Source organism: Bos indicus x Bos taurus, chromosome 15 (genome assembly GCF_003369695.1).
Source record: "Bos indicus x Bos taurus breed Angus x Brahman F1 hybrid chromosome 15, Bos_hybrid_MaternalHap_v2.0, whole genome shotgun sequence".
NCBI classification, from domain to species: Eukaryota; Metazoa; Chordata; class Mammalia; order Artiodactyla; family Bovidae; genus Bos; species Bos indicus x Bos taurus.
In genome coordinates, this window is record NC_040090.1 from 54,691,571 (window position 1) to 54,748,547 (window position 56,977).

General features: G+C 46.0%; 5 protein-coding genes across 11 annotated transcripts; 2 read left to right on the forward strand and 3 right to left on the reverse strand.

Annotated features, from left to right (window-relative positions):
* Window positions 1–9,353: 9,353 nt before the first annotated feature.
* On the forward strand, window positions 9,354–16,114 carry SLC37A4 (solute carrier family 37 member 4). Of its 6 annotated transcripts, none has more exons than XM_027563534.1 (11): window positions 9,354–9,439; window positions 10,160–10,368; window positions 10,474–10,958; window positions 11,754–11,986; window positions 12,293–12,536; window positions 13,037–13,195; window positions 13,442–13,527; window positions 14,003–14,116; window positions 14,304–14,369; window positions 14,726–14,864; window positions 14,974–16,114. In XM_027563534.1, exons 3-11 carry the CDS (start codon window positions 10,811–10,813, stop codon window positions 15,138–15,140), a joined length of 1,356 nt encoding a protein of 451 aa, XP_027419335.1. In that variant the 5' UTR covers window positions 9,354–9,439; window positions 10,160–10,368; window positions 10,474–10,810; the 3' UTR covers window positions 15,141–16,114. The 6 variants fall into 6 exon arrangements, with proteins under 6 accessions (XP_027419335.1, XP_027419337.1, XP_027419336.1 ...); XM_027563535.1 differs by lacking the exon at window positions 9,354–9,439 and having other exon boundaries at window positions 9,486–10,368; window positions 10,474–10,531; window positions 10,618–10,958; XM_027563536.1 differs by lacking the exon at window positions 10,160–10,368 and having other exon boundaries at window positions 9,362–9,439; window positions 10,618–10,958.
* Window positions 16,115–16,350: 236 nt separating this feature from the next.
* On the reverse strand, window positions 16,351–20,028 carry TRAPPC4 (trafficking protein particle complex 4). Its single transcript, XM_027563542.1, has 5 exons — window positions 19,507–20,028; window positions 19,152–19,326; window positions 17,729–17,832; window positions 16,973–17,099; window positions 16,351–16,695 (listed from the first exon to the last, which is right to left on the reverse strand). Exons 1-5 carry the CDS (start codon window positions 19,679–19,681, stop codon window positions 16,617–16,619), a joined length of 660 nt encoding a protein of 219 aa, XP_027419343.1. The 5' UTR covers window positions 19,682–20,028; the 3' UTR covers window positions 16,351–16,616.
* On the forward strand, window positions 19,777–21,853 carry RPS25 (ribosomal protein S25). Its single transcript, XM_027563543.1, has 5 exons — window positions 19,777–20,195; window positions 20,432–20,527; window positions 21,064–21,247; window positions 21,604–21,702; window positions 21,803–21,853. The coding sequence occupies exons 1-4, from the start codon at window positions 20,193–20,195 to the stop codon at window positions 21,696–21,698; spliced, it is 378 nt and encodes a 125-aa protein (XP_027419344.1). The 5' UTR covers window positions 19,777–20,192; the 3' UTR covers window positions 21,699–21,702; window positions 21,803–21,853.
* Window positions 21,816–29,864, reverse strand: CCDC84 (coiled-coil domain containing 84). Of its 2 annotated transcripts, XM_027563540.1 has the most exons (12): window positions 29,674–29,864; window positions 29,369–29,532; window positions 28,858–28,956; window positions 26,208–26,274; window positions 26,070–26,132; window positions 25,694–25,758; window positions 25,434–25,539; window positions 24,304–24,334; window positions 23,667–23,747; window positions 22,322–22,411; window positions 22,112–22,244; window positions 21,816–22,025 (listed from the first exon to the last, which is right to left on the reverse strand). In XM_027563540.1, exons 1-12 carry the CDS (start codon window positions 29,791–29,793, stop codon window positions 21,950–21,952), a joined length of 1,095 nt encoding a protein of 364 aa, XP_027419341.1. In that variant the 5' UTR covers window positions 29,794–29,864; the 3' UTR covers window positions 21,816–21,949. The 2 variants fall into 2 exon arrangements, with proteins under 2 accessions (XP_027419341.1, XP_027419342.1); XM_027563541.1 differs by lacking the exon at window positions 23,667–23,747 and having other exon boundaries at window positions 29,674–29,863.
* Window positions 29,865–42,869: 13,005 nt separating this feature from the next.
* FOXR1 (forkhead box R1) lies at window positions 42,870–52,708 on the reverse strand. Its single transcript, XM_027562113.1, has 6 exons — window positions 52,538–52,708; window positions 45,443–45,517; window positions 45,104–45,348; window positions 44,639–44,865; window positions 43,408–43,646; window positions 42,870–42,943 (listed from the first exon to the last, which is right to left on the reverse strand). Exons 1-6 carry the CDS (start codon window positions 52,596–52,598, stop codon window positions 42,915–42,917), a joined length of 876 nt encoding a protein of 291 aa, XP_027417914.1. The 5' UTR covers window positions 52,599–52,708; the 3' UTR covers window positions 42,870–42,914.
* Window positions 52,709–56,977: the final 4,269 nt, after the last annotated feature.

Genomic DNA, 56,977 nt, shown 5'->3' on the forward strand with positions numbered 1-56,977 from the left:
ACTCAATTTTACATGACTATCATCAGCTAGTGTTTAAAACTTCTTTTTGGTGTCTTCCAAATTTGCTCTAAAGATAATGCATAACATGAAAAAAATTGAAAAGTTAAAAAGAAATGGGGCTCCCTCTGGCCAAATGTGGGACAATTTGAGCATTAATAAAAATAATGGTGGACTTCCCTGGTGGCTCAGCAGTAAAGAATCCACCTACAGTGCGGGAGTCATAGGAAACATGGGTTCGATCCCTGGGTTGGGAAGATCCCCTGCAGGAGGGCATGGCCCCACTCCAGTGTTCTTGCCTGGAGAATCCCATGGACAGAGGAGCCTGGTGGGCTACAGTCCATGGGGTCCCAAAGAGTCAGATACGACTGAAGTGACTTGGCACCACATGGCATGACATAGATAATGGTAGCATGGAATATAATACAGCAAATACAAAAACCTGGGAATCCACATTGATCCTAATCTTTTCAGGGTTGGAGGGGGACAAGGTCTTTACAGGAGACTGCTGCTGCTGCTGCTAAGTCGCTTCAGTCGTGTCCGACTCTGTGCGACCCCATAGGCTCCCCTGTCCCTGGGATTCTCCAGGCAAGAACACTGGAGTGGTACTAATTCATAAATACAAAAAGAATGATAGAATGAGAAAACCTCCAACTTGCAACCACCCGTGTTAATAAATGATTCAGGCAAGATTCATCAATGGATGCTGAAACCACTGGGTGACAAATTGCTGAAACAGGAGGATACATCTGTAGTATCAAAGTATGGTCCCATAGATGACTAATTACAAGGAGGAAAAGCTTCTTACAGCATAGAAATCAGGTGGGTGTCATTTTAACTATAAATGATCAAATTTATCACATGCCTCCTGATGTGTGGTCCACTGAGGACACATCACCATCTATACAGCACTTCTGCCAAAATTATTTAACATGATCTGTATTGCAAAAACAAGCAGACAAATTCATATGAGGGACATTCTTGCAAAACAACTAACCTAGACTTTTGAAAAATATTAAAGTCATGAAAATTTCTTTTTCTTTTTTTAAAAAACATGTTTATTATATCTCCTTTTAGAAGTGGCATCTACATCCTCAACCTAAACTCAAATGGACTGAAACAGATAATAAAGTGTTTTGAAACATTGATTTTGCATGCTTGCTTAGTCTGACTCTTTGTGATCCCATGGCCTGCAGCCCACTAGGCTTCTCTGTCCATGGAATTTTCCAAGCAAGAATACTGGAGTGGGTTGCCATTTCCTACTCCATCTTTCTTTCTTTCTCTTCCTTTTCTTTCTTTAATGGGAAACTGATTTCTTTTTATTTAGGCCTTAGGAAGAAAATTAAATTTGGTCACTAATATTACTTTTTTAAATATCTAGTTTGGGGAGGTCTAGTGATTAGGATTCCAGGCTTTCACTGCCGTGGCCTCGGTTCAATCCCTGTTAGAGGAACTAAGATCCCACAAGCTCTGCAGCACAGCCAAAAAGAAAAAGAAAAAAAAAAAAAAGCTAGTTTTACATAGATAGGACCAAAGTATCAGAGAAATAATTTCTTCTGTAAAAACTGGCCAAATTTTATAAAACATCTAATGTATAATACAATTCAAATTATATAAAGCCTGCTTGGGATCATATCATTCTGAACATACGACAGTTGCAATGCCATTCTATTAGCTGTGAAAATACTTGCTCTCCTGTGGCTTTGGTTCAAAAGACTAGAGTTGAATCTGCAAGAATACACTGAGTATCTATGGATGAAGAATGTCGTTTCAGTAAACAAAGGATGTTGAAGTCATCAACCCCTCAGCCACTGCAGCCAACCCCACCTGTGCACCCTGAGAGAATTTTTTTGTTGTTCAGTTGCTCAGTTGTGTCCAACTCTTTGCAACCCCATGGACTGCAGCACGCCAAGCTTCCCTGTCCTTCATTATTTCCTGGAGTTTGCTTCAACTCATGTCCACTGAATCAGTGATGCCATCCAACCACATTATCCTCTGTCAACCCTTCTCCTTCTGCCTTCAATCTTTCCAAGCATCAGAGTCTTATCCAATGAGTCTGCTCTTTGCATCAGGTGGCCAAAGTATTGGAGCTTCAGCTTCAGCATCAGTCCTTCCAATGAATATGCAGGGTTGATTTCCTTTAGAATAAACTGGTTTCATCTCTTGCTGTCTAAGGGGATTTAGGGTGGAGTAAAATAGGATACTGGCCCAAATAGTTAATGTGCATAGGAAAGAAATGATTTCAATGAGCCCAGACTCTTACAACTTCCCATATATAGGGAAGTGCTAAATTCATTAACTTGAGATATCTGTTTTTTGTTTAATTAACAGTAATCTTTTGATGTTCTGGACTACTTGTTTTTGTTGCAAAAACTCCTATATAACATGACTTCCTCTTCATCTCTTTGGGGCAGTCTCTCAGAGCTATCTGAGATAGCTATCTGAGATAGCTCTGAGAGACTGTCTTCCAGGATTAAATCTTCAGCAAAGTTGGCCAAATGAAACACAATTCTCAGCTTTTAGGTTGTGCTTTTTTTTTTTCAGTCGACACACTCAATCTTTTGCCAGCATTAATTTAGACTGTTATTAGTAGCAGAAACATCCATGATGAATAATTCTACTATAACAAAATATTAAAAAAGAATATTTATCATGAAGACATCACAGTATCAGATAAACTTTTTAAAATAATTTATTTTATTTGGTTTCTCTGGGTCTTTGTTGTGGTATGTGAAATCTAGTTTCCTGACCAGGGATTGAACCCAGGCCCCCTGCATTGGGAGCTCAGACTCTTAGCCAATGGACCACCAGGGAAGTCCCAGATGAACTTTTTATAAGAGAAAAGTATGAAGGAACAAAAAAATATAAAAGAGCTTCTACAAACAAAAAATTAGTGTCTTCCCCCAAACTCCATAACTCTATTTGAAGGGGTAGAAAAGTGTAATTGATGATGCTAATAAGAAAGGAAACTGAGTATTGTACTTATTTCTTATTTTGTACAATGCTTCCTCTTTACAACAGTGTTTGCAGTCACACCCATAACAGTGTGACCCATCGCATCTGAAAGAAAAGTCTTTATAATTATTTTAAAAGGACTTTTAAAATTATAATACAAAGCTCTGTGGTTTTTGAGCAGTCTTCCACTGTGCATTGTAATGGTAAGGCTTACTTTTATTTATTTTTAAAAAACTCATTTATTTTCTGTTTCGCTGGATCTGTGGGCTTCCCCGGTGGCTCAGTTGGTAAGGAATTCGACTGCAATGCAGGAGACCCCGGTTGGATTCCTAGGTCAGGAAGATCCCCTGGAGAAGGGATAGACTACCCACGCCAGTATTCTTGGGTTTCCCTTGTGGCTCAGCTGGTAAAGAATTCGCCTACAATCCAGGAGACCTGGGTTCAATCCCTTGGTTAGGAAAATCCTCTGGAGAAGGGAAAGGCCACCCACTCCAGTATTCTGACCTGGAGAATTCCATGGACTGTATAGACTATGGGGTTGCAAAGAGTCGGACACAATTGAGCGACTTTCACTTCCTGGATCTTGGTTGCTGCACACAGGCTTTCTCCAGTTGCAGTGCGCATGCTTCTCAGTGCAGTCCTTCTCATGTGCAAGGGGCCTTAGCGCTTGCAGGCTTCAGTACTTTTGGAGCATGAGCCTAGTTGCCCCTCAGCACGTGGAATCCTCCCAAACTAGGACATGAACCTGTGTCCTCTGCATTGTCAGGCAGACTCTACCACTGGACCAACAGGGAAGTCCTACTTTTAATACAAAGACTAAGTGTTTGGGAGTTTTGAATGACTGAATTTAACAAACATCATTTTATAGTTGCTTTAAGCATCTCTTGTTTTGAGGATTCTTCATTTCATTGAGGCTATCAGTAGCTTGGAGTTCTTCACCACATTCTTGTTTCTCTGACTGTGAGTCACTTTCAGAATCATCTGGACTTTCAGAGTCAGGAGAATCCTCTTCCTCCTCATCACCACCATTATCTCCAGCCACATTGCCTTCTCCATCATGATTTTCTACTTTATTGTGGAAGCAAGTCCATAATGTTGTTGATATCTTCCAGATAATTTATTGTCCATACTTCACTAATACTAAGACTCCAGTCAGTCAGTTCAGTTGCTCAGTCATGTCCGAATCTTTGCAACTCCATGGACCGCAGCAGCCTGGGGTTATTCCTGTCCGTTACCAACTCCCGGAGCTTGGTCAAACTCATGTCCATCGAGTCAGTGATGCCATCCAACCATCTCATCCTCTGTCATCCCCTTCTCCTCCTGCCTTCAGTCTTTCCCAGCATCAAGGTCTTTTCCAATGAGTCAGTTCTTTGCATCAGGTGGCCAAAGTTTTGGAGTTTCAGCTTCAGCATGTCTTTCCAGTGAATATTCTGGACTGATTTCCTTTAGGATGGACTGGTTTGATCTCCTTGCTGTCCAAGGGGCTCTCAAGAGTCTTCTCCAACACCACAGTTCGAAAGCATTAATTCTTCGGTACTCAACTTTCTTTATGGTCCAACACTTACATCCACACATGCCTACTGGAAAAACCATAGCTTTGACTAGATGGACCTTTACTGGCAAAGTAATGTCTCTGCTTTTTAATATTCTATCTAGGTTGGTCATAGCTTTTCTTTCAAGGAGCAAGCATCTTTTAATTTCATGGTTGCAGTCACCATCTGCAGTGATTTTGGAGTCCCCCAAGGTGAAGTCTGTCACTGTTTCCACTGTTTCCCCATCTATTTGCCATGGACTGATGGGACCGGATGCCATGATCTTAGTTTTCTGAATGTTGACTTTTAAGCCAGTTTTTTCACTCTCCTCTTTCACTTTCATCAAGAGGCTGTTTAGTTCCTCTTCATTTTCTGCCATAAGGGTGGTATCACCTACATATCTGAGATTACTGATATTTCTCCCAGCAATATTGACTTCAGCCTGTGCTTCATCCAGTCTGGAATTTTGCATGATGTACTCTGCATATAAGTTAAATAATATAGCAATATATAGCCTTGACATACTCCTTTCCCAACTTGGAACCAGTTCATTGTTCCATGTCCAGTTCTAACTGTTGCTTCTTGACCTTCATACAGACTTCTCAGGAGGCAGGTCAGGTGGTCTGCTACTCCCATCTCTTGAAAAATTTTGCACAGTTTATTATGATCCACATAGACAAAGGCTTTAGCGCAGTCAATGGAGCAGAAGTAGATGTTTTTCTGGTATTCTCTTGCTTTTTCAATGATCCAATGGATGTTGGCAATTTGATCTCTGGTTCCTCTGCCTTTTCTAAATCCAGCTTGAACATCTGGAAGTTCTCGGTTCACATACTGTTGAAACCTGGCTTGGAGAATTTTGAGCATTATTTTGCTAGCATGTGAGATGAGTGCAATTGGGTGGTAATTTGAACATTCTTTGGCATTGCCTTTCTTTGGGATTGGAATGAAAACCGACATTTTCCAGTCCTGTGGCCACTGCTGAGTTTTCCAAATTTGCTGGCATATTGACTGCAGCACTTTTACAGCATCATCTTTTAGGATTTGAAATAGCTCAGTTGGAATTCCATCACCTCCACTAGCTTTGTTCATAGTGATGCTTCCTAAGGCCCACTTGACTTTGAAATCCAGGATGTCTGGCTCTAGGTGAGTGATCACACTATTGTGGTTATCTGGGTCATTAAGATGTTTTTTGTACAGTTCTTCTGTGTATTCTTGCCACCTCTTCTTACTATCTTCTGCTTCTGTTAGGTCCATACCATTTCTGTCCTTTATTGTACCCATCTTTGCATGAAATGTTCCTTTGGGATCTGTAATTTTCTTGAAGAGGTCTCTAGTCTTTCCCATTCTATTGTTTTCCTCTATTTCTTTGCATTGATCACTTAGGAAGGCTTTCTTATCTCTCCTTGCTATTCAAAGCTAGTGGAGGTGATGGAATTCCAGTTGAGCTATTTCAAATCCTAAAAGATGATGCTATGACAGTGCTGCACTCAATATGCCAGTAAATTTGGAAAACTCAGCAGTGGCCAAAGAACTGGAAAAGGTCAGTCTTCATTCCAATCCCGAAGAAAGGCAATGCCAAAGAATGCTCAAACTACCGCACAATTGCACTCATCTCACATGCTAGTAAAGTAATGCTCAAAATTCTCCAAGCCAGGTTTCAACAGTATGTGAACCATGAACTTCCAGATGTTTAAGTTGGATTTAGAAAAGGCAGAGGAACCAGAGATCAAATTGCCAACATCTGTTGGATCATCGAAAAAGCAAGAGAGTTCCAGAGAAACATCTACTTCTGCTTTATTGACTATGCCAAAGCCGTTGTGCGGATCACAACAAACTGTGGAAAATTCTTCAAGAGATGAGAATAGCAGACCACCTGACATGCCTCTTGAGAAGTTTGTGTGCAGGTCAAGAAGCACAGTTAGAACTGGACATGGAACAACAGACTGGTTCCAAATGGGGAAAGGAATATGTCAAGGTTGTATATTGTCACCCTGCTTATTTAACTTATATGCAGAGTACATCATGCAAAATCCCAGACTGGATGAAGCACAAGCTGGAATCAAGATTGCTGGGAGAAATATAAATAATCTCAGATATGCAGATGACACCACTCTTATGGCAGAAAGTGAAGAACTAAACAGCCTCTTGATGAAAGTGTGGAGTGAAAAAGTTGGGTTAAAACTCAACATTCAAAAAACTAAGATCATGGCATCTGGTCCCATCACTTCATGGCAAATAGATGGGGAAACAGGAACAGACTTCATTTTGGGGGGCTCCAAAATCACTGCTGATGGTGACTACAGCCATGAAATTAAAAGATGCTTGCTTCTTGGAAGAAAAGCTATGACCAACCTAGATAGCATATTAAAAAGCAGAGACATTACTTTGGCAACAAAAGTCCGTGTAGTCAAAGCTTTGGTTTTTCCAGTAGTCATGTACAGATGTGAGAGTTGGACTGTAAAGAAAGCTGAGTGCCGAAGAATTAATGCTTTCGAACTGTGGTGTTGGAGAAGACTCTTGAGAGCCCCTTGGACAGCAAGGAGATCAAACCAGTCCATCCTAAAGGAAATCAGTCCTGAATATTCATTGGAAGGACTGATGCTGAAGCTGAAACTCCAGTACTTTGGCTACCTGATGCTAAGAACTGACTTATTGGAAAAGACTCTGATGCTAGGAAAGATTTAAGGCAGGAGGAGAAGGGGATGACAGAGGATAAGATGGTTGGATGGCATCACCAATTCAACGGACATAAGTTTGAGTAAACTCTGGGAGTTGGTGATGAACAGAGAGGCCTGGCGTGCTCCAGTCCATAGGGTTGAAAAGGGTCAGACATGACTGAGTGACTGGACTGAGTGACTGACATGCAACATATAATCCTTGATTGGATTCTGGATTTTAAAAAAGCTCTAAAAGACATCTTTGGAAAAATTGGAGACATTTAAATGTGGACTATATATTAACAAAAACATTTTTTTGAAAGTGAGCATTGTAGTTAGTTATATAGGAGAATGCCCTTGTTTTTAGGGCAATACAGGCTAAAATATAGAGGGGTGAAGCTTCACAATGCCTTCAACTAACTTTCAAATGATTCAACAACAAACACATGTATAGTTATACGGAGATTTTCAAAACATAGCAAAAAATTTAACATTTGAGAGGTGAAGGGTATTCTTGCAATTTTTCTATTGGTTTGAACATTTCCAAAATAAAGTGATAGGAAAGTTAACTTAATCTAAGCAGTAGTTACAAGGGCATTAACGTATGTTTTTAAAAAACAAAACATTGAGCTGTACACTTAAGATGTGCACTTTTTTTTTTGTTTTCATACCTTTTGTATTTTATACCTTAACAATAAGTGAGGGGGGAACAATGGCTCCCTGTCTGCTAGGTGAAGTACAGATTTTGATATGGCTTGGTTTTGGAGAGAATCGTTTTCCTGGCCCTGGGCTCTACCTCATGAAAGCACCATGCCTGATATACACTAGGCTCTGGCTCAGTAAATATCTGCTCAATTAATCAAGTTCAGCCACAAACTGTCCTATCTTATCTTGGCTCTCCTCCACCTCCTCCCTTTCCTGATCATTTTCCTGCTGTTAAAAAACAAAATTCAAAAAAAAAAAAAATTCAACTGAGTAAATTCTAAAGATCTTGTTGACTTCATTCAACAATTTATAAATCAGGACACATCCAATCTAGCACTTAGAAAGGCACTCTGAGGAGCTGTACAAAATGAAAGGCTTTTATAGGTAGAAGAAACAAGAAATTAAGGGAACAAGGAATTAAACTAGGCAAAAAGCAGATTGGTTATTACCAGGTTACTTTCCTTTAGGGAATGGTAGAGGATCTATCAGGTAGATGACATAACTAGTACTGATCAGGCAACTCCTGATTAACTTATTAAGATCCCATTTCTGGGAAAGGCAAAACTGTAATGAAGTCTCCCTTTGATGATGCGGGGCTTAGCATAAGCAACTCAATTTTGGACCTGCTGCTGTGTTTTTAACATCACTCTAAAAGAGCTTTACTCTTGGGACTTCCCTAGTGGTCCAGTGGTTAAGAATCCACCTGCCAGTGCAGGGGACACGGATTCGACCCCTGGTCCAGGAGGATCCCACATGTCATGGAGCAACCTGTGTGCGCCACAACTACTGAACCCATGCACCCTAGAGCCCGTGCTTAGCAACAAGCAAAACCACCGCAATGAGAAGCAGGCACACCAAAAATGAGAGAGTAGACCCAGCTCACCACAACTAGAGAAAGCCCACACAGCAACTGAAGACCCAGAGCAGCCAAAACATAGGTAATTGATTAAAAAAACAAAACACAGCTTTACTCTCAACTTTGAAGCACTTAAAATAATTTCAGCAATTCTTTTATATACTCGGTGAAAGCAGTTATCTAAATTTTCGGAGCTCTAAATCTGTTCAACCCTCACAATCACCCTATGAGGTTGGTAATAAACTGGGGCTCATAGAGATTATTAATTACCCAGGGTCACACTGATCCACGTAGTGGGTCCGGAATTCGAATTTAAGCTTTACTCAGGGTCCACACTTTAAACACTCCAGCTATTTTAACTATGTCCCCAACAGTCTGACCACAAGATAAATGTTCAAATTGTGCTTACTGAGGCCTGCACTAATTTCTTACAGAAAACACAAGACATTTCCCAGACTGTGAGAACAGTGACTGGTAGCCGGAGGCACTTACTGAAAAATGGTTTCTCGAAGCCAATCTGTTAAGAAGGGAACATATGACTCCAGCCCCTAAGCGGCGCTGTCCTAGTCCGAGGACCGGGTGACCCGCAAGATTAAACCTAAACCATTAGAGCAGGATTGACTCTCAGGACTGCAAGTCGCAGGCGGAGGCCCCGCCCCATTCAGGGCGCGGGCGCATGCGCGTGACAGGCCCGGCCGGCCCCGCCCCTTGCTACTCCGGCTCCCACCTCTGTTCAGGTAGGGGGCGGTGTGCGGGGGAGGGGCGTCTCCTGAGGGCGGGACTGGAGCGCGAGTCTCAGGTGTTGGGGCTCTTTTGTCGGAGGCCCAACTTTCTACCCCACACGGAGCTGTTTCTGCGGCTGCCGGTTCAGGGGTGAGGGCACTCGCTGGGTCGAGGGGCCGCCAAAGCACTGTCTGGGACCAGTCGGCGCCGGCTCCTTTGTGTTACACGAGTCCTGGGGTCTCCGCACCACTCCAGCCCTCGTCCATTCCCAGCCGGAGTCGGGTGTCCTGGGTATCTTGAGGACACGGGGCTGGGCAGGTGCCGAGAGCACGCGGCCTCGCTCCCTCCTTCCCCTTCTTACCACTCGGGTCCACCCCGTCAGGCCGAGCCACTCGGCCGCCGAAGCGAGGGGCCTCTGGGGCCTCCGAGCGACCAACTGCTCCGCTTGCGCCCACGCCTTCTGCTCCAGTTGCTTTCCCCACCGAGCTGAAAAGCCAGGGACGTATTGCCGGGGCCCTGGGAAGCGGGGCGCTTGGGGACTACGCCGGGAGTCCTCCGCTGCACCTTCCCGCCCACGGGCTGTCAGGTCACGGTCCCTGAAGCCCCAGCCTGCCAGACCGGAGCCCATACTGACGTCAAGGGTAAAGGCGATCAGACCTCAGCCCCTAGCGGGGCTTTCGATGTGACACTGTGTCTTGAGCTGGGGAGTTTCTCCTGCCTCCCCTTGGTTACAGGTCTGCAACTATCAATAAACAGTTACACCCCACCGTGTGCCAAGAAGCATCGCGAGTTACAGGGCTTGAACTCAACTCTGGAAGACTTGGAAGAGAGGTTGTTTGGAGTTCGTGTCTGATTGAATGTGTATGTGTAGAAACTAACCCAGCACCTAGTGCAGTGCCTCGCAACCAGTAATCCCTCAATAAACTTTCCCTAAATGAATGAGGTAAGTGGCTGAGGAAGCCGGCAGGATCATTCCACCCCTGCCTCCCCTGGGCGCAAGGAGACAAAAGTAATTAGGATAAGTCTTTAATCACCGCTGGTCTCATAGGCTCGCGGAGGCGGAAGCGCCGTGAAAGAAATCCTGGGGACACCGGGTGCTGGCCCAGGTCAGGGACACTGCCTTCCCTCCCGAACCCCCTCCAGCCCCCACAGCCTGGGCGTCAGTAATCTCCTATTTTCTTGTCTCCGTCAGGACACCGGGTTCCCTAGGAGCCGCCCCAGGCTTAATGATTGTCCAGAAGGAGGCTATAAAGGGAGCCTGGGAGGCTGGGTGGAGGAGGGAGCAGAAAAAGCCTAACTCAGCAGACCTGGCACTGAGAGCCCGCCAGCCCCAGACGTGGTCAGAGACTTTGTGTCCCAGCCAGTAGGGCCTGCTCCTTGCCACCATGGCAGCCCGAGGCTACGGGTATTACCGAACCGTGATCTTCTCGGCCATGTTTGGAGGCTACAGCCTGTACTACTTCAACCGCAAGACCTTCTCCTTTGTCATGCCGTCGTTGGTGGAGGAGATCCCTCTGGACAAAGATGACTTGGGTGAGTCCCGGGCCCAGGAACACAGGACCAGTAGGACAAGCTGGGTGTCTGTGCAGTGTGGTGGGTATACGCGCGGAATGTGTGTGGATCGTCTGCACAGCTGAGCCCAAGGGACAGTGCATGTGCAGGATGAGGAAGCTCTGAGATCCATGTCAGTGGGCACAGGTAAAGGACTGTGGGTATGGTCTATGCATGTCTGACGGCTGCGTTTCTGATGTGTGTGTGCATGTGTGCCTGTGACCAACAGGTGTCCCAGAGACACTGTGTGTTAGGGGGACTCTGAGCAGTTTCTGCATCTCTGTGGGTGCAGGCTTAGACCACAGGGTAAGTGCTGGCTGCTGACACTGTGAGCACTGGGAACCGGGGATTTGGCACAATGACTCCATGTGGTCTAGCAGACTATCCCTTCAGGAGGAATAAGGTCCTTGAGTCCAAGTCTAAGCCTTTGCCCCATGTTCAGAGATGGGGCAAGAGAACTGCCAGAGGCCCTAAGGGGGAAATCAAGTATTTGAGAATCACAGGGAGGAGGGCTGTCCTGCCCCCTGACAGCTGCTGCTAGAACTCTCCAAGAGGCTGAAAAGTCATGGGTCAGCCTGGGGCTAATGCTAATGGAGAGATAGAAGGAACAGCCTGACACCATGAATGAACGTCAGGAATCCTTCCTCTTGGAAGGAACCTGTCTCACCCTGCCAGGCACCTCTGCACACCTGACCCCATGACTTCCTCCACCCTCCTGTGCCTTTGCCCCATCCCTAACCCCCAAGCTGTCCTGCTCCCTGCTCTCCTCTTCTGCAGGGCTCATCACCAGCAGCCAGTCCGCTGCCTACGCCATCAGCAAGTTTGTGAGCGGGGTGCTGTCTGACCAGATGAGTGCTCGCTGGCTCTTCTCTTCTGGGCTCCTCCTGGTTGGCCTGGTTAACATAGTCTTTTCCTGGAGCTCCGCAGTGCCTGTCTTTGCTGCTCTCTGGTTCCTCAATGGCCTGGCACAGGGGCTGGGCTGGCCCCCATGTGGCAAGGTCCTACGGAAGGTGAGTGCTTCCGAGGAGCTGGTTCAGGTTGGCAGAGAGGACACCTAAAGACTACATGGGCGCGCCAGCACCTCCACCCCAGAGCAGGTTCCTCAGGAGTTTCAGCCCAGCTCCTGTTGCTTGTCAAGATATTTTAGGAGGCTGAATGTGGTGGGATCAGGTGGCAGATGAGGGAATTGGCCTTGCCAAGTAGAAGCGCCCTCTGCCTCCTTCCTGTAATGTGAGCTCCTGGGTCTGTCCCACCTGACCCCACCTTCCGTATGGACTGGAGTCTGGGCACCTACTCTGTTCCTCTCTGCCCCACAGTGGTTTGAACCATCTCAGTTTGGCACTTGGTGGGCCATCCTATCAACCAGCATGAACCTGGCTGGAGGGCTGGGCCCCATCCTGGCAACCATCCTCGCCCAGAGTTACAGCTGGCGCGCCACGCTGGCCCTGTCTGGGGCACTGTGTGTAGCCGTCTCCTTCCTCTGTCTCCTGCTCATCCGCAATGAACCTGCTGATGTTGGACTCCAAAACCTGGACCCCACTCCCTCCAAGGGCAAGAAGGGTGAGTACCCACTGAAGCCAACCTCTGGGAACCTTCCTTTATCATTCACCTGGCAGACTTTCACTGAAGATAGCTGTATGCTTGGCCCTGTGCTAGCCAATGGATGTCAGGGGAGGGATGCTGATGGAGTGGGTGGGGCGTAAGTAAAACTCTATCCTGAGACAGTAGTACCAGCCAAGTGGCAGAGCCAACAAATGCTATGACTCACGTTATAGCCTGGTCCTTCCTTATAACAAAGCCAGTTCCTTGTGTGGACAGCATCCTAAGCTTAAGTGTCTTGGGTACCTCCTCCATCCTCACTGGTTCTCACATTATCGTTCACTGGTTGAGACTTGCAGTGGAGGGGAGAGGGCAGAACGGTAGGTGAAGGGGTACCTTTGTGCTGATCCTTGTATTTGTGGATGGACTCTGTCCCTGTGGCTAGTTAATGAGTGGTGGGGGCTTGAGGTGGGCAGGGCAGCTGGAGCAGAGTTTGAGGCCTGGCCTCCTCCCACCCCCAGGCTCCTCAAAGGAGGAGAGTACCTTACAGGAGCTGCTGCTGACCCCTTACCTGTGGGTGCTGTCCACCGGCTACCTTGTGGTGTTTGGAGTCAAGACGTGCTGTACTGACTGGGGCCAGTTCTTCCTCATCCAGGAGAGAGGACAGTCTGCCCTTGTGGGTGAGATGAGTGTTGGGATGGGGCAGGCCTAGGGAGCAGGAGCCAACGCAGGGGATGGGAAATTCAGGCCCAGTTCCCTTTATCCCCCCTCCTCTTTCCTGAGGCCAGATACTACTCAGGCAGCCATAGTCAGTCACTCTTGGGGACCCTGTGCATCTCTGGGTTTAAGCCAGTCTGGAACAACCCCAAGGTGTAACGCCCTTCCACCCTCCCTTTCCCTCTTCCCACTGCAACTCCTCACTGCAGGTAGCTCCTACATGAGTGCCCTGGAGGTTGGGGGCCTTGTAGGCAGCATCGCAGCTGGCTACCTGTCAGACCGGGCCATGGCCAAGGTGAGTGGGCAGAAGGGACAGGAAGGAGGAGGGTCCCTTTAAATCTTCCCAGCATGACTGGGACACCAGAAGTGGGAGCCCTGGGGCACATGCAGCTTGGCATGTGCTGGTTTAGGCTGGCTGAAGTGGGAATGTTTCCAGGATATTTTTCTTCATTAAGAATGTGGAGATGAAGTTAAATGATGTCAAGGAGAGCCAGCATTTCTCTCTGCCTAGCTTCTCCACAGCCCCAGGAAAACTGGGTGCAGCCTGCCAGCCCATGTCCTCGAGCCTGCCCCAGGTGGAGGAAGGGATGTTGTGGAGTTTGGCCTCAGAACATAATAAGCAGGTCTCAGGGCCTCCCAGAGCTGCCCTGGGCCAAGAACTGCAGTGGGATTGCCAAAGACCAGCCAGCAGAGGCCTGCTGTGTCAGAGTCCAGGGGTGGGGGTTCTCTGCTGCTCCTGGGGCCTGACATTGCCAGGACTGTGCCCACAGGCAGGGCTGTCCATCTACGGGAATCCCCGCCATGGCCTGCTCCTGTTCATGATGGCTGGCATGACGGCGTCCATGTACCTCTTCCGGGCCACTGTGACCAGTGACTCCCCCAAGGTAAAGAGGGCCTGGCTCACAGCAGGGACAAGGATGAGAAAGCAAGGGCCACTGACTCTGTCTCCCTCTCCCTGGCCTTTCTCGGACTGTCCTTTTCAGCGGTTCGTTCCTCAGTTCCCCTCTTCTATGCTCTGGTGCCCCTCCTTGACTCTGGGCCTGGTTTCTTCTCCACTCTGTGCTCCTCTAGGATACTGCTTTCTGGACTCCGGCTCTTCACCCTCTTGCTGAGATCACAGGCTTTACAGAGAATGAGGTGCTCCATCTTTATCTCTGGTTTCTCTCTTGGTGTGTCTCACCTTTATCCTACCGCGCTCTGCCTCGTCCCTAGCCAATCTGGCTTGCACAAATCTTGAGAGGGGACAGCATCTAACTCAAGAGGGATGGCTTCCGTACCTCCCTCACCTACCCACACAGGCCCCTAGGTCGGTTCAGTGTGGCCCCTGCTCCTCCAGTCCTGTAGTCACATGTACTGGGAAGTGGTCTGTATGCAGGAGCCACTCTCTCCTTACAACTGTTTGTTCCCAGGGCCAAGCACTCTCTCCTGTGGCAGGGGCAGGTAGGTGGCAGTCTTTCTCAAACTCTAATTGCCACCCTGCACTGCCTTTACAGCTCTGGATCCTGGTGTTGGGAGCTGTGTTTGGTTTTTCCTCTTATGGTCCCATTGCCTTGTTTGGAGTTATAGCCAATGAGTGCGCCCCTCCCAACTTGTGTGGCACCTCCCATGCCATTGTGGGACTCATGGCCAATGGTAAGTGATACCCCCACTGATGCCTTGCACTCAGGCAGCGAGGGGCTGGATTAAGCCCCTCTGGCTCCAGCCTCACAGTGACACAGGCTCTTCTCCTCCTCCATGACAGTGGGAGGCTTTCTGGCTGGGTTGCCCTTCAGCACCATTGCCAAACATTACAGTTGGAGCACAGCCTTCTGGGTGGCTGAGGTGATCTGTGCGGCCAGCACAGGTGCCTTCTTCCTTCTACGAAACATCCGCACCAAGATGGGCCGAGTGCCCAAGAAGGCTGAGTGAAGACAGCGCAGGCTCGGAGCATCCTGTCCTACTTGTGGCCTTTCCCCTCCGTGGGGGTAGGAAGGGAAAGGAGGGAGGGGGCCGTCTTGACTAACACCTTTGACTTCCCCTTTCTGCTCCTTTTCCCTTATCTACGTGGCACTAGGAAGTTATCAGTAGTTAATGAGGTCCCAGCTCATCTCATCTCTATTTAAAGGACAACCTTTGTTCTTGGACTCTATTAGCTCCTATTTCCTGCCTTCAAATAGGAAGCCCTTGCACTTCAGAGTGTCTCCTATACCCTTCTCCCTCTCCTGAACCCCATCCTATCTCCATCTCACCCCATCCTGTCTCCATCTCACCCCATCCTCACCTGAGGTGAGGCATCTCCTGCCTGCCGCGGCTGGGCAGCCATGGCCCAAGACTTCTGCCAGAAGGCCTCAGCAGGGGGGCAACTGCTCCTGCCAATACCTTGGACTCCAGGGCCAAAGGGTCACTCTCACCAATACAAAGGGTACAACAGGTGGGAGGGTAGAAAGATTTGTTATAGAGAATTAAAACTAGATTTGATACTAACCTTGTCAGTGAATCATTCTTTCAAAAGGTGTAATACAAGCCAGAGATAGCTTTCCTTTGGGAAATACTCCCTTAATACCTGCATTCTCTACCCCAAGAGAGACTTCATTCCCCTGGAATAGGAAAGCTGAAGGGTAAATGGACTCCTTTAAGCTCCTGCCTCTTCTGCCTTCAACTTCATACTGCAGAATTCAATGAACGTTTGAGAGATGACGCTACTGGGTGTCAGGCAGTTTAAATAACTTGCTGCAGGGAGGCAACAGTATAGTCAGAAAGTCTAGGTTCAAGGTCTGCTGGTAACTAGCTTTGAGACTTCGAAGCAGAGAGTTTGTACTTTGCTAAATCTCATCTGTAACACAAACAGGATGAACATCCTGAGCTAAGGGAGAGGATGAAGTGAAATAAAGCAGTAAAACCTGGCTGTGAGCCCTTGATAAATGTTCCATCGTTTTCATTATCATCACTACACCACCCAGGAAGTCAGTGGCAATCCAAGACTCCGGCTTCAAAGTCCCATGTTCATTCATTCACTTAATATATATTTGTTTTGTTTTCTACTGGAACACAGTATCTCAGCTTCCTTGAATTCCCTTATCATTCCTGTTTCCCCTTCTGAGGCTTTCTCCCCCAAACCAGCAATTAGGATAGCAAACACTGAGCTCAAAGGAATGTTTATTACAACATTTATGGGCCTACCTCCTATAAATAATTTGTATAGAGTTGGGAAGTAGGACCATGATAGATATAGGAGGAAAGAGAGAATGGTATTAAGGCTCGGGATCAGAACATGTCATCAGGCTCAGCATCCTCCCATTTTCAAGTGCAATAACAATGCTGCCAGGATCTCCATCAAAGTGGAAACCGCAGGATTCCTGCTGTAGGATCTGTTAAGAATTTGGTGGGGTCCACTGCAGGTTCAGCCTAAGACCCAGGTCCAAAGGTTCCAGCCTTCTCTGCCACCTCCAGGGCTAACTTCAGGTTCTGGTCAAACAGTTCACACCTACGCCAGGCCCAGGAGGCACAAGTAAGGACAAAGTGTTAGGCCTGGCTCTCTCCCCGCCGTGGGTACAGAGGCACAGCCAGTGGAAACTCTGCTTGAAGGCCATGAACCTCAAGGAAAGTCCTTGCTTTCTCAAAGAATAAGTAAGTGAAAGGCTAGTTACTTTTGTTTTATTTAAAAATAATTCTATTACACTTCAAAATGACACTGGGGAAGAAAATACAGGGAAAGGAAACAAGGAGGCTTTGACCAGAATCTACAGACTGGGACGGCTTACCTGATGGGCATTTCCAGGGAGTAAAATGGATTCTTCAGGGCAAAATCTGAATAAATCTCATAAATTTTTCGGAGAAGAGAATCTATCCCAGCCTGTCTAGGATCCGCCAGCACCACAAACTTTATCCCTGGAGAGGGACCATGAATGATTACCAAAGGGTAGAGAATCAGCAAATAATATTGTCCTGTTTGTACAGCACTGTATATGCTCATTTTTATTTTATCCTTATTGCCCCATAAAACATGAAAAGCAAGCCTTTGAATCTACAGGTGAGAGCAGAGAAGTGAAATGACTTTATAGCACCACCCAGCTGATTGAGTGACTAGGCTTTGGGTTCTAGCTCTGTCGCTTACTTCTGGCCTGGGTGCCCCTCAGCAGAAAGCGCCAGGCAGGGAACAAACTCAGGCAGTTTTCAGTGCTCTGCCTTCACGAAGTGAGGACATGCCACTCAGGATCCAAAGGCCATTTCAACTGGCATTCCAGTTTCATTTTGGAACAACACTTACACCTTCCAAAATGTGTGCAACTTGAGAGAACACTAAGGTGAGTTTATCTGCGCACAGGATAACGAGGGCTGAGCATGGACAAAACTGCCGTCAAGATTAAATATTGGCTTTAGATTCACAAAACAAATAACTGTGCACTTGTCCCAGAAAAGGCTAACCACCACCCCCTTGCTTACCAGAGCCAACTTTGGTCAATGCCTTCCTCCAACCAGACCCATCGCATGTCTCTGACCTGTTTGGAAGCGCGTACCTGTCAGTGTCTGGAAGCAGTGCAGTTTGAATGTATCTGTCTCCAGCATCTCAATGCCTGAGCTGCCCTGTTCAGGAGACAGCTGGGAGCCGATTGCGAACAGCCTATTTGCAAGAAAGGCAAAGTTGGGAATGTACCTCATCGCTATACGGGAGGAGTGCTTTTCAAACTTTTCCACCGAGGTGACCCTTATCTTCTGAACACTTAAATTACAACTTGAAATAGAAACAGCAGTATCAAAATTTCCTAAGAATCCATTTGAATTCTGCATGTATTTTACATTCATACTTTGCTACAAAACATAATACATTGAAAACTTTGGGTAAAATTAACACTCGGATTACGTGCCATGTTTACCCACCAGCTGACTATGCATATCCAACCCATCTTATAATACAACTGACAGCAGAAAAGGATCTTGAAGATCATTTAATCACCTTACTTTAAAGATGAACATATTAAAACTCAGGAAAGAGAAGGTGACTTAGGCAAACAAAATCACACCACTGCCAGCATTACCTAAAGCCTAGTCATACTGGATCAATTCTTTTCATGACACAGAACTGATGATTTAGGAGGAGGCAGAGAAGGCTGATGGGACCCTACACTCACACCAAGAACAGAAGACACTGGAGGTGGACAACTTGCCCCAAATCCTTGACACGACTTGTACGATCATTTATATTTTCTTGACTTCATGAACCTTGGCATACAAATCAAATGTTTTTCTATCGTGGGCATGATCCTATGCTAGTTTCAGAAATCAACCCAACTGTTGGGTTTGTGACCAATTACCTATGTCTAGTAGTTCTGGGTTACCTTAGTGGATTTCTCCCCTCAAATGCTCTAACTGGCTGGCCCTGAGAAAATTTACTTTACAAAAAATTTTAGTTATGTTCAGGTCACTCTTGGTATGACTAGATGGACTCCACTCACCTGGCCAATTGATAAGGACTGCTCTGACCCCAGTCATAAATATGAATTTTCTTCTATTACTCAAGCTCAATCAGAAAAACAAGCAAAGGTTTAGCCAAGGAATAAAATCTCCCACAATTATGGAATGGATTTATGTAGATGGGGCGTTTCTGGTGGCTCAAATAAATGGTAAAGAATCCCTCTGCAATGCAGGAGACCCAGGTTCCATCCCTGGGTAGGGAAGATCCCCTGGAGAAGAGAATAGCTACCCATTCCAGTATTCTTGTCTAGAGAACTCCATGGACAGAGGAGTCTGGTGGGCTACAGTCCATGGCGGGTGGGGGGGCGGGTCACAAAGCGTGGGACACAGCTGAGGGACTGTGTTACTTTTTTAGAGAAAGGTAAGCACCGCCAGTCAGCAAGTCTCTGAGCGCAGAATTACACTAATCCAGTCAGCCTATGAGCCAAGAGTAGACAGACAGAATCTAGGAAGAGTTGTGGGACTTACGAGTGGAACATCGAGGCCAGCATGAGCTTCTCATTGGAGGTGAGGCGAGGGCGGCCGAATCGAATGGACACCGGGTAGTTAGCAGGGTTGCCCAGGTACTCCAGCACCTCTTTCCCATCGGCCGTATACTTGCCATTCACGTCCACACCATTGATAGCCAGCACTGCGTGGCCCACTGCAATGGCGAAGCTAACCGTCAACCAAGCCCGACTGCGGATCCCGCCAACGGTACAAATTACCCGGGCCCCAACTTCATCCGCTCCCTCGCCCAGAGATAGCGGCCCACCAAGGCAGCACCTGGCCCGCCTCCCCACCCCCCCACAACCCCGCGCCCCGGGATCGAGCCTTAACCCACCCCGGATGCCGTCTCGCTGGCCGAAAGCTACCAGCACACGCTCGTCGTGCAGCTTAAGTAGCAGATCCAACGGGTAACTGAAAGTTTTCTCAGCCTCGGCCCGTGGGGCGTAGCTGTCCAACTGGTAAATAAGGCCGCCAGCTTTGTTCACCACATAAACACTGAAAATCGCCATAGCTGCCGCCGAGGCTGCCGGACTAGGATACGCCTCTTCCTCCCGACCCCGCCCCGGACGCGCAGCACGGGGCCCGCCCTCGGCGCTCCAGGCCTCGCTTCCCTTCCCAGGCCCGCGGGGCCCGCTGAGGCGCTTGAGCACTTGGAGCACGCCTGGGTGTCACTAACACAGGGACTTTAGTTTCCGGGACCTATAAAATTGTTCTCCTTTCCTTTTTACCGGATCTTAGCGCCAGGAAAGTATAAAATATAACCTCTCAACTGGCTGCAAAATCGAAAAGCCAGGGATAACGCCGAGAGTGTGACGTTCTGGAGGCGGACCCTACTTCCGGCAGCCAGTTCCGGTCTGAGCCCGACCTGCTTCTCCGAACTTCCTGTGCGTGGCTCCGCCCCTTGTCCCGGAAGCAATCGCTGCGGCCGGAGGTTTCTGGGCTTGCTCGCAGGGCGCATTTCCTTTTTGTCCGACATCTTAGCGAGGCTGCAGTGGCTGCAGCTGCTCTCCGGGCTTCGCTATGGTGAGCTTGGGGTAGGGGAAGCTGGCGTGGTTCTGGGAGCGGGCGGTGCCGGCGCGCGTTTGGGGCAGCATCGGAGGAGGGCTTACATAACTGTCGGGCCACGTGTGAAGATGGGAGGGCTGTAGCTTGCCCCATGTGCTCCGGTAGTGGAGTCTAGGCAGGGTGGGGGGCGAAGGAGTAGCGGGAGCGTGGAGGGCTGCCTGTGACCTGGCCGCATTCCGGTTTTTCTCCTACAGCCGCCCAAGGACGACAAGAAGAAGAAAGATGCCGGAAAGTCGGCCAAGAAAGACAAAGATCCAGTGAACAAATCTGGGGGCAAGGCCAAAAAGAAGGTAGGAGTAAAGCTCCTCAAACGGTGAGGGATGTTGGGGACGTCTAGTCTCATTTCCGTATACTGTAGCAAATGGCTTGTAAGGTTGTGGGGTTTAGAGTCAGGTTAATAAGAGTTTATACTCACATCACCGTTTTGGTTTTGACTCTCATAAAGAACGGGGGTGTATATGCTACTCGGAAATGACAAAGTGTATACTGAGCTACTTTAATTGGGCTAGTGGGGCTCAGCCAATATCCGAAAGCCTCAAAGATAGTTTATTTTCCCACCAACGTAGTGTCTCCAACGCCTTCAGCAGTAACCAAAGTCTCTTTTACTTTGAACTTGGCTCTATAGTTATTTCAACCTTAATTTGCTGAGTGTTGCAGATTCTGAATTTTATAGGTTTCTGCAGCCAAGGGACAGACCCACTCTTGTATAGCTGTGCAACCGTGTAACAGTTCTTTGAGTCAGGTTGTTCCGGAGAAGGGAAATACTGGTTCTTTGGAGAGCACTGATTTTTTTTTTTTTTTTTTTTTTACTTTTTTTGGTGAGCAGAAGTGGTCCAAAGGCAAAGTTCGGGACAAACTCAATAATCTAGTCTTGTTTGACAAAGCAACATATGACAAACTCTGTAAAGAAGTTCCCAACTATAAGCTTATAACTCCAGCTGTCGTCTCTGAGAGACTGAAGATTCGTGGTTCCCTGGCCAGAGCAGCCCTTCAGGAACTCCTTAGTAAAGGTGAGAGGAGAGTGTGTTGTACTGGCTTGTATGCTTTTTGCACCTTAGTTTGGGCTGACCATGTTAGCCATTTTAAATGCAGTAGGTTAGAAGTTAGCAATACAATTCTAGCATGTAATCTAGACTATTGGTAGTGCCTAACAGTGGAAACAGTGATTTTCAGATTACAGTCAAGTGTTGTGAGGGTAGCCATCCCAAGAGCAGGTAATGAGTCCCTTCTTTTTAAGGGGTGAGTCCGATTAGATTATCAGCAAGAAATGTAGGCATGTCTCCTAAAGTCATGCTTAAATTGAGCATTTTTAGTTTGTTGAGTTTTTATAGTACTTTTGTGTGAAAATTTTGTCCTTTCTTCCTAGGACTTATTAAATTGGTTTCAAAGCACAGAGCTCAAGTGATTTACACCAGAAACACCAAGGGTGGAGATGCCCCAGCTGCTGGTGAAGATGCATGAACAGGTGAGCTGGTGAAGATTCGTGAACCTGGGGCTCCTATACGAAGTACACATCCCCTTCACAAGGGTCTGTCATTCTGATTTGATTTTCTTTTTTTAAACAGGTCCCACCAGCTGTACATTTTGAAAAATAAAACTTTATTACATCAAATAAGTGGGTTTGTCTGGTTCCTAAGAAAGGTAGTTATAGGATAATAGCATATAACAGATTTGTTGCCTTGGCTTTGAACTTTATGGTGGTTGGAAATACATCAGGAAGCCATTAGCGTTTTTCCTTTATGTGACTGCTGTTTGTTTCTTGCTGCAGCTTCAGTTTTGAATTGATGCCTGAAAAGAAATGAAAGGTTAGCAGCACAAAGAGTGAAATCTCCACATGGGGGGAGCAGGTTGAGGTCCTGACACTGGGCTGGTACCTGGATTGCCAGCGGCGTCCATTATTCCAGACCCGGCCAAAAGAGGGCAGCCAGCCGGCACTGGTGCTGGAGCTGTGGTCAAAGTTGGCCCCAACTCTGTCTGGTGGGAGTTTCTTCAGTTTCTGTTTTTCCTCTACAATGAGCAGTTTTATTTGAGTAGGAAGACTTACAGAGTAGGAAGCCTCCATCACCATTCCTGTATTAACTTACTTTCTTTAAGAAACTCTTCATAGGAGGGTCCTATTTGTTGGTTCCCAGAGCTACAGTCCTCATCTTGGACCATCCAGGGAGGTGTGGCACCTGGAAAAGGAAGACCTTTTAAGCAGAAATGAAAACACTTGAGTTATGGACCATGGGAATTAGAGGGGCTTCAGCTTATTGGAGAAGGAAATGGCAACCCACTCGTGTTCTTGCCTGGAGAATCCCAGGGACGGGGGAGCCTGGTGGGCTGCCATCTCGGGTCGCACAGAGTCAGACACGACTGAAGCAACTGAGCAGCAGCAGCAAGCTTATTGGAGGCATGACATAAACAAACCACACATTTAAAGTGTAGAATTTGAAATGTTTGGGGTAAAATCACACCGGGTATCCTTGTGCCCCTTTAAATTATTTTTTAGCACACCTCCTTTATACCCCTTTCCCAGGCCCAGGCAACCACTGATGTGTGTTCTGTTGCTATAGATTAGTTTGCCTCTTCTATAATTTTGCATAAATGGAATATAATGTGCACTCTTGTCTACCTTTTAGCAGTTATTCTGAGATTGTGTGTTGCAGGTATCAGTCATTCCTTCCTTGTTGAGTATCCTTTGAATTGTTCAGATTTGTTGGGGCACATTTAGATTTTTTCAACTTTTAAAGAAACTGCTAAACTCTTCCCAAGTAGTTATGCCATTTTGCATTCTCATCAGCAGTCTATGAGAGTTCTGCTGCTCGGTTGCTTCAGTCGTGTCTGACTCTGTGCGACCCCAGAGACGGCAGCCCACCAGGCTCCCCCGTCCCTGGGATTCTCCAAGCAAGAACACTGGAGTGGGTTGCCATTTCCTTCTCCAATGCATGAAAGTGAAAGTGAAGTCGCTCAGGTGTGTCTGACTCATCGAAACCCCATGGACTGCAGCCTACCAGGCTCCTCCATCCATGGGATTTTCCAGGCAAGAGTACTGGAGTGGGGTGCCATTGCCTTCTCTGAAGAGTTCTGCATACATACATTTTTTTTTTTTTGCTGTGTGACATGGTCAACTCATTCCTTGTCCAGGGATCAAACCCACACCCCGTGCATTGAGTGCAGACCCTTAACCACTGAAGCACCAGATAAGTCCATAGTTATAGCTGTTTTGATGACCAACTTTTTATATGCCTTTATTGAGTTTTGTGCTATGCTTAAGTTGCTTGAGTTGTGTCTGACTCTGGACTGTAGCCCACTGGGCTCCTCTGTCCCTGGGGTTTTCCAGGCAAGAATACTGGAGTGAGCTGCCATGACCCTTGCAGGGGATCTTCCCAACCCAGGGATCAAACCCATCCCTCTTCAGTCTCCTGCCCTGGCACACAGGTTCTTTACCAGTAGTGCCGCCTGGGAAGCCTGCTGAGTTTTGAGAGGTCTTCATATATTGAAGATACAGGTTCTTCATCAGATGCTTTTCTTTTTTTGAAAAACATGTTTATTAAGCTAAAGTTTTGCAGTGTTTTTCAGGCAAAATATTTTTTCCCTTAGTTGAAACACAAAGAGGCTGTCTGGCTGTGGCAGGTCTAATGCTATGGTGGGCATTATGTAAGGCACAGAGACTCTGACCCTCAACTGCAAGTAATTTCAGATATTAAATACAGTTCCCTGTGCTATACAGTAGGACCCTATTTAGTTGATACCCTTATTTTGTCTCCACAACTGCATGCATTCTTGCTATAAAAGAATTATAGTTCTTGTTTCTCTTTAATATAAAAATATTAAGTATTATTTTAAGAAATACAGAGGTTGAACAAAAACCCATCTAAGAATTACCATGTCCCAACATTTACTAACTTTAAAACACCTTAAATATGAAAGTAAGAAAATCTGGTAAACAGGTAAACGTATGTTTGTTACTTTTCTGAGTTAGATGCATTTGACATATGTGTCGGGTACCCTCCTACCAGTCAAAGACCTACAACTCAAAAAGAAAAACCTCTTACAGTTTGAGAAACATTGCCATGGGCCTTACCTGAGTGTATGTTACCGATTCCTGGTGTATCCTGTAGTGGAAAATGGGGGGAAAATTATAAGAAAGCCAAGAGATGATAAGGATACTCAGCCTAGAGGAAGAAATTGTACAGGAGGTGGATGGAACCACTGCCACAATGCTGATGCTGCGCTGGGTTTATGTTAAACCTCACAGAGCATAGGAAATCACTGAAGGACAGTCTCGTCCCCACCAGACTCAAGGGCTCAGGCTGGAGATGTCCCAAAATAAAGTGCTACTACATGGTAGGTAAACAAAACCCCTTCCTCACAGAGCGTACATATTACTGGGGAAGAGAACTAAGTATGAATTACACAAATTACATTCACAGCTTTTTACATGGTATGACATACATTTATAAGTTTTCCATGAAAAAGTGACAGCTGAAGGGGAAGGTATGGGTAAGTAGAGGAGGGAAGGAAGACATGTCATTTAAGACAGTGGGAGGGAAGTTAAAAGGGAGGGGACATAGTTATGGCTGACTCACAATGTATGGCAGGAATTGTAAAGCAATTATCCCCCAGTTTAAAAAAAATAGCAAATAGATGTTCAAAAGTAAAGAGCATAGCAGGAGGCTGGAGGATAGGATGTAAGATAGCAGGTGATGAGGTTATTTCTCGTGTTTGGCACAAGATTGCAGGAGGAGTAGAGATTGTTCCAAGGTGAAATAGAGGCCAAATTCAGGAGACAAGGCATACACACTGAGCAAATCAGAGAGATGAAAAAAAGGAGGTGGGCATACTCATTGAGGGAATGTGAGAGATGAAAAAAAGGTGATAATCTGTCTACAGTTACTAGAAAGGAGTGGTGGGGGTTAGGTGCCTGTGGGTATCTGTAAGTGTCCCTGTGTTGAGCTGGAACTGGATTCTGCACGGGATGATTTGGGAGTTGGCGCTCCTATGTGACAGTGGGGGTCGTGTGGATACCATGGAGGCTGAGGAATGAGCACATGATGCTGTGGAACAGGGCAGCAAGAGGGAAAAGCCTGCAAACACAGGAATGGTCAGAATACACAGAAAAGCCAGGGGAGGGGTGGCTGGGGTTAAAAAAAAAAAAGGGGGGGGAGATGGGTGTCCTGGAACCGAGGGGGTATTAGCCCTTTCCCATTGTACCTGATGGCCAATGAATGTCAGAGGCTGTCCTGTCTCCATCCAGTCAAGCTCTGGGGCTGGAGGCAGGTCCAAGTATGAGGGCTGCTGTGAGGTGGAGGCTACTTGGCTGAAAAAGACAAACCGGAGCCAGGCTGGCAGACAAGGTCCTTTAGCCATGAGGACAGCAAGAATGAGATTTGTTTCCCTGTCCTGATCACAGTTACAGAACGTTCTAAGAGGTATCAGAATGTCCAATAAGAGGTTTCCTAACAGTCTTTTACCTGTTTGTCCCTTTCCGGCTTCCAGGTGCTGAAGAGCCCTCTTCTGGGTCTGGCACTGTCTGAGGCTGAGTTTGATTCAGGAAAAATAAATGTGTCTAGAATGCTTAAGAATTTGCCTAGGCCATGCTCCCCACCTCCATAAGTAAACAAATTGAGGATACTGCCCCATCTGGCAACCTCCCTCCCTCCCAGCCATGCCCACATTTTCTCCACTGATAAGGCCTGCCCCCTGGTGGGCAGGGAAGGGAATTCAAGACAAGCAGATGGAGTCCATGAATTTTTCATCAGAAGAGCTGGTAGGTTGAAATGCTGGACCTGGGAGAACCAGGAATCAGTGGATTTGGATACTGCTCTGGCTCCTCCGAGGGAAACCAACCTCTAAGACAGACCGAACCATCTCCTGCCGGCTTTGCTCCACCTCTCGGATCTGAGCTGCCATCTGTGGGAGAGGGGTGACTTAGGCAGGTACCAGAAGGTGGGGCTGGGTCCTTCAGAGGCCTTTCCTTTAACTCACCTCTTTAATCACTTCATCTTCTTTTTCCTCATAGGAATCCAGACTTTTCACCATGGATTTCTTGAATCTAAAAAGGAAAGGGGCAAGTCACCCCAGAATCCCAGTCCCTGCCAGTTGTGAAAAGATCCTCAGTAGATCCTTTTTCTCTGGATTCTGAATAGTGTCAGGCTCCCAGAAACCAAATCTCAGTAGTACAATGAACACCCATGTACCTCTCACCCAGATTCACTGTTAACATTCTGCCATACTGGCTCTAGTTCTCTTTTCCTTTCTCCCAAGAACATGAGACTTAATTCTAAATTTTTCAGTATGCATTTCCTGGGAAAAGGAACAGCCTATGAAACCATTACCATACTTAAAAAAATCAATTAGCCTTTCTGATGTCCAAATTGTCCCATATCTGGCACAATATATTTGCAGTAGTTTTTATCCTATAATACACACAAAAGTATCTGAATAATATCAGTACTACTATCAACAAGACTACTAAGCAAAGCTCAAGATTTCTTTGCAGTTCTTTAGTCCTTGGAAAATAGATTTTTGTTTTCAAATGTTACTTGAATTCTGGGCTTCCCTGGTGGTCCAGTGGTTAAGAATCCATCTTGTAATGCAGGAGACACCAGTTCAATCCCTGGTCCTGGAAGATCCCATATGATGCGAGCCAACTAAGCTCGTGCCCTGCAACTACTGAACCAGCACTGTGGAGCCTGTAAGCTGCAACAAGAGAGTACCCCCCACTCCACAACTAGAGAAAGCACACACTCAGCAACCAAGACCCAGAGCAGCCAAAAAAAAAATTTTTTTTAAAGATGTTACTTAAATTCTTATTCTTTTGTCATTGTTATCAATTTAAGTTATATGATGATTTGTCTTTGCCTAATTTTAATATGTAAAACATTTATATAGGGGAATGGCTCTACCATGGTGCCCTGGCAATCCTTACAGGCAAAGCCTTGAACTGCAGCTTGTCAAAGTCTTGGCAGAAGGTCTGCATGATCCTCCCGGAACACAAGAGGACAGGAGGTCTGAAAGGAACTGCTAGGAAGCCATCTCCCATTCGTCTCATTGCTCACAGGAGGCCATTACGAAACAGCTTTTCATTAACTCCCAGTTCTGATGGTGTATGGGGCTTTCTGCTCTCAGATTAGAGCTGCAGATATAAACCCTGGAGCTGCAGTCTAGTCTTGGCTCCCCAACAACAGTATCCCACAGTTCATGCTACAGTCACCCAGCCCTATTTGTATCACTATGGTTCTTTTTGGGGTGTGGGACAACCTGGGAAGCTGGCACTCTGGGCTTACTCTTTTCACTGCCTATGTAAATAATAAGCTGCCTGAATCTAAAAGTGGCTCATCTGTATCTTTACGGGTCAAATTAGTCAAGCCTGGCCTGGCCCTGTCTTGTGTGAGCTTGAAATTTATACAGTTTAAAAATCAAAACTATATTTAAATAAAAAGTTCAGAGAGTCCATCCATATAATTCTCAATTATAACCTTTCTGCTAACTACCCTTTATTCATCCACCAAAAATTCTATAGAGCTGGGTCAGGCTGTGACAAGTAAGTGGCCTGTTTCTTTTTTTAATTTTTAAAAAATTTTGATGTGGACCACTTTTTTTTAAAGTCTTTAATTTGTTACAATATTGTTTCTGTTTTGGCCGCAAAGCATGTGAGATCTTAGCTCCCAACCAGGGATCGATGGGAACCCCCTGCATTGGAATGCAGTCTTAACCACTGAACCACCAGGGGCGTCCCTGGCCTCAGTTTCTTATCTCCTCCCGGTCTGAACAGGGAAGACAAGGTGATGGCATTTAAGTACTTCTTAATTCCTCATTATTCTCCGCTCTGAGTAGAAAGGAATGATAAACACTATGTATTTTCTTAACTCTGGCTTTGGGATCCCCTTGGGTTCCACTCTCCATAATCTCAATACAGTCCCAATTAAAGAGGTGATGTGAGGCTGCATGAGTCCTCTTTGTGAGGCAGTCACAACTCACCCCCTCTGTGCTGCCAAGCTTCCTACACTCCAGGTAGTTGGGGCCTTCCAAGGCCAGTTAAAACTATTAAAAGTGGGTACTGGTTGAGCATCAGATTTTTGCACTCTATAAAAAGCATCTTTTATTTCTAAAGAAACTTAGTAGTCTGTCACATATTTAAATAGTTGACTGTGGTCAGCTTTTATTATATACTTCTCTATTTGCTAGAGAAGAGAAGACAGAAGTCGCTCAGTCGTGTCCGACTCTTTGCGATCCCATGGACTGTAGCCCACCAGGCTCCTCAGTCCATGGGATTTTCTAGGCATGAATACTGGAGTGGGTTGCCATTTCCTTCTCCAGGGGATCTTCCCGACCCAGGGATCAAACCCGGGTCTCCCGCATTGTAGGCAGACGCTTTGCCATCCAAGCTACCAGGGAAGCCTCTCTTACTTGCTAAATACATTGTAAATCCCACCCCACCAACTAGATTATAAACCTTTCAAGGACTTTGTCATATTTCATTTGTGTTCAACATGGTGCCTAGAATAATGAGTGCTACAAAGACAATGGACACTAATGAAGTCCTTTCTAAAGTGTCCAATTAGTAGAGGAAGCTCCTGACACAGATGCAAAGAATCCACACTCTGCTACCTCATCATGTGAAGGAATGACTTACCGTGCAAAGTCCTGGGGGGAGATCAAAAACTTCTCTTTCATCTGGAACTCAGCCTTGTTTTCCCACCAGAATTTGTTGGTTGCTTTCTTGTGCTCTGGACTGAGAATGGAAAGGACAAGTAATCTCAATGATAGATTACAGAATATTACATGGCATTTGATAAATAATGCAAACTGACACCTGGGTCTCCGGGCAAGGCTGAGAGAATACTAACAGTAGTTTCCTCAAGATCTCCAGTTTCCCCCTTCCAATAAAAATGTGACAATCTGACAGGAAGTGATGGGAAGAAACCTTGATTGAGCCAGTTGTCCAGTCAAGGCCACCCCAGCACTGGGACCACTGGGACCATAAGGCCGCTACCCCTCGGGTTGGCCATGCCTACCAGATGACTGAATCATCCAATCTGATCAAATCACAAAAACGTTCTTCCTCTCACCCACCCTAGAGCCTCCCTCCATTCATTTATAGATTAACATAAACAATACTGTATGCGGTTCCGGCCGGCGCTTACCTGGCCAGATGCCCCAGCAGCCCCCCGTGCAGAACGGTCAGGTTTCCATGGCTCAGGTGTTTCCGCACCTCACAGCCGCAGCACAGGCACCAGCACCATCGCTCGTGCTCGGGCACGTAACGCTCCACCTGAGCGGCGCGGACGGCCTTGCGGGCGGCCTCCACCTGCGGCGGAGAGGATGCCAAGGCGCACAGGCTAAGTAGGACGCCGGCAGGATCCGCAGATCCCACCCCTCGGGCCTTCACAGCCGCGCCCGCAGCCCCGCCCCAGGCCGTCCATGGTCCCCTCCAGCCTCCCGTCCGTACCTGCGGCAGGAGCCGCTCCAAAGCCACCTTCAGCTGCCGCTGGTGCTTGCGACTGTAGACGTGCCCGCGACCGCAGAAGAAAGTCTGGCGGCAAAGAGGACAACGCTGCGCCGGCGCCATCTGCCTAGGACTGGGAAGCCGCGACGCAAAGCTTCTCCTTCGCGGCCCCGTGACCTCTGACCTCTGGGGGCGGGAGAACTCCGAGGCCCCGCGGCCCCCAGCGGCTGGTAGGCGCCACTGCAAGTCCTTTCGCTGCTGCGCACGTTTTTCTCCCGGCTCCTCCCTGTGCGCAAACCCAACCAGTCACGAGCATTGCCAAATGCTGTCTGGCTGGGAAAGGTGAAAGGAAAGAGCGCCTGCAATAGTTAAGGGAGACCCCAAACGTATCGGGAACACTGACAAGGACCCGTACAATGTAACAAATCGTAACTCGTGTTTATAGGGTGCTCAGTATGTGTCCAGAACTTGACACGTACTCTGTGATCACTATAACTCTATGTGCGTGCGTGCTGAAGTAGCTTCAGTCGTGTCCGACTTTTGTGATCCCAAGGAGTGTAGCCCACCAGGCTCCTCTGTCCATGGAATTTCCCAGGCAAGAAAACTGGCGTGGGTTACCATTCCCTTCTCCAGGGTATCTTCCTGACACAGGGGTCGAACCCGGGTCTTCCTCATTGCCGGCAGATTCTTTACCTCTTGGTGACCTCTTTACCACAGTGACCTCTTGGGAGCACAAGGCGGATGGCCTAATCTCAGACCTAGTCACTCACACCCATGCCCCGACAGGGGCGATCTGAATGCTGCCCCTGTAAAGCTGTAAAGGGAAAGCTATAAGGGGTTCAGAATCATTGCTGACATCTTTAATCTATAAACGTGCTAAACTAGTGGAACTTTATTCTTTACAAGCCACTCACTTCTCCTAGAGTCAACAGCCTTCCTGTCTGTCTAGCTCCCTTAAGAACTCATAGGGTTGAAATCCCCAGACTGTGATTGTGATCTGCACCCTAGAGCTCCCTCCAAAATATCTGGGGCCTGGCCCAGACTCTACTTGTAGGACTTGCAAACAGAGCTGTCACAGGGTCTGCAGCTTCCCTGACTGTGTGTTACCTGTACTGGTGCATTAACCTGGATGGGTTACAATGTCTGAGTGTATACAGTCAACCCTACATAATTCAGACCCAGGAAGTAGGCAGACTCCCCTTCAGAGCTTGACTTCCTGTTGGAGCTTCCCCTTAGACTCAGGCCTTCACTAGATGTGATCCATTTTGGTGACCCTTGCTGTTCTTAATTCCTTGACTTCTCATCACTCCCCTGGCAGGGGTGATCCCGGACTTTTTTCACCAAAAACTGCACCTTCTCTGACTTCAAACTCTGAAGTTCTTCTCTGACCACCATCTTCCATCCTCCCTTGTGGCGCTACCTTCCAGCTAGTCTTTAACTGCAGGAATGAATATAAGCACTCTTATCCATTCACTGAGAAAATTATTCAGCATTTGCTAGCTGCTAAATACTTTGCTTGTTTAAAGATTTTAAAATCTTTAAAGTGTGGCCTCCAGGTCAGCAGCATCAGCATCTGGGAACTTGTTAGAAATGCAAAGGCTTGGGCCCCACCCAAGACCTACTTAATTGGAAACTCTGGAGTAGGGCCCAGCAATCTGTGGTTTAATGAGCCCTTCAGGTGATTCTAATGCCCAGTCAAGAATTGCTGGTCTAGGACTTCCTTGATGATACAGTGGATAGGAATCTGCCTGCCATTGCAGGGGACATGGGTTTGATCCCTGGTCTGGAAGATTCCATATGCCTTGGAGCAACTAAGCCGGTGTGTCACAAGTACTGAGCCCACGTGCCAAGAGCCGGTGCTCCGCAGCAAAAGCAGCCACTGCAGTGAGAAGCCCATGTACCACAACTGCGGAGTAGCCCCGCTCACTGCAGCTAGAGGTCTGCATGCAGCAAGAAAGATCCAGCACAACCAAAAATAAATAATAATAAACAATAAAAACCTATCTCTGTTAAAAAAACAACAACAAAAGAATCACTGGTCTAGGTCTTAGGTCCTCTTGGCTTTGCTTTACCCACTGGAACCCAGAAATATTTTCACCACACTCTCATGGCAACCTATCACTTCTCTTGACTTACCAATACCTCTCATTCTGTCACACCCCAACCATCAAACCAGCTATCTCATCTGTCTCCATCATTTGTTCCAAAACTGCATTAGGTAGTCTACACCGTCTGCTTCAAATTCTAACTTCTCAGCCCTCTGCAGTTTGGCTTTTGAAACTGTTTCCCTAAAGTCCTCCACCACTATTTATTGGGCTGCCATTTGAACTAGATTGTGTGAAATGGAACTCACTGTCTTCCTCCTCAGATCATTCCGTTTTCATCCTCCCAGGAAATAATACCACCAAGTTAAAGCCTGGAGTTCTGGAGTGAGTTATCTTTGACACTCCTTTAGTCCCCACATCCACCCTGCACAAGTTGTCTTATTGGATTTCTGAGATGTTTAAAATCTGTTCTCCACCTTTTACACTCACAGAGCACACTTTATTTCAATTCCCTTCCTTTCTTGTTTTGATTCATGTAAAATCTTTCTGTCTGGTTCCCAAGTGTCTGGTGTACTTCACCTCCATTTATCCTCCAGACTCTGAAGGTAGTCTCTAAAATTACTTTCCTGATTAATTTTATGTCTAAATTGCCTTCAGGAAGTATCTAAGTTTTGCAGCAAAAATTTTACACTAAGTTTCCTAACCTCCTTCTCAGTCTTATACCCCACACTCCTCTCCCCTTCTCCAGGCAATATTCCTCCAGTTCCACAGCTTCTCTGCACTTTAGCATCTCCAGCCCTTGGTTCCCCAGCCTAGAATTTACTTCTTTCCAGCTCTGCCTGACAAATTCTATTACATATAATAGAACTATGAAACTGCTGTGAAATATGAACTAGAATGGAATTTCCGTAAGGCTGGTGATTTTGTCCGGAACACAGTAATATCTCAGTCTATTCATAAACTCTTGGATCAATTCATGATTGAATGAATGAAATGTCACCCCTTTTGTGAAGCCTACCAGAGTGGATCCTGCAGGATTAATTTTTCAATTCCAAGATCCTTTGCTCATCTTGTTGTCATTTTGTTCAATAGTCAGTTGAAAATCTAACAGTTGAAAGATCAAGTGTAGGGACTGTGTCTTGGTTGTGCCTGACTTGGTAGAACTAGCAGAAAGGGTCTTCAGTGCATGTTTGTCAAATTAAGTTAAAATCATCAAAACTCCAGGAACACTTGTGTTGACATGCCCATGGGGTGGTAATCTGTGCTGGGAAGAGCCTCAGAAACATGCAGCTAACAGCCTCCTAATTATGTTGCAGAAAGAGGGACCTATTCCAGGGCCTGAGAGTGGCCTCTTTACTCACATTCAGAAATGAACTGTCCAAGGAAATACACGTGCTGACAAAGCAAGAGACCTTATTGGGAAGGGACAGCTGGGCAGAGAGCAGGAGGGAAGGGAATCCAGAACTACTCTGCCGCCTGGCTCACAGTCCAGGGTTTTATGGTGCTAGTGCTAAGTTGCTTCATTCCTGTACAACTCTTCGCTACTCTGTAGCAATGGACTGTAGCCTGCCAGGTTCCTCTGTCCGTGGGATTCTCCAGGCAAAAATACTGGAGTGGGTTGCTATGCCCTCCTCCAGAGGATCTTCCTGACCCAGGGATTGAATCCACATCTCTTAAGTCTCCCGCATTGGCAGGTGGGTTTTTTTTTTTTTTTTTTACCACTAGCACTTATGGTCATAGAATTAATTTCCAGGTTGTCTCTGGCCAGTCATCTTGCTTGGCCCGTATTTGATCTCAGGGTCCTTTCTAGTGGCCCATGCATCTCTCAGCCAACATGGATTCCAGTGTGAAGGATTATGGGAGGTTGGTAGGATAATATTATGGCATCTCCTCTCTCCTTTTGGCCCCTCCCAAACTCTCCCAGTTTTTGGTGGCAGCACCATGTTCCTTACTGGGACCTCCTGTTGTGAGATAACTTAAGCAAGTGGTCATCATTGTGCCTGGCCAAGGTGGGCAGTTTCAGTCAATACTTCCCTAACAATTAATAGTATCAAACTACAAAGCAGCCTAGTGGATACGTTTATTTTAAAATTCTAAAAATTAAAAAAAAAAAAAAAAACTGTACCAAGGTTGTAAATAAAAAAGATTGGCCTCCATCTCTTTGTTACAGTCCCCAAAGATGACTATTACTGTTCAATATCTATTTTCTTCAAGGCACTTTCTGCTTCAACAACATATGTGTATCTATATAAACATAGTTTCTGTCACATTTGGAATCATATCGAACATACTCTTCTGCTGTTTGTTTTTTTCACCCTAAAAATGCATTGTGGATATCTTTCTACATCAGTACATTGAGTGTGATTTAAATACTGTCTATATATCCTTCAGTCAAATGTGTTTACATCTTCAGCTTAGGCTTATCTTCTGAACTCCAGACTTACAACAATCATCTTGACATAACCACAGTGATGTCTCAGATTCTGAACACAAAACTGCTCACACCTGTTACTCATTCACCCAATCACTCAAACAAAAAACCTCAGAGTCACTATTTTCTTCTTCTGCATCTAATCAATCCTGTTAACTTGTTGATTCTGTCTCCACCCTACAGCATCAAACTGGGCTGCTTCTCCCCTTTCTGTTGCCATCTGGATTCTGCAGTCATCTCCCTACAGGCTTCCTGCTTCCACTTTTGCCCCTACAAGCCACCTTCAGTGAATAACTAAGCATCATTTAAAAAATTAAAGGAAAAAAAAAAAGAAAAAAAATTAAAGGGAGTTATGTCAGTTACTTCAATTACTTTCCACTATACTTGGGAAAAAACAAAACCTCTCAATTTCATATCATAGCTTAGAAGGGTCTGGTCTCTGCCTCCCTTCCCAACATCACCTTGATTACCGTATTCTGTAGCCCATCCCCATTCTCTCAATAGGCCAAAGTGAGGAGGTTCCTACCTCCTGAGCTTTGTCTATTCTGTTCCCTCTGCTAGAACACTTTTCCTTACCATGCTTCAGCCTGGCTACTCATTAAACAGGTCTCAGTTAAAATACCTTTCTTAGAAAGGCCTTCTCTGACCTCCTCTTCAGTTAGGGTTGAGTATCCATATTGTCTCTCTCACAATAACCTAAGTCTACCTTATTAAGATTTATCATCATTGTACATTACTAGGGTGTCTGTTTAATATCCTTTGAGACTGTGAGGGAGGTTGCTATCTGTGAGGGAGGAGTCATTTTGGGTATCACTCTATCCCTAGCAGCTGGCACAGGGCCTGGCATAATGAAAGCTCAAAATGAATAGTTGTTGAATGAACAAAAAAGAGGAGGTAGGTGTAGGAGTACAATAGTCTACTAGAGAACAAATGAGCAAAGGCAGATTTTTCTCTGAGTTCCTTTTCCCACAAAGGCTATATTGTATGTTCTTTCCTTCTGATCTGTTGCCTTTTGGGATCCACTTGTGGCTTAAACCAAACATCAATAAGAATGTGGACAGGGATAAAGATGTGTACATAGCACAGGTGAGGCAGGCTAAGGCCAGATCAGCTGAAACCAGAGCTTAGGACTCAGGACCCTCTTCTTCCTGGGACCTGTATAGATAAGGGCGGTCGGTAAGGGGACTCTGGCTGCAGCGTGTTGGGTGGGCCCAGAGCCGATGACACTAATGACCTGGCCCTCCACCCCTCCTCTGGTGGATGCCACATTAAAAAAAAAACAAAACAAAACAACAGCATCCAGACAGTCCAGAGAAAATCACTCTAGGTGGGCCAGGGAAAGGCAGTTCTCTTTTTTTCAAAGAATAGACTTGGTGGCTTCCCTGGTAGCTCAGTAAAGAATCTACCTGCCAATACAGGAGACACAGGTTCGATCCCTGGTCTGGGAAGATGCCACATGCTGTGGAGCAACTAAACCCGTGTGCCACAACTATTAAACCTGTGCTCTAGAGCCAGGGAGAGGCAACTACTGAGCCCAGGCACTGTAACTACTGAGGCCGGAGCCGTAGAGCCCATGCTCTGCAACAAGAAAAGCCAGCACAATGAGAAGCCCCTGCTCTCTGTATCCAGAGAAAAGCCCCCACACTAATGAAGGCCCAGCACAGCCAAAAACATTTTTTAAAAAGGTGGGGTATACTTGTTTTGTTTTTCCCCAGTGGCTGGAGACTTTATTTTGGCCGTGCATGCAGGATCTTAATCCCTCAGCCAAGGATTGAACCTGTGCCCCCTGCATTGAGCAGAGTCTTAACCACTGGTCCACCAGGGAAGTCTCAGAAAGGCAGTTCTTGACTTGCTCCAGCCGGGAATCTGCATGAGTCTGTCATCTCTTGGCACCAGTCACTTTCTCTTCCCTGATCGACCCCACCTCCCCAGCCTCCTCTACTGCTTGCCCAAAGCCCTGACCCAGCAGGGCAGGGCTGCCTTTAAGCACGTCTGAAGAACTAGCTGTTGTTTTCCAGACCTGAAAAAAAACCCTGCGCTCGTGTCTTCTGTGAGAAGTCTTCCCCAGTTCCTCTCAAGCTAATTGCTCTTTTCTCTGTGCTTCCAGAGAACACGGACTCTGTTAAGAGAAGTTACTAGTGACAAGTAATAGCAAACAGCATTCTTACTACCTAATGGGCCCCATGCTAGGCTCTGGAGTTTGGACATGAAAGGGACTTATTCCATTGTATTTTCCTCAGTGGTTGCCAAGGTCACCGAGGGTGAGTGCCTCTGGGACAGGGGACTAGATCTTATACAGTCCTTGGTTTGCTGGTTTTCTATTTCATTAGCCTTAACACCCTCAGTTCAGTTCAGTTGCTCAGTCATGTCCGACTCTTTGCGACCACATGAATCACAGCATGCCAGGCCTCCCTGTCCATCACCAACTCCCGGAGTTCACCCAGACTCACGTCCATCGAGTCGGTGATGCCATCCAGCAATCTCATCCTCTGTCGTCCCCTTCTCCTCCTGCCCCCAATCCCTCCCAGCATCACAGTCTTTTCCAATGAGTCAACTCTTCACATGAGGTGGCCAGAGTACTGGAGTTTCAGCTTCAGCATCATTCCTTCCAAAGAAATCCCAGGGCTGATCTCCTTCAGAATGCACTGGTTGGAGCTCCTTGCAGTCCAAGGGACTCTCAAGAGTCTTCTCCAACACCACAGTTCAAAAGCATCAATTCTTTGGCGCTCAGCCTTCTTCACAGTCCAGCTCTCACATCCATACATGACCACTGGAAAAACCATAGCCTTGACTAGACGAACCTTTGTAGGCAAAGTAATGTCTCTGCTTTTGAATATGCTATCTAGGTTGGTCATAACTTTCCTTCCAAGGAGTAAGCGTCTTTTAATTTCATGGCTGCAGTCACCATCTGCAGTGATTTTGGAGACCAAAAAAATAAAGTCTGACACTGTTTCCACTGTTTCCCCATCTATTTCCCATGAAGTGATGGGACCAGATGCCATGATCTTCATTTTCTAAATGTTGAGCTTTAAGCCAACTTTTTCACTCTCCTCTTTCACTTTCATCAAGAGGCTTTGTAGTTCCTCTTCACTTTCTACCATAAGGGTGGTGTCATCTGCATATCTGAGGTTATTGATATTTCTCCCAGCAATCTTGATTCCAGCTTGTGTTTCTTCCAGTCCAGCGTATCTCATGATGTACTCTGCATATAATTTAAATAAGCAGGGTGACAACATACAGCCTTGACATACTCCTTTTCCTATTTGGAACCAGTCTGTTGTTCCATGTCCAGTTCTCACTGTTGCTTCCTGATCTGCATACAAATTTCTCAAGAGGCAGATCAGGTGGTCTGTTATTCCCATCTCTTTCAGAATTTTCCACAGTTTATTGTGATCCACACAGTCAAAGGCTTTGGCATAGTCAATAAAGCAGAAATAGATGTTTTTCTGCAACTCTCTTGCTTTTTCCATAATCCAGCAGATGTTGGCAATTTGATCCCTGGTTCCTCTGCCTTTTCTAAAACCAGCTTGAACATCTGGAAGTTCACGGTTCACATATTGCTGAAGCCTGGCTTGAAGAATCTTGAGCATTATTTTACTAGCGTGTGAGATGAGTGCAATTGTGCGGTAGTTTGAGCATTCTTTGGCATGGCCTTTCTTTGGGATTGGAATGAAAACTGAGCTTTTCCAGTCCTGTGTGGTCCACTGGAGAAGGGAATGGCAAGCCACTTCAGTATTCTTGCCTTGAGAACCCCATGAACAGTATGAAAAGGCACAATGATAGGATACTGAAAAAGGAACTCCCCAGGTCAGTAGGTACCCAATATGCTACTGGAGATCAGTGGAGAAATAACTCCAGAAAGAATGTAGGGATGGAGCCAAAGCAAAAAGAATACCCAGCTGTGGATGTGACTGGTGATAGAAGCAAGGTCTGATGCTGTAAAGAGCAATATTGCATAGGAACCTGGAACATCAGGTCCATGAATCAAGGTAAATTGGAAGTGGTCAAACAAGAGATGGCAAGAGTGAATGTGGACATTCTAGGAATCAGTGAACTCAAAAGGACTGGAATGGGTGAATTTAACTCAGATGACCATTATATCTACTACTGCGGGCAGGAATCCCTCAGAAGAAATGGAGTAGCCATCATGGTCAACAAGAGAGTCTGAAATGCAGTACTTGGATGCAATCTCAAAAATGACAGAATGATCTCTGTTCGTTTCCAAGGCAAACCATTCAATATCACAGTAATCCAAGTCTATGCCCCAACCAGTAACGCTGAAGAAGCTGAAGTTGAACGGTTCTATGAAGACCTACAAGACCTTTTAGAACTAACACCCAAAAAAGATGTCCTTTTCATTATAAGGGACTGGAATGCAAAAGTAGGAAGTCAAGAAACACCTAGAGTAACAGGCAAATTTGGCCTTGGAATACGGAATGAAGCAGGGCAAAGACTAATAGAGTTTTGCCAAGAAAATGCACTGGTCATAACAAACACCCTCTTCCAACACCACAAGAGAAGACTCTACACATGGACATCACCACATGGTCAACACCAAAATCAGATTGATTATATTCTTTGCAGCCAAAGATGGAGAAGCTCTATACAGTCAGCAAAAACAAGACCAGGAGCTGACTGTGGCTCAGATCATGAACTCCTTATTTCCAAATTCAGACTTAAATTGAAGAAAGTAGGGAAAACCACTAGACCATTCAGGTATGACCTAAATCAAATCCCTTAACACCCTGCTACTGCTGCTGCTGCTAAGTCACTTCAGTCATGTCCGACTCTGTGCAACCCCATAGATGGAAGCCCACCAGGCTCCCCTGTCCCTGGGATTCTCCAGGCAAGAACACTGGAGTGGGTTGCCATTTCCTTCTCCAATGCATGAAAGTGAAAAGTGAAAGGGAAGTTGCTCAGTCGTGTCCGATTCTTAGCGACCCCAGGACCACAGGGAAGTCCTGTACAACCATCTCTACCACCCTGAAGTGAACCTTGCTGACAAAATAACCTACCTATTCATATCATTAAAAAACAAACAAACTGGAGGACTTCCCTGGTGGTCCAAAGGTTAAGAATATGCCTGCCAAGCAGGGGACTTGGGTTCGATCCCTGGTCCTGGAAGATCCCACATGACAAAGAACTACTAAGCCCATGCATCTTAACTATTGAGCTCTGGAGTCTGGGAGCCACAACTACTGCAACTTGTATGCCCTAGAGCCCAAGCTCTGCAACAAGAGAAGCCACCACAATGAGAAGCCCACACACCCCAATCAAGAGTAGCCCCCACTTGCCGCAACTAGAGAAAGCCCATGCACAGCAACGAAGACCCAGTACAGCCAAAAATAAATAATAAAAAAAAAATAAATGTAATGCTCTGTAATATAACAAAAAAATAAAAGGAGAGAAATTTATAATTAGAGTATATTGGATGAGAGTATAATGGATAAACTATATTTGAAAACATGAAACAGTTAAACATTTGCACATTCTTACAGTAAATAGCTGAAATTTAAGAGATGTCATTCAGATGATTATTGAAAATCCTTTTCCTTTATACTGGCTACCTTGACACCACCACATATTTGTTTATACATGTAGAATCCTTGTGGTCACAACAGATACAAACACAGGCCAATAAAGGGATGTGGTACTGGTGACTTAAATACCAGAGCAGCTTTGCTGTCAGTGATTTTCCAAAATGGAAACAACACTTGGTAAACTTCCAAATGAAAAAAGGGACAGTCTTCCTTCATTTTACATAAAAGTTGCATTCCTGGAAAAGTCAGTGTATAATAAAACAATACAACAAATAGTTTCTGCTTAGATGTAAAACTGGGTTAGGTTCTTGCAGCTCATTCATTATCAATGGCCTTAGGTATAAGGGTCAGCTCTTCAAGGTGAGACACTATCTCCCACACTGCCATTGGACACTCCTGGGCCTGCCAATCCCCCAAATCACTGCACAACCACAGTGCTCCCCAGGCTCAGTGAGAGCCCCTGGCCTAGCACTACTCTTGGTGCATGTTCCAGAATGAAGGCAAAGCTGCAACGGGTCGAGAAGAGATGGCTCTGGTGATAGACTGGTGACCAGGGCGAGACTTCATTTCTGTTACCAAAAATGTGCAAACCACACATGAACTGGGGCCTTTCTTTCAAGGTAGAGATTTTGGTCAGGTGGGATACTGCTTGTACTTTTCAAGAATAGCACTTTTCAGAGATCAGGGAGGAAGCAGTCTGATTTTATAGTGATACAGACTACAAGGGATTAAGAGCTGAATAAATGGACAGAAAATGAAGGCGACTCCTTAAATATAATGACCATCACACTCAATGACCTGAGGAGAATAACAGTGCATGTGTGCTCAGTCACTTCAGTCGTGTCAGACTCTCTGCGATCCCACGGACTGTACAGCCCTCCAGGCTCCTCTGTCCATGGGATTCTCCAGGCAAGAATACTGAAGTGGGTTGCCATGCCCTCCTCCAGGGGATTTTCCCAACCCAGAGATCAAATCTGCGTCTCTTACATCTCCTTCATTGGAAAGCCAGTTCTTTACCACTAGCGCCACCTGGGAGATTAACAGTACCTACTCTTTAAAGCTTTTAATCCAGGTTTAATTGTATGGATTAACCCTGCAAACGCATGTAAAATGATGTCTGGTCCAACTGTAAGCACTCAGTGTTAATGTTAATAAGCCAGACATGGGAGTATACACTTTCCATTGTCCTATTTAGTTCCTGAATCAAAATCTGTGTGTACTTCCATTATCCCTGATTTGCATGCAAAAGAAATGGAAGTTTAGAAGTGTTAAGAAAACTTGTGCTAAAAAAGATACAGTGAGAGAGGACAGGTGGTCTGCGGAGAGGAAGCTGAGCTGGGAATCAGAGATGGAGAACAAGACTGTTGCCAGCAACAGCAAGGTCCCAGTTCCCACTGACAGTTGCCAAGTGCTGAAAGTAGACATAGGCTATTACTAGCCCACCAGCCTCCTGGAGCAGAGAGGGTGTCCTAACTAGACACCACAATAAACAATAAAATAACTACCCTTTATTTAGAACTGAGTTCCAGTTTCGGCAGGAAGCACTCTACTCCATCCCTGTCGATCTCCACCCTGGTATAGTGCTAAGAAAGCCATCATTAACTCATTTTCCTCATCAAGACACTGAGAAAGTGGCTGCCTGAGGCACATTCTTCTACAGTGAGGATGCAGGAGAACCAAGTGGCTACATCAGAGCTGAGAAACAGGAAGGTGAGCAGGAAGAAAAGGAGAGGTGAGACTATCTCAACCCTGACCAACCACAGAGACCAGGGAGCTGCCCGGACAAGGGGTGCCCTTCCTGAGACTCAAGCACCACCCACTGCCACCTCTGGGGAGGAGTGATACCCAGTCCCCTGGGACCGTGTCTGAGGCTGGAGCCATACTTCTGTGCAGGCCAGCTTCGGGGTAAGGGGGAACAGCAGAAGGACAGGTATTTCAGCCCCGTGGGAAACCCAGAATGATCTTTGAGCACTGTGGGGAACATCTGTGGCATCCTGACACAGCTCTGAATCTTGTTCCCTTCTTATCCGTCCCGCTGGCTTCTCTCCCTATTGCTCAGGTCTGAGGGTGGCAGCTGGCTTTGCCCTGGACAGTTTCCTGCGGTCCAGAAAGCCACCTCAGCCCAGCTGAGATCTATGGCCTCTGGGGACCCTGAATTCCCATGTGCTCTGGCTTCTACTGAACCCTGAGGTATGAAAGGGCCATCCCCCTCACCTCCCCACTAATGCTTAAGTGGGAGAAATGAGGCTTGAGCCCAGCTACTCCTTTTCTCAATAAATTATTTTCCTTTAGGACTTCCCTGGTGGTCAAGAATCCATCTACCAATGCACGGGACACAGATTCAATCCCTGGTCTCGGAAGGTCCCACAGGCCACAGGACAACTAAGCCCATGTACCATAAAGACTGAGGCTGTACTCTAGAGCCGGGGAGCCACAACTACTGCAGCCCGCCCACCATAGAGCCGGTGCTCTGCAACAAGAGAGGCCACCACCATGAGAAGCCCAACCACTGCAAACAAAGCGTGATAGTGCAAGTTGCTCAGTCCTGTCCGACTCTGTGAGAGTCCTTTGTCCACAGAATTCTCCAGGCCAGAATACTGGAGTGGGTAGCTGTTCCCTTCTCCAGGGGATCTTCCTGACCCAGGAATCAAACTGGGGTCTCCTGCATTGCAGGCAGATTCTTTTCCAGCCTAGCTACCAGCCCTTCCTTACTTGCCGCAACTAGAGAAAGCCCAAGCACAGCAATGAAGACACAGAGCAGCCAAATATAGTTTTCAAAAATAAATTCTTCCCTCTCACCTTTCTCATTGCTACCTCGTGGCCTCCCAGAAGGTATTCCCTTCAACTATTCCATAAACGATACATTTCCCTAGGCCTCTCCTCACTGTCCCCAGCTGATTACATCCACTCCTGTGGGTGGGTGGTGATTTGGGAGGCCCTTTGCAGGGCTGGCTGCTTTATGCTAGCCATCTTCCAAGAAAAAAAGATATCTCGAACAAGGTTAAGTATTTTCTTCCTTTGAGGAAAGAAGAGTATGGGCTCCCTTTGCTGCACACCAGGCAACCGGCCCATTGCCTCTGGAGCATCCAACAGCTCTGAGGGCAACCCATGTCCAACCTCAGAGCTGACCTGCGCCTCCCGTGCTACCTCATCCTCAGACCACACACACACACACCAGGCTGCTGCAGATTCTTTAATAAGGCATGGGCTGATGGCTGGTTCTTGGAACTAAAGGTCAAAGAGTGAGGACATCACATCTGAAAGGAAAGAAGAAAGTCAAAGGGATCTGTCTGCCCCCTGCAGCTGCTCTTCCCTAAGCCTGGACCTATCTCTCACGGCAGATGACGTACGTACTTCTCTCTCAAGCTCAAATGCCACCTGGTCTCCAAGAGAGGAAAAAGCCCCCTTTTGCAGAAAATCTCCCATACCATGTTTCTCACATCGTGTGGTCACCACTTCCCCAGGCTGCGGGGCTGTGAGCAGCGCCAGCTGTTTCTGCCTCAGCTCCTGATACCTCACGTTCCATGTTTGTGTAGGTGAGGACCCCTCAGGCAGGCACCACCCCAGCATCTCAGAACACCTCTGGCTTCTCCCCTTCCTCCAGAAGCTGCCCCCCAACCTCCACCTTGGTGTGACCCTGGCTCCTTCCATGCACACCCAGCCTCAGGTCAGGATCTTCAGGTCCCCTCCCCTGGGCCTCGAGTGTGACAAGGCCTCACACCTGGCTGGCTCATGCACTGCTGGATCCTTTCCAGCCGGGTGGAGGCCAAGGCACGGGCCTCTTCTGCAAAGCGGCGGTGTCCCTCGTCAGTCAACTTCCAGAGGCAGGATCGGGGCCGTGAGCTGACCCCACCCTGCATGCTGACCGGCACCTTCTCGAAGCTGTCTCGGAAACAGAGATTGTGACGCACGGTATTCTTCCAGCCTTCCGGAGCCGTCCGGAAAAAGGGGAAATGTTGTCTGCGGACACGGAGGAATGGTAAGGAGAGGGGTGGTCTTTCTGGGAGATGCCTCTCCTGGAGAACATTCTCACCCAGGGGCCAGAAGCCCTCAGCCCTCCTCTCAAGGTGGTGAAGCAGAAGCTGGCCCACGAAGCACTGTGCTGACCAGGCCTGTGGCTGCGCAGCTGGTAAAAGCCTCACCCTCTGAACTCAGTGCACTGCCCCTACACTCCCGGGCTCGCTTTCCTTCCTCCCTCCCTCCAAGGGCTCAGGACTGACAACTGGAACAGAGCTGAAATCAGGCCAACAGCTCCTGTCAGAGGAATCCTGGTCAAGGAGGACACCTCTTAAGGATTAATATTCTGTGACTCTGACTCTAACAAAGGGAAAAGGTCTGAAAAACTCATACTCATGGGTACCTGACTGTCAGAAAGCAACGTAAATCCTTTCTCAGCTCGGCTTCCCCGGGTCCCTGGGGGACAGGCCGTGCCAGATTAGTTTAGTCCAAAGGGAAAACGTGAGAAACTGCTGGGGGATCTTGAGAGGGAAGATGAGAGAATTTATGAAGCAGGTGAAAATATGTTTTGAAGAACTAAGATAGGGACTTCCCTAGTGCTCCAGTGGTTAAAGATTTTGCCTTTCAATGCAAGTAGAACAGGTTTGATCCCTGATCAGGGAGCTAAGAGCCCACATTCCTCATGGTCAAAAAACCAAAACATAAAACAGAAACAATATTGTAACAAAAACTTAAAAAAAAAAAAAAAAAGAACTAAGCTATAAAAAGGTTGGGGTCTCTTAGATGTGAGGGGTGGCGGTGGCTATCCTGTCTATGTGAGGTGAGGACACATATTCGGGGACAACCTGGAACCAGAGCCTGGGGACAGAGAGGGATCCTCTGGGATACATATGGGGGAGCTGAGGCAGCAGCCCAGGGCCCCCGCCAACTGGAAGGTATCAGAGCAGGGCCCTGCCCCCTCCCTTCGCCCTCCTCACAGGGCCCCCTGCACATACCGAGTGAAACTGTAGATCTGTTGCACGTTGAGGCCACAGGGGGCACTGTTTCTTAATGCCAGTGCAATTAGGTGGAAGTAATTGAGAGGGGGCCTGGACCAGAGCCTCCCCTCCTGGCTGTTGGCTTGCCGAAGCCTCCGACTCTGGAGGGGGGCCGGTTTGTGAGAGGACGGGAGAGCCACAGAGGAGCGGTCATCCTGGTCCTCAGCCTCCTTCTCTTCTGTGAGCTGGAGGAGCACAGAGTAGGAACTGGTCCTGACTCCATGGTCTCAACTCCAGGGGTGCGGCGGCAGGAAGGGGTGGTGGGCCAGGGCCACCATCTGGGCTTCTCCCCAACCCAGAAGACGGGGGGCACAGCTAATTTCTGAACCCATTAACCCTTTGTCAGTCCTAAGAAAACAGAGCCCTCTGCTGCGTCATCCCTGGGCCCACCCACTGCCTAGAGCCCACCCCAGAAATCCCTACCTCCCAGTTGCTGAGGGAAGTGGCAAACCGCTTCCAAGGGGAACACTGGTCTCCAGGGGGTGACAGCAACTCCACCTCTGTGGCCTCCGGACATTTGGCAAAGTCTTCTTTTGGGACTGGCTGAGGGGAGGGAGCTGTGGTTGTCAGATTCTTCCCCTTACTGGGTTCTGGGACCTCCAGCTTTCCAGGGGGGAACATGATGTTGGGGTCTACCCACATCCACAGGTTGGGCTCAAAATCTGGACCTGCAGTAGAGAAAAAAGGAGACTGTGGCCCATAGCTCAAGGACTTTGGGTGTCCCACCCAGGCCACAGGGCCATGTCACTTCCCTTCACTCACCATCTTTATCAGGGTTGGGTTTTTTTTCCAGAGGTAACATTGGTGGCTCAACTATTCGGAGTTTATATCTGGCAACTGGCAAAAAGAAAGAGAGTCAAAACATCCTAGAATTTCCATTGTGGCCCCAGAGTCCTGGGCCTTGAAGCCTCCCTGGGAGGTGACTGTGGGCCCTGCCTGGGAAGCGATGTCTTATTCTATGGGTTTCCCCTTACCTCTCTGACCTTCTCATTATCCTCTGCATTCTTCTCACCCTACATTATGTCCTTGAACCATTTCATTAATGCCTGTTACTTCAGTCAGTCACCATCTATAAACTCAAAGCTTCCATATCTTTATTTCTAGCCTAGACTTCTCTGCTAGCCCTTAAGTATAACTGTCTATACAGTCAACAAGGTCAAAAAAGTCAGATACAACTTAGTGACTAAACAACACCACACATATATATGTATTCTTTTTCAGATTCTTTTCCATTATAGGTTATTACAAGATACTGAATATAGTTCCCTGTGCTGTACAGGAGGTCCTTGTTGGTTATCTATTTTATATATAGTAATATGTATCTGTTAATCCCAAACTCCTAATTTATCCCTCCCCTCACTTCCCTTTTGGTAACCATAAGCTTGTTTTCTGTGTCTGTGGGTGGAAATCATTCTTGTCTCCTCTTTCCTCTAGAGCCACACCCAATCAATCACCAAGTTCTACCATCCCAGTCCAAGCCTGTAACCTAAAAGTTCTGTTTACCTTTTCTTTAACTTATCATATTGCAGTTTTGAGCCAACTCATTGGAAAAGACCCTGATGCTGGGAAAGATCGAGGGCATAAGGAGAAGGGGGCGACAGAAGATGAGATGGGTGGATGGCATCATCCACTCAATGGACAGGAGTTTGAGCAAACTCCAGGAGAGAGAGAAAGACAAGGAAGCCTGGCATGCTGCAGTCCAGAGGTACTAAAGAGTTGGACACAACTGAGCAACTGAACAATTGCAGTTTTGAGTGATCTCCTAAAATGTTAATCCAATTTTCCACCCTTCACTGTAAACCTTTGGATGGCTTTCCATTGCCATTGGGCCAAATCTAAATTCCTTAAGATAGCCTATAAGGCCCTGGCTCCAGGCTCTCAGGCTCACTCAGTTGTGTCAGACTCTCTGCAACCCCGTAGACTGTAGCCTACCAGGTTCCTCTGTCCGTGGGATTTTCCAGGCAATAGTACTGGAGTAGGTTGCCATTTCCTTCTCCAGGGAATCTTCCCAACCCAGGGCTCAAACCCGGGTCTCCCGCATTGTAGACAGATGCTTTACAGTCTGAGCCACCAGGGAAGTCTAAGATAGTCCATAACGCCCTGGCTCCAGGCTCTCCACCCATCTCCAACAGACCTTATCGAGGAAGATCCTAGGTCTTCCCATAAGCTGTTCCCTTTTTCCTGGAAGCCCTCTTCCTGCTTGCCTCATTAATTGCTACTCACCCATCAAGTCTGTTTAAACATCTTTCTAAAGCAGCCTTCTCTGACTATCTGTCCAAACACTCACATAGCACACATTTTATTCTAACTGCTTGCTTAGAGTCTGTCTCCAGGTCTGTTTCCCTCACTGCCTGGGACATAGGAGGAGCTCAATTTAAATTAATGAATGGATACATGGTAGGCTCATCAGAGTAAATCAGGTATATATTAGAGCTAGCTGTGTGGTATGAATCTGGCTTCTGGTCCAGTTAGGGGGAACTGCTTTTGTCTCCCTCATTGTCCCCATGAGTGTCATATTACAGAAGAATCTAGGTCTGTGTCTGGGAAATGATGATATACTTATTGGAAAGCTCAGTCTCTAGAAAGGAAAAAGTAGTAAGAGATGTAATAAAGAAAAAGGAAAACTATAATCATTTACAGGGAAAACAGATTAGCATAGAAAACTATATAAAATTGATATAGTAATAAAAATTATTAGAACTAATAAGAGTCCAGCAGGTTTGATAGATATAAGAGCAACATACTAATCACCACTGTTCCTCTATACCAGCATTAAAAACTGGAAAATACAATTTTTTCCAAAAAGATGCTGTTTACAATAGCAATCAAAGTTATAATGTGGACCTTTATGTGAAAAAAATGTAATTACTATTTGAAGACCTAAAAGACTTCAATAAAGTAAGACATATAATACATATTATAAAGATGCCAACTGGCTTCCCAGGTGGCACAGTGCTAAGAAACTATCTGCCAATGCAGGAGATGAGGGTTCAATCCCTGGGTTGGTAAGATAACCCATTCCAGTATTCTTGCCTGAGAAGTCTCATGGACAGAGAAGTCAGAGCAGGCTATAGTCCATGGGGTCGCAAAAGAGTCAGACACTACTTAGCAACTAAAAAACAATAATAAAGCTGCCAATTATTCTCAAATTAACCTATACATTTAATGCAGATATTATAACACATAAATTAGCAGGGTCTGCACAGTAAAACTCACAAGGGAAAAAAAATCAATAGATAAGAAACCAGAAAAAAAATAATCTCCCAAACTCTCAATTCTCTGACAGACAACTCCTACAAATCAAAAAATAAAAAGCTAAGACAAACCTGTTTGTGGGTAAAAGATACGAATCAGTATTCAGAAGGAGGGGATACCTGAAGACGCTCAACCTCACTCGTCAGAGGAACACAATGAAAGAATGAGATAATACTTTACATGGAACTGACAAGAATTATAAAGACAGGCAAAAAAAAAGCATTGGCAAAGATGCAGTAAAACCAGATCCTTTATTACACTGCAGATCTGAATAGCAACTGGTACAGGTGAAGAATAATCAAGCAGCACTATAGATTACTGTCTGCCACTGGGTGTGTCTATTCTAGTTAACAGAGGAATTTATACACTAATCTTCACTGTTGCCATCATCTACCAAACTCTGGTCCACTCATTTAGAGAAATTTAGCTCCTGGCTCACAGTCACTAAAGCTACTCCTGCCTTAAATCTTGGCTATTTCAACTGATACATAGATGATTCTCCAAAGACCCTGGCCTCGAAGTTTTTTGAATTCGTCTGCTCCCCAAATTTTGCCTTCCATCCCAAGATAAACAGTCCTTCTCATTGTAATAACCTGAACCAGTAACTGCAACCTCTCCATAACCTCATTGCTGCACCCTGTAAAAGGGTTGCATCACCTCCCCTTTCCAGCCATCTTCTTCTCAACCCCAACCATCTTTTGATACCAGTGATAACACCAATCCACTGATCTACGGCTTTGGAGCACTGGTTTGGAAGAGCTGGATTTAATCAGGGTTGTGGTTTGACGTAGCAAGTGTTCCAGAGCCAAAGGAATTGACGGTGTACGCAAGAGAGTGATTGTGTTTGACTGCGGGATTCCAGGTTAAAGAGAGGACTTCCTAACTCCACTCTTTGAGAGCAAGAAAAATGGTGACAGGATCAACAGACTGGTAATCTCAGCGGATCAAAGGATAAGGTCTCTGTCTCTTCTGTCCTTGCTCTAACACAGGTGGCTCTGTGCCTCCTCAAGCATACACAATGTACCTATTTTTTTTTTTTTTTTGTCAGCGGGGAGTTCTTAGAGGTTTGTGGGATCTCAGTTTCCTGACCAGTGGGCAAATCCAGCCCTGGCAGTGAAAGTGCTGAGTCCAAAAAACTGGACTGCCAGGGAATTCCTGTCTCCTCTCTTTCCTGATGCTGGGAAAGATTGAAGGCAAGAGGAGAAGAGGGAGACAGAGGATGACATGGTTGGATGGCATCACCAACTCAATGGACATGAGTTTGAGCAAACTCTGGGAGATAGTGAAGGACAGAGGAGTCTCACGTGCTGCAGTCCATGGGATCGCAAAGAGCTGGACATGATTTAGCAACTGAACAGCAAGAGCAACAACTCTTTTCTGTTATTAATTTCTGTCTCTGGACCATATCAGCATTCAAATATGCTGTTAATTCTCTGATCTTATTAAAAAGAAGAACTTGTTGGGACTTCCCTGGTGGTCCAGTGTTTAAGACTTCACGCTCCCAATGCAAGCGGCTGGGTTTGATCCCTGGTCAGGTAACCAGATCCCAAATGCTGCAACTACAGATCCTGCATGTGTCAACAAAGGCCAAAGATCTCGCAAACTGCAACTAAGACCCAGTGAAGTCAAATAAATAAATATGAATATTAACAAACAAGAATTCTTGTTCCCACTTTCTGTGCCAGGCCAGTACTCCATTTTTGCTTGCTTTTGAGGCAGAACTCCTTGAAAAAATTGTCTGTATTTTCCGTCTTTACTTCCCCTCCCTTCCACTCTTATATCCTTGCCAATCAGACTCCTCCACCACTCCCCCGAAACCACAATGCTTAAGGTTGCACTCCACCAAAACCATATTATCAAGACTCTGCTTTGATAACTCCAAGTCAGCCCATCCCTGATCTGATCTCTCCTGTAACCACTCCTTCTTTGAAACACTTTCTTCATTTGGTTTCCAGGAAAAGACAATCTCAGTTTTGATTCTCAATGGTCATTTCCTCATTTCCTCAGTTTTTGTTGGTTATCTCTCTTCTCTCCAATCTCTTTAGAATGGAATGCCCCCTAGGGCTCACTCTATTTTCTCCCCTTAAATGCCACATGTGTATCAAGGACTTTCAAAATTCCTCTCTCTCTCCACAATTAAAACATATCTACCAGCTTACTCAATATTTCTACTTGGATATCTAAGAAATATCTCAACCTTGGCATAGTAAAGAACAGAATTCCTGGTTTTCCTCCCCAGATCTTCCACATCTCCGTACAAGACAACTCAATCCTTGAGCCTGGTCAGCCAAAAGCTCTGGAAGAGTCATCCTCTAATCTTTTTTTTTTTTTTTACATAATACATCCAACCCATCAAGAGAATCCAGCTGGTTCCTTCTCACCACATCCTCCACCACCACCCTGGTGGTCCAGTCCACCATCAGCTCTTGTCTGGATTACTACTATAGCCTCCTAAATAGTTGCCTGGTTCCCAGTCTCTCTACACTTCAACCCAGCAGCCACAATGATCTTTTCAGACTATAGATCATTCAGGATAAGCTGTGTAATCTGCAAGTGCAAAGTGAAAGTGAAGTCGCTCAGTCATGTCTGACTATTTGTGACCCCATGGACGGTAGCCTGCCAGGCTCCTCCATCCGTGGGATTTTCCAGCCAAGAATACTGGAGTGGGTTACCATTTCCTTCTCCAGGAGATCTTCACGACCCAGTGTTTGAACCCGGGTTTCCTGCATTGTAGGTAGACCCTTTACCCTCTGAGCCACCAGGGGAGTCAAATGTAGGGTTCCTTGTTCAAAAATTATTAAAAATCTTGACAGTGATGGCAGGACATTAAACTCAGTATAAACACCCTATGTAATGGCACAGGTCACTCACTATATTGGCAATCAGGTCACTCCACTGTTCTAAACTTTGTCAACCGTACTAATCTTACTGAGTCAACGCTAATGTCCTGAGAGGGGAAGAGGGCTCTTCCTGACCTCTGCTCCACGCTCCACACCCTCTGAACTCTTCTCTTTATTTACCTTGATCCAGCCTCACTAGCCTCTTTACGAGTTCCTCAAACACTCCAGGCATATTTCTTTCTGAGGGCTTTTTACATGAGCTATTTCTCCTGCTTGAGAAACTTTTCCTCTTAAGTATGGTCTAGCTCACCATCTCACCTCCTTCAGCTGTGCTCAAATATGTTCCTGGGACTACCCTGGTGGTCCAGTGGTGATCCATTGGCTAACACTTGGTGCTCCCCATGCAAGGGACCCCAGTTCAATCCCTGGTCAGGGAACTATATCCCACATGCCGCGACTAATATATATAATATATATATATATATATATACACCCATACACACACACACACACACACACACACCATGTGTGTGTGTATATACATATTAATATAAACTGTCTGTGTGGTCTCAGTAGAATATCAGCTCCATGAAGAGTTGTCTCTTTTGCTCATGGTGTATCAAGAGTGTCCAGAATAGTGCCTGGGAAAATTGGAGGTGCTCAATTAATATTTCTCTTTTTTTTGGCCATGCCTGTGGCATGCAGGATCTTAGTAACCAGGGATTGAACCTGGGCCCCCTGAATTGTGGAATCTTAACCACTAGACCACCAGAGAAGTCACCTGATAAGTAAATATTTCTTGAATCAAGACACAGGAATGTTCAGCATTACTCATGGTGACAAGGAGTTCCAATGGAGTTTGTGTCTCCGTCAGTAAGGAAAATTAAAATACAAAAAGATAATATATGCAGATGATAGAATATCACACAGCTATCAGAAATGATGAATCAGATCTTCATTTAGCAACCCCAAATTACTCTCAAAAACAATGTGAATGGGGGGACGCAAAGAGTATTTATGTATAGTAAGGTTACCTATAAAAGCAAAATAATGCTAAACAGTTTTCAAAGATACGTTTGTCTATAAAGACATTAAATGGATTGGGAGTGTGGGAAGTGAGGAAAGAGGGTGGGGACTGAAGGAAGAAAATGAGTTAATCCAACTACTCTGCCCAAATAGATGGCAGTCATATATCAAGAATGTAGTAAGCAATTACCTCAACTCTCAATACCTGAGAAACACCCGAGAACCCCCAAACTAAAAAAAAAAAAAAATTTAAAGACAACGGTCAACTACCCATTCAGCAAATACTGAGCGACTCTAGGTGTCAGACAATGTATTAAGAGGGCGATACGGCCACAGACAAAATTGATTTTAAAAATCTTTTTAAAGAGAAAGATGATCGAAATCAGTAGTGGGCCCAAACGGCCTGGGCGCCACGGAGAAAAGGCTGAAAAGAGACCTAAAAGTTTTGCGACGGCGCCCGTGAACGAGGGTGGAAAAGCAGTGTTCGGGCAGGCCCCTGCCTTCCGTGGGCTTCCAGTCGAGGATGGGGCCCCCTCGCCTCTTGGGAAAAGTAGGGGCGGGGCAGGGGCGCAGCAAAGGGGGCAAGGAGTCCAGAATCGCAACATCGTAACGGGGCCCGTGAGGGCGGGCGGGGAGGAGGTCCAAGCGCCGGAGCCTCGGGCCTGGCGCGCCCATGAGCGCCCCCCTCAGCCGTCGTGGCGCGCCCATCCCCCACGACCCCGTCCAGGACACTCACGGTTCTGTTCGGCTAAGGGCAGGTGCGACGTGGCGAAGGCCAGAAAGGACTCGTTCCCCATGTCCCAGTCCAGCAGCCCCGGGACCTGGCCATGGAGGCTGGCCCAGAAGTCGACGTGCTGCAGTTTCAGGTCCACGGTTAGGAGAGGAGGGCCAGCCAGCACAGGGTGAGAGAGTCGGGAGAGACTGAGGCTGAGGCCTGGGAGGCACGTTCTTAAATCCCCTGGTGCTGATTGACTTGAGTGGAGCCCGCTCAGGTGTGCCTCATTTGACACCCTCGACCTCTCGGGCCTATACTGAGCGCCCCCCCACCCCGCCTTTTCCACAACCCCTCACGCTTTCACTTTGGGGTTTGGGGACCTTGGGGATTCAGAAGGGAGGGATCCCAGGCGCTGTTTCCCCTCTACATTTACCCCAAGCTCTTTTTTTATTTGGTAAATCATTCTACCAATCAAGAATGATCCTGTGATGGTATTAGTAGCTACTTTCTAGAAGTTTGGAGGATTTCATGGTTTATCCAAGATCGCATCTGTAAGTGTAAAGTGGAGATGGAATTAAATGGTGGTTTTTATTATTTTATGTCATTTTTTTGGAATGGTGATTCTTAAATTTTGTTTTTCATACTTTCAAATTTACAGAAAAGTCCCAAGACAGCGATAAAAAAATTCCAGTATACCTAATTGGTTAAGTCCTCTAACCAATTATACCAATTATTAACTTTTTATCACATTTTTGTTTTTCTCTCTGTGTAAGACATACATTATCTTTTTCTGAACTACTCAAGAGTGATTTGCTGACATCCTGCCCCTTTACCCATAAATACTTAAGTGTGTATTTCCTGAAAACCAAGATATTGGTTTATATAACCAGAAAATCAGAAATGAGAAAATTAAAAAACTTAACAAGGATTCAATGAAAGTGAAAGTGACTCAATCGTGTCCAAATCTCTTTTTGTTTGTTTTGTTTTGATAGGTAAGGAGTAGATTTATTCAGATTCAGAGAGAAGCACACTCCAAAGACAGAGTGTGGGCCATCGCAGAGAGGAGTGCAGCTGTGTCTGACTCTGTGACCCAGGCCAGAATACTGGAGTGGATAGCATTCCCTTCTCCAGGGGATCTTCCCAACCCAGGGATCGAACCCAGGTCTCCCGCATTGCAGGCAGATTCTTTACCAGCTGAGCTACCAAGGAAGCCCTTATGGATTCAATACTGTATTTAAAATACAGATCCTATTCAAATTTCACCAATTGCTCCAATAATGTGCTTTATATGACTTTGCTTTATTATCGAGAATCCATTTCAGGATCATGCAAGGCATTTAATTTTTATGTCTCTTTAGCCTCTAATCTGGAGTAATTTCTCAGACTTAAATCTTTCATAACATTGGCATTTTGAAGAGTACAGGCCATTTATTCTGTAGAATGTCTTTTAGTTTAGGTTCCTGTTTCCTCATAACTAGATTATGTAATTTTGGCCAGAATGTCAGAGAAGAGATGTTTCCTTATTAGTACATCACATTAAGAGACCCGTGATGTTGGTTTGTCTCATTATTAGTGGTATCCATTATGTTTTTCAACTGTGAAGGTACCTTTTTTTTTTCTCTCTTTTGTAATTAGTAAGCAATTTGTGGGGACATATATTAAAGTGATCTAAAACCTTGTTTCTCATCAAATTTGTACCCACTAATTCTAGTGTCCATTTATGATTCTTGCCTAAATCAATCATTACTATGATGCGTGTGAAATGATTTTATTTTATATATATATTTTTGACTGCACCTCCAATCTTGTGGGACCTTAGTTCCCTGACTATGACAGTGAAAGCACTGCGTCCTAACTGCTGGACTGCCAGGGAGTTCCCTGATTTTTCTAAATCTATCGTTCTATCTCCATTTATTTTAGTTGGCATTCTTTTGTAAGAGCTTCCCTGGTGTCGAAGTGATAAAGAATCCACCTACCAATGCAGGAGGTGCAGGTTCAATCCTTGGATCAGGAAGATCCCCTGGAGAAGGAAATGGCAACCCACTCCAGTATTCTTGCCTAGAAAATCTCATGGACAGAGAGGAACCAGAGCGGGCTACAGTTCATGGGGTTACAGAAGAGTCAGACGTGACTAAGCACAGCACAGCACATTCTTTGGTAAAGAAGAACTTTTCTTTATCACGTATTTGTTTGTTATCAGTATGGACTCAAAGGATTGATTCTTATGTTACAGAAAGTGAAAAGTGAAAGTGAAGTCGGGACTCTTTGCAGCCCTGTGGACTGTAGCCTACCAGGCTCCTCCATCCATGGGATTTTCCAGGCAAGAATACTGGAGTGGATTGCCATTTCCTTCTCCAGGGGATCTTCCCAACCCAGGGATCAAACCCGGGTCTCCCACATTGTAGGCAGACGCTTTACCGTCTGAGCCACCAAGGAAATCGTATGTTACAGAGTGGATTATAATTCAGTACTGTATTTGTTTTATCCTTAAATTATTCATATTTGGCCAGAGGGTGAGGCAGCCCCCTCTTTGTGCATTCTGGGTTTTCCCATCAGAGCCCATCTACCCTGTACTGTGTTGCCAGTTGCTTGCTTACTAGACTGGAAACTTTGAGAGTAGTACCTGGCATGTAGGAGACCCTCAATAAATGTTGTTTTAACTATGGTGAAAACAACAACTTTTAAAAAATTTACTGGCACCCTACCTTTAATATCAATAATAACAGTAATTTTATGATAATTTCCCTAGTTATAAAAATAATACATGCCTGATACAGAAAACTTGGAAATATAGAAAGCACAAAGAAAAACACAAGAAAACAAAAATCATTCTTGTTATCCACAAGAGATAATAATTAATTACATTCTGATGTATAGTATTCCAATCTTTTTCCTGTGTTTCATTTTGTTTTATATAAAAAGTTATTGTAATGCATCTACCGTTTTATAGCCCCTTTTAAATTAATGTATCATTTGAAAATGTTAATATCATGTAAATCATATCTCTGATGAGGTTAACACCCAGAATGTATAAAGAAATCCCACAAATCATCAAAAAATCCAAACAACCCAGTTTAAAAATGGGCAAAGGACTTGAATAGACATTTCTCCAGAGAAGAAATACAGATGTCCAATAAGCACATGAAAAGATGTGCTTTTATATCATTAACAGTAGAGAAATGCAAATAAAAACCACAATGAAATACTACTTCGTATCCATTGGGATGGCTATTATAAAACTAAACAAAGAAAATACAGGAAATAACAAGTGTTGACTAGGATGTGGAGAAATTGGAATCCTTGTGAATTACTGGTGGGAATGTAAAATGGTGCAGGCTCTCAAAAAAAAAAAGAAAAAAATAAAAGAATTATTCTATGATCTAGCTGTCTCATTTCTTGGTTAATACCCTGAAGAACTGGAATCAGAGGTTTGGATAGATATCTTTATACCCATGTTCAAGACTGCCTATTCACAGTATTTAAAATGTAAAAACAGGGACTTTCATGGTAAGAATCTGCCTTGTAATGTAGGGGACTTGAGTTGCATCCCTGGTTGGGAACCTAAGATCCCACATCCCTGGGGCAACTAGAGAGAAACCCACATGCCTCAGTGAAGAGCTCACAAAAGATCCCCTGGGCTGCAACTAAGACCCGAGGCACCCAACAGATGTATTTTAAAGATGGTTAAAGTCGTAAATTTTAAGTTTGTATTGTGTGCTTTGTCACTCAGTGGTGTCCGATTCTTTGCCACCCCATGGACTGACTGTAGTGCAACAGGCTCCTTTGTCCATGGGGATTCTCCAGGCAAGAATGCTGGAGTAGGTTGCCACTTCCTTCTCCAGGGGATCTTCCTGACCCAGGGATTAAACCTGCATCTCCTGCATTGGCAGGCAGATTATTTACCACCGAGTCACCAGGGAAGCAAATAATGAATGTGCTGTGCTGTGCTTAGTCGTTCAGTCATGTCTGACTCCCTGCAACCCCATGCACTAGAGCCTGCCAGGCTCCTCTGTCCATGGGGATTCTGCAGGCAAGAATACTGGACTGGGTTGCCTTGCCCTCCTCCAGGGCATCTTCCCTACCCAAGGATCAAACCCAGGTCTCTTGCACTGCAGGCGAATTCTTTACTATCTGAACCACCAGGGAAGCCCTTTATGTTTGTATTAACATGATTTTCAGTTCAGTTCAGTTGCTCAGTCACGTCCAACTCTTTGTGACTCCATGAATCCCAGCACGCCAGGCCTCCCTGTCCATCACCATCTCCCGGAGTTCACCAAAACCCATGTGCATCAAGTCTGTGATGCCATCTAGCCATCTCATCTCTGTTGTCCCCTTTTCCTGCCCCCAATCCCTCCCAGCATCAGGGTCTTTTCCAATGAGTCAACTCTTCGCATGAGGTGGCCAAAGTATTGGAGTTTCAGCTTTAGCATCAGTCCTGCCAGTGAACACCCAGGACTAGTC

What these genes read in the sequence shown, in the direction of transcription:
- SLC37A4 (XM_027563534.1), top strand. Translation starts at nt 10,811, where the DNA reads ATGGCAGCCCGAGGCTACGGGTATTACCGAACCGTGATCTTCTCGGCC. An exon ending in TCTGGACAAAGATGACTTGG is followed by an intron (nt 10,959 to 11,753) that starts GTGAGTCCCGGG and finishes CCTCTTCTGCAG; the next exon opens with GGCTCATCACCAGCAGCCAG. An exon ending in AGGACAGTCTGCCCTTGTGG is followed by an intron (nt 13,196 to 13,441) that starts GTGAGATGAGTG and finishes TCCTCACTGCAG; the next exon opens with GTAGCTCCTACATGAGTGCC.
- TRAPPC4 (XM_027563542.1), bottom strand. Translation starts at nt 19,681, where the DNA reads ATGGCGATTTTCAGTGTTTATGTGGTGAACAAAGCTGGCGGCCTTATT. An exon ending in CCAGCGAGACGGCATCCGGG is followed by an intron (nt 19,327 to 19,506) that starts GTGGGTTAAGGC and finishes TCGCCATTGCAG; the next exon opens with TGGGCCACGCAGTGCTGGCT. An exon ending in TCCCTGGAAATGCCCATCAG is followed by an intron (nt 16,696 to 16,972) that starts GTAAGCCGTCCC and finishes GGCCTGGCGTAG; the next exon opens with GTGTGAACTGTTTGACCAGA.
- RPS25 (XM_027563543.1), top strand. An exon ending in GGGGCAAGGCCAAAAAGAAG is followed by an intron (nt 20,528 to 21,063) that starts GTAGGAGTAAAG and finishes TTTGGTGAGCAG; the next exon opens with AAGTGGTCCAAAGGCAAAGT. An exon ending in TCAGGAACTCCTTAGTAAAG is followed by an intron (nt 21,248 to 21,603) that starts GTGAGAGGAGAG and finishes CTTTCTTCCTAG; the next exon opens with GACTTATTAAATTGGTTTCA.
- CCDC84 (XM_027563540.1), bottom strand. Translation starts at nt 29,793, where the DNA reads ATGGCGCCGGCGCAGCGTTGTCCTCTTTGCCGCCAGACTTTCTTCTGC. An exon ending in TCCCCCCAGGACTTTGCACG is followed by an intron (nt 26,275 to 28,857) that starts GTAAGTCATTCC and finishes TTTCCTTTTTAG; the next exon opens with ATTCAAGAAATCCATGGTGA. An exon ending in AATCGGTAACATACACTCAG is followed by an intron (nt 23,748 to 24,303) that starts GTAAGGCCCATG and finishes TTTCAAAAAAAG; the next exon opens with AAAAGCATCTGATGAAGAAC.
- FOXR1 (XM_027562113.1), bottom strand. Translation starts at nt 52,598, where the DNA reads ATGGGGAACGAGTCCTTTCTGGCCTTCGCCACGTCGCACCTGCCCTTA. An exon ending in GCCCTTAGCCGAACAGAACC is followed by an intron (nt 45,518 to 52,537) that starts GTGAGTGTCCTG and finishes TCTTTTTGCCAG; the next exon opens with TTGCCAGATATAAACTCCGA. An exon ending in CAGATCTACAGTTTCACTCG is followed by an intron (nt 43,647 to 44,638) that starts GTATGTGCAGGG and finishes CCGTGTCCGCAG; the next exon opens with ACAACATTTCCCCTTTTTCC.